Source organism: Engystomops pustulosus, chromosome 9 (genome assembly GCF_040894005.1).
Source record: "Engystomops pustulosus chromosome 9, aEngPut4.maternal, whole genome shotgun sequence".
Lineage (NCBI taxonomy): Eukaryota > Metazoa > Chordata > Amphibia > Anura > Leptodactylidae > Engystomops > Engystomops pustulosus.
Window position 1 is genome coordinate 95,314,808 of NC_092419.1, and position 72,089 is coordinate 95,386,896.

The following is a 72,089-nucleotide window of genomic DNA, read 5'->3' on the forward strand; positions in this document are numbered from 1 at the left end:
TTTTTTGGGAATGTCACATCATGGCTGGCACGAGCCTTTCACTGGTTTCCCGGGTTACGTAAGCATTACTGTATCACCATGGCGACGTAACCCTGACACACTCAGTCACCGCACACGAGTACGCAGCCCCCTCTCGCACCGCGCTCCCCCTCGTAACGTTATTATGTCATCAGCTGCCATTTGCTGTCAAGGAAACACAAAAGCTGTTGCTCACCTTGAGGGCTTCCAGAGGGAATCAGGCCGGAGGGGATAGCGGAGCATCAGGCGGGATGTGAGATCCGCACTCCCAGACATCCGGACCCCAATCACTGTGATAGACAAGACCATCACATATCACAGTCATTTACTTATGGTGGAAACCATCTTTCCATCTTCTGACCATACTTCCCAAATTCCAGAAGATGGAGAGGCAAAGTTTGTGCGATGCCGTGACCCATCCCCCCATTGCTTCTCCCCCATTGGTGTTCCAAAATGGAATAATGCCCCCTTTATTAAGGTATCATAGTGTAATGCCCTTATGTGGCTTCCTAGTCTGTATAACCCCCACACACCAACTCACACTAAATAATGTACCCCTATTGTGGTCCCACACTGTATAATGCCCCCTACTGTCACCACCATACTGTAAAGTGCCCCTTACCCCCACCTAGTGCCATCACACTATATAATGTCCGCTTTTGTGACCCCGCTAACTAATGAACCCCAATACAAGGTTGAAACAGCGCTCTCTATAGTTGGGAGTCTGTTCCTTCTGGTTTGGCTTAATCCCACATCATGTTATTAGACTTCTAGTAGGTCATACTTGGTGTTAAGGGGGCTGCTTTACAAGGTAGCAAAAGGAGGTATTGTTTTCCATTTAACACCTTGGAAAACATTTTTGCATACTTCCCAGAATTCCCTAGTGGTGCATCTATGGCTTTAAGTCTCCTCATACCTATAAGGCGGCCTTAAAGGAAACATACCACTACGGATGTACCTATTAAGGTAGATCCGGTGGTAGGTGCATCTACTGTATGTAAGGATAGCCCTTTTTAGGGCTATTCCTTTACACCACTCTATCCTTTAATCTTTAATAGGGGTAATATGCAAATTTTCTAAAGAGGCTACTGGGGCCTGGAGTGGCCAGAGCTGAGGCTACACGGTGTGGATTCCCCCATGCCCCAGTAGCCTCTTTGATACTCCTACCCAGATATCTACAAGGAGCTGTGCGCTCGTCTGCAAAGCCGGAGTAGCAAAAGCCCAGTAGCTCCGGCTGCCAAGATCGCGCAATTGCCGGCCTGCGTTCTGCGCGTGCGCATAACTCCGGCTTCTTGGACGACTGTGTGTAGCTCCTCGTAGCTGCGTGGTGAAGATATGGTAAGTTTCCTTTAATTGGCTTAATTAACTCTTACCTTCTGGCCCCAATACTGTAGAATACTCACCTTCAGTATCTACCACATTGTCTAATACCCCAATCCTGTGGCCTCCCCTACTCTATATATTTCTTCATTCCTGCTTTCCCCATTCCACTGTATAAGTAGTACCCTTTCTTTGGCCCCCACCCTGCATGAGGCTCCTCTCCTGTGGCCCCCACACTGTATAATGCCCCTCTCCTATGCCCCCACAACCATATAACCAACTCCTGTGCTCCACCCACTGTATAATCCCCCTTTTTCTGGTCCTCCCCAATAAGTAATCATTTTTTGATTCATTTTACTGGCACAAAGAAGATTTGGGGAGGGAAATGAGGAGATAATATTTTGCGGGGAACCCACAAAGAGACTTCATACCATGAGAGGGCTGTAAAGGGGCATTATTGAGTTTGGGGCCATAAGGGTGCATCATACCATGTTGTAGCCATCAAAGGGGCATTCTTAAATGTGGCAGATAAGATTACTATTATACTATGTAGAGATATGTGGGGGTGGCCTTATACTGAGTGGAGGACACCATGGAGTATAATACTATATAGGAGGCATTATATCATGTAAGGGCCACCTACGGGGATATTATACTAAGGTAGGTAGTGTATGTGTGTGTCAGGGAATGGCTTGACATATGCAAATATATAGAGGCAAGTTTGAGCCATCTTTCCATCATATGAACATTTGTGGGAGGGGAGTGGGTTATGGATAGAAGAACCTGAATGTTTTCTTAGATTTATGATTCAGTGAGCTGGCACGTGACCATAAGTGGTCCAGGAGATGATAGAGTTGTGCTGTGTAGGAGGAGGACCTGCTACCATTTCTTGGAAATGGGCCTGCTAGTAATCCGTGTAAGAGGTTGCCCTGCTCCTTGGGTTACCTCTGTGAGGTCTTGAGGCACCTGGTTATGGCGACCAATGTAATTTACAGCTGAGGGCACCTATGTGCCCACCAGAGACTAATAGACATTGGTACCATCTCTAAAATTCCCCTAAATGTTTTAGATACATTTGGAACATGTTTCTCCACTGAAAATACTTTAAATTCCTGAATAGAAATTATCATGTAATTAGCATCTTTATTCTAAAACGCTTACTACACCCCGCAGAGAAAATTGTCCATCAGTGGGAAACGAACAAGTTATACAATAAATGCCCAGACTATTGGTACAAGGTCTCATTATCAGCTATTGATGTAGTGTCTAGATATAATTGTAATACTACTGGGGTCACTCAAGTACCTTGGGCACATCAATAGTTCCTGGTAGACCACCCACGACATGCTCACCATCCCCATGCATTGAAATCCTATTGATATTTCAAAATCATCTGGTCATAGCTTGGGGTGGAACTTATAAATTTGCCCACCTAGAAGATACCTACACCATCTACCTACTGTAGATTTATTTTGATATCCATGGATGGCATGTCTGCTGCCCTATTTGAAAGCATAGGAGTCTATTTTTGTCCATCCAAAAAGTTGCCCGCTATGGCGAATGGGCTCATCTGCAGGTGGAAAGTAGTAAGGAACCTAATTAGGGTAAAGGTGTTAGGGCATTTGGCTTCGGTGCTGGGTGCCAAGGCTGAAACAACACACATCCACTGAAGGGTCTTTCCAGATATGACCACTATCTCTTTAATCAAAGACATGCATGACCCTCCATTGTCCCACTTCAATTTAGTGTAAGAGTGAGGGGTAGGACTGTGACTTACAGGTTATTTCCTTAAAGAGGCCATTTTAGGAGAGAACCCAATGGGAATGGTAATAAAGTAAAGGTGACACCAGCAGCATCATTGAGGACATGGGGGTGGAGGGTAGGTTTAATCTTCGTAGTCAATAATCACTGTGAATAGTAAAATAGAAGAGGGAAAGGGTAACATATAAAGAGGAAGAGACACAGGGGCCAACATTTTTGGCCTTTTTGCTGAAGCCCCTTATGTTAAAATGGAGCTTTACCATAAGAGTCCACTTTTGGTCAACCACTACACATATCACACCATAAATGAATCAGGATCCAATCTTAAAAGCCCATATATCATATCTCATCATGTCAAAGATGATTATTACTTACATTTTTTACATTTCTCCGCTGAAAAATGTCAGGCGATGCCGAACTTGCTGTCAGGCTGCAAACCGGTGATATCAGAGATTCATGGCAAAGTATAAGAAGATAGAAGGGAGGCCGTATGAGAAAGTCATTAATTGTAGACACCTTGACATCTGCTCTCCTAGTCAAAAGACAAGCGAAGGAACAGATGTCAAGGAGTCTAGTGGAATGTTTGGCTGCACCCACAGATTGTAATCTTCTCTGAATATAATGCTTCCTCTGAAACAACCCGGAGCACTGTAAAGTTTCCTCAGAGGAAATGCTTTACCCAGATCCAAGTGATTGAAATGTACGGGTGTGTAACGGTGCAGAAGTATGAAAGAAAAGCATCTGTTTTGATGTGTGCTGCTCCTTGGCTGCGTTCTAGATCAGTGGTTCTCAATGTTCCCCTCAGCTCAAATAAATTACATCGAGTCTACCTCCAGGACTAGGACCATACATGGTGCTGCACACTGATACTACAGTATGAAGTCAGTGAAGGTATCCTATTGAGACATGACATACATTGAGAAATATAGACAGAGATAAATATCTGGTCAAATATCAAACATGTCCTACCATATGACATTTTTTAAAAACAGAAGTGCCGATGGTTCCTTGATCCGTTCCCGTCAGTCTCTTATCTTCATTCTCAAGTGAAGATAGACCAAATATGACAATATCATGACATATTGATAACACTGAGGTCACTATTCTGACCAGTGATGGACTGAGGTCTTCAAATATGGTGGATTGAGAACAATAGAGATCAGTAGAGGACCATGGACCAACTGGTTCCTACTTCTACATTCTGGTTTCAGCAAGGACTGGAGGATAATACAATGGATGCTTAGGTTTGGTAACACCAGGCTTCTTGTTAGGAGAAGGAAAGGAGGCCTGATCAAACCTACCAAGACAAAGTAGGAAGTAGTATGGTCACCAATGAGTCCCATGATAGCTTTTTAGGCTGAACCTGACATTTGTCCATGGTTAACCCAGCTTTGAAGTTCTACATGAAGAATGCCAAAGTGTGTACCAAAGAGTACCATTTGATTGCCAGCAGGTCCCTACATGATCACCGATGACTTACATAAACAAAGCATTCCTGATATATAAGCTATCATCCTGGTTTGACATGAGAACATCACTATTTCAGGTGGTTTCTAAGGTGGCTTTCAATGTATATAAACTCTGATCTACCATTGTAAAGCACTATAAAAAGAAAAAGCCTTATCCTGTTGTGTGAACTCCAAAGACTATCTGACCTCCAACTAACCCCATAGTGGCTATAGATATAGCTTCCATGAATGTCCACCCTTAGGCCAAACTTTGATGTTGTATGAGATGAGGAATTCAATAGCCCCTTGTGTATCAATACTTGACATTTTGGCCATTAATGGGCCCTGTCGGAGCTACAGAGAGGCCACTTCTATGATATATATAACCTATAATGTATTGCTCCTACATAAACTCAAGACTATTTTCCCACAGAAGATTTATAGTGAACAGAGGGGAAATTAATCTCCTATCATCTCATCATTCAGAAGACAATTCATTCTACAAGTAATTACCAAAACCAATCTGTGATATCCCAGAACAGAGTTTTCTATTGAAATAAGTTACGACAAAAGTTGAAACTATATCCCCCTAGATGGGTCCATATGTTGTGTACTGAACCAGATACAGGCTCAATGATGATTTACATTTTTTTAATTTAGGAAGAACTAGTAAGAAACTTATAAGAAGAGGTGACCTCATAAAGATGAGACTGAAACTGAGAAGTTTTACAAAGAATGAAGTCTGTCTCTTATCTACTGGATTGGTGGGGGTCTCCAAACACTGGAAACCCTACCGGTCACCAGAATGAGGGTCACCAGATACCAGCAGAGAATGGTATAGCTGTGACGATATCATCACTGTGGAAATGCAGAAGAGAAACTGGGTACAGCGCCATCTCTGCCTGTCCTCCATTGAAGCAGTGGTAGCCAGAACCCGCACACCCTCATCATCAGTTGGACTTGGACCCCAACTAATATAAAACTATCCTCTATTGATCCTGTAAATAGAATTTAGTTTATAATACAACCCCTTCAAGTCAGCAATATGTCATCAGGACCAGCCTTTTGCTGCTGTACCGGACACAGCGTGGCTCTTCCAGGTACTGCAGTTTAAACCCATTTAAGACACATTGAGGCACATCTACTAAGGGTCCCGCGTCTGCATTTCCGTGGGGTTTTTATGTTTTGTGCTGAATTGCCCCGGGTTTCTGGCGTACACGATCGGATCGCGGCGCATCGGCGCCGGCTTGCATGCAACACAAATCCGGGGGTGTGGCGTCGGACAACCCAACTGATTCGGACAAACTGCGGAATTTAAAAAGCAAATTGTGTCGCAAGATCAGCACTTACATGCACCTGGAAGAAGAAGGTGAACTCCAGTGGACCTGAGCGGGGAAGCGACACATGCAGGAAATTGGATGCACGATCTTAGTGAATTGTGGCATCTCCGAACCGAGGTCGAACAACGCACAGCGGGGATCGTGACGGGACGGGTAATTAAATGTGCCCCATTGGGTCCAGCAGAATTAGAAACACCCTCAGGGATGAACCTAAACCCTCATCTACCTGACGCCCCCTACAGTGCCCCCTCCACCCCATCCAGAGGCAATATATTAGGTTATTTTTTTTTTTTTTGCTGCTGCAGTTGGTGCTGCTTGAGGCAAGAGACTCAACTCGCCTCATTAATGGTGCATTAACAGACACGCTTTATAATTCATCTCTATATACAACAACCCTGGTCCTTTGTTTTTTACTCATATGCAAATGAGTGTTTAAGTGCATTATGGGTTTGAGCTATAGTTCACTCGGTTTTACCACCGTCATCCCCCATTCAGTCTTTTTGGCAGTGTCCTGCTTCCCATAGAGTGCTAGATTTGGTAGCCACACCCATAGTGCACTTTAAGGCTTATTTGCATATAAATAAAATTTGAAGATTTCTCTCCATTCAGGCCACACATTATTCTTTTTTAAGAAAAACACTTCATCTACAAGGCCGTAGGTGAACCTGCCTGTGACTAGGTAGCAGGCAGGTTCCCTTTAAGTGCTCCTCTTATTAATGGAAAACAGAAACCAAAAAAATGGGAATATTTTAACATTTTATAACTTGATTGCAGAAGAAAAGTCGATTGAACGTCATTACACTGCGGAACAAACTCCTAAAAATTGTACAAATGTATCCAGCGCTGATTTTATTGCTTTTTTTTTTTTTGGAATATCTACAAAATAAAAACACATTTGTATGGAAAAGAAATACAAGATAGCTTAACATCGCTCGCACCCTGTTTGCACGTAATGCCATTTCTCCCCTCTAGATGGCAGTATAACCATGTGTAGCCGCCGATTCCTGGCGCAAGCAATTTACAAAGGCACAAAGTTACCATAACGGGCGCTACTACTGCACGCACCTTACAAAGTTTGCATGATCCTGCATGAATTCGGGATAAATAAAGTGCCACACTACCATCGCAGGCCCCGTAATCCCTCTAAGCGTGCTCCCGTGTACCATGGAGGGAGTTTTAACTCTTTCACGGCACAGGGACCCTGCAATGCCTTGCACTGCAAAGCTTGGAGACCCTACTTTACATGGGCAAGCCCTGCAATAAAAGAAGGCTGAAGCCGGGGGTTTATTTTTTTGTGGGGTGGTAAATTTTATTCTAAACCGTCAAGTAATTTACCGATGCCCACACATAAGGAAGGGTTAATGTTTGCTGGTTACATTTGCCATCCTTGGACAGGGAAGGTACATATGTAAAGGCTGCGGTGCCGCCTGACTATATAGAGGGAGATTAACTCATCGAGTGCTGCAGGCGCCTGACATCAGTCTCGTAAGATTCGCCAGGTCACTCCAGAGAGTGTGAACACTGCGTCTGCGCACATTGCCCTCATAGTGCGTTATGAGAAAGACAGGCATCCTGTGGCTCGCCCCCGGCTAGGAAGCATGTTGGGAGTTGTAGTTGGGAGCTACAGGCTGGCTACATAGCTTTCTATAATGAGGATACAGATCTGTGGCTATACAGGTTTAGTGCAGCTACTGCCTGGACGGCCATTCTGGTTAGTTATACAGCTATGCCAGAAGGCGGCCGGGCAGGATGGATACCTAAAGCGTGGGATTTAATGACTGCCTTACACACCCTCTTATTGAGTATCACTGAGTTTATTGTTACATTTTTAGTTTTGCTCTACTCGTCTGGGTTTTTTAAAATTTGTATTCGCTGTGTTTCGCTCTCTTTTGCTCTTTTTCACCGTTTCACAATCTCCCCATGGTTTTACTTTCTGTAGTTTCCAAACTGGATGGCCAGGCGGTCGGTGACACAGCGGAAAGTGGCCGGCTGCACTTCCCAATAAGGCACTGGGTTGTTGAAGAGGCTGATGCCATTGTAGTAGGCGCGTTTCACTCCGAATCCTACCGGGCAGAAGTCATTGACTCCAACTTGTGTGATGTTGTTGGAGTGTAGGTAGACAACCTGTGGTAAACAGGAGGCAAAGATGTCACAACTAACCGACTGTAGGATAGATGTATACATGGTATAACCCTACAACCCCATCCCTAGGAGCATGGAAATGGCTGTGTATCAGGATGTGATTGTATACAGAGCACAGTGTATGTGCATGCATATCTGTATGTGCCAATGTATGTTCATAGATTGTATAAGTGAATGTTTATATATGTGAAAGTGTATAGATTTTATATATGTGTATATACATATGTGTGTATTGTGTATATTTATGTGTGTGTGTATTGTGTGTATTTATGTGTGTAGATATATCTGTGTGTATTGTGTATATTTATTATGTGTTTTCATATATATATATATATATTATATATATATACATATATATATATGTGTGTGTATTGTGTATATTTATGTGTATATTTATTATGTGTGTTTGTATACGTATATATATATAGCAAACAGTCCGATTGTGGAGCAGCACAGCGAGTATAACGGATCAAGTCCAATGGTGGGTGCACGCCTCCAACAAACCTGATCCACCGGTTTGTAAGGTCGGATATCCAAAGAAATGTATATTTATGTGTATATTATATATGTGTGTTTGTATATTGACTGAATTGCATGTGCTTCCACTCATTGTACAGATTTCAGACATCATCTCAATGCTTTTCCCTCCATGGATCCTCCTGCCTCCTGTCTCTGCAGCCTCCCCTGTGGTCCGGACAGCGCTCAGCCCATATCTCTGACCTTTGGTTAATGGCACAGCCCGGTGTTAAGACTTGAGCTGGAATCAGCAGCTTAATGGGAAATCAATAAATGGCTGCTGACACACGACTTGGAGGAAAAGTTCAGCTCCGTTTGAACGTGTCAGGTTTATATTGTGCGTCCTGTTCCCTGGAATAAATGTGGCTGGCGTCTCTCTGCAGTGTCATACATCTGTTGGATTTTGGTATATGTCATATGTGGATCCAACATGTGTAACAGCTGAGAACGATTTGGGATGGGGGATAGTTATAGGGTGTGCAGGGGTAGCAGTGGCATCCAGGCCATATTGCCAGTAGGAGGACACCAGTATTATAGACACTACATGGTAAGGGACGGAAACCTGGTTAAAGATTTTGCATTTGGGGGACCAATGAAATCACATCATTAAAACCGGATCAGTCATATTGTATATCATGACTTAATCTCTACACATAAGAGTGGCCGCACTTTGATATAGACTTTCTGCAAGAACCTTCTAATAATACCGACTAAGTTACAAAACTTACTTAATCCTTTTACCGCCAAAAATCTCATTTTGGTAACTTTTAATTTATAGTCCTAAAAATTCCAAATCTTTCTTCATCCATAAAACTTTCCATGCAAACTACATTGTATAACTCAACCACCAACATGTTGTCATGCAGTCAATGTCAAAACTTGTGGAGGACTCATGATCTGCAGTGCTGAGCACATGGGCCTTGCACTTATTAGGAGGTAATAGTCATAAACTCTTAGAGGCACGGCTAATAAATGGCTCATTATCACAATGTATGGATGAGAAAAAGTCTCCCCCCAAAATAACCCTTTCAGAATACCATTAACATTTGGGGGTGTGATCCTCACCTGGAGAAATTTCATATCAGGCAGTCCTGGAGGAACCTTGGAGAGCTTGTTATTGTCCAGATGGAGTTCTCTTAGTGTGGGCAGGGAGGCCAGGCTGCCATTTTCCACCACTCTGATGTTATTGTATCCCAGTCCTAGCCTAGAACATCACATGGATAAAGACAGTTGTTAGGTTAAAAATATCTTTTATATTGTAGATATGGTGATTCTGGAAGCAGCAGTTGGAAAAGCAGGATCAGCTTTGAGGGTCTCCTCCAAGTTGGGAACTATTGGGCGGAGAGAGAAATTGTGGCGGCAGATGACTCTGGTTCATTGTCCACACCAGTCGGGAAATTTTTGGATGTAGAATATATTCTTATAGACAAGATTTAAAGAAAGAGTAGGAACTGAGGTTTCGATACTACTATCTCAGGTCTGTATTTAGCCTTAGTAAAAATGTATTTGCTCTTATAAATGTCCAGAGGATTCATTTCCTGTTAGAGTCAATCTCTCCTGAAAGATGACAGATGGGAAGGTTTCGTTCCTGCCAAAGGGATATCTAACAATAATAGTCATACTCATCATATTTATTAATGTTTGGGTAAAGTTTGCCAATATGTCCTGGGGTAAACTTGAACGAAACGTTTCCCATAACTTTTCTGGGCGGATGTTAATTAATTTCATCCATACACAAAGAAGGGGTTAAAATTTGACCTTAAACTGCCCCTTATTTGGAGAATTAAGGTTCTTTCTTAAGAAGCCCCACTAATTCCAGTATCAGAACAATGGGGCAGATTTACTTACCCGGTCCAGTCGCGATCCAGCGGCGCGTTCTGCCGGGATTCACTAAGGTCGTGGGCCCGATGTCCACTAGGTGTCGCTGCTGCGCTGAAGTCCGCCGAAGTTCACCTTCTTCGTCTTGGTGTATGTGAGTGCTAAAATCCTGGGGCAATTCGGAGCAAATCAGAAAAATTTGGGAAACCCGGCAGAAAAAACGCGATTCGGACCCTTAGTAAATGTGCCTCAATGACTGTATAGCAGAGATTGGGACATTTAATTGGGGATCTAAATGTGAACATGGATTAATGTAAGGGGGTCTGTGATCTAGACTCTTACCAATGACCGAAAGAAGGTGCAGTGTTGCTAAGTCAGAAGAATTGGCATTCTTAAATTTCCATAACTGAAAATCTCAAGCAATGATCTTGAAAGGGCAATGGTGCTAAATTTTATTGTCTAAGAGATCTCAAATGATGGGTTCTTCAACCAGACCTAAAGGGATCAGACAATTTCATGTGGAGCCTAATACTCCTTAATGGGGAATCTTTTGTAATCTAAGCTCCTGGACCTTACCCATGACATCATCTGATATCTCCTACTGACATAATATAGACCTTGAGAATTTGGATGTATTTCGGTCAGTCATTAGGGTTACAACAAGTTTACAATGTAGTGGTTCTTTGACCATAATATCTTCTCACCTGTATAAGTTGGCATACTGGCTAAAATCTCCCATCTCAATTGCCTGAATCTTGTTGTGGTCAAGGTGGAGCTCATTTAGACTGTTTGGTAGACCTAGAAAATATAGGATATTGGTATTAAAATATTCCAAAATATTCTATATTGTTAAAACAAAACAAGTCTACACCACATGATGCTGGAGTTTGAAGTAGAGAAGCATTATACCTAATCATTAGAAAGAATGTAGTTTAGAGTTGTGGTCTTCTCAAACTTCTCATGCTATATACCATACAGCTGGCCTAAAGTAGTTTGGAAACTTAATCCCAAAGATTCTATACTCAAATGTCTATGAGCTTAAGGGAATTTACTCCACCAAACCCTCAAAAACTGACCTCAGTCTAACAAAGAGGAACTTGATTCTTGTTTGCCTTCTACATCGTCTCAAGGACTGAGCTGATTCCAGGAATGATCATTGGAGACCTTACATAAGTCCCGTTATATCTATGATAATGTCATGATTAATCAGGGCCGGATCCTCTTGGAGCCACATGAGCTTCCACTATCTTGTAGGTCCTTGCTCTCCTTACCTGTTATGTCTATCAAGGGCCTTTCTTTGGTTTTTATATTTGAACCATATGTTTTTAGGTAGGTGTGTCCATATGGACAGCAAAGGTATATGGACTGTAGGGATATAACTAAATACAACTAAACACCCAACCTATTTTTGGATCTTTAGAAACAGATGGTGCACTGATGTCTGAATTTTTGCAGAGCAATAGCTACAACCCTTAGAAAATCCTCTAAACGTGCCTGTCTCCAATATGGCTGATCTATGATGACACATGAGATAAAGAGAGACTTTATTGGTACAAGATGTTCTCTCTTCTCAGTATATTTCCTTTCCTACAGATAAACCTGTAAGCATCTGAATCTTCCCTTGGAGCTCAAGGACCCAAGACAACCTCCGATTACCTTTAGGGATGCCGCTTAGTTTAGCTTCTGAGATACGAAGGTAGTTGAGTTTCAGTCCATCAAAGGCTCCAGCTTCAATACCGCCATTCTCAAGTGGGTTTCCTCCCATTTCTGGAGAAAAAAAACATTACAATTTACATGCATTATGGATGGTTAGAGAATATTTAGCAGGGGTTCTTTTTTTTGGATTGGGAATAACCATAGGGAGTGGCTAGGCCAAGGGGCCAAAGTTTAACAGTATTTATATCCACACAGATTACGCAGCGCTGCACAAAGCATGACAAATTGGTCCCTGTCCGCAATGGGACTCACAATCTAAACAACCTAAGGCCTCTTGCACACTAGCGTTGCGTTTCACGTCAGGGTGCAATGCGTGAAAAACTGACGTTTTGGCTGCGTTTTTGTTCCATTTTTCCTTGGAGTAATTTGCGTTTTTGCGTTTTTCACGCGCGTGTTGTTAGCGTTGTTTTTGCGTTTTCGGCGCATTTTTGACGCGCGTTTCAATGGGAGACTCGAGCAGTTTTCAAAGGGACCATGGTTTGGGATTAAAATGTGTTATTTAATTGAAAAATAATGTCTTCTGATAATTTGCAAACATCTGCGATCTATTCTTCACTGTTCCGCGCGTATATTATCTCCCGACAATTTAGCAGATGTGAAGAACAGTGAAGAATAGAATAAAATCATTGTACACAGTGAACACAGTGAACACAGGATCATTTAAGATAAAAACACAGTGCAGAACACAGTGCAGAATAGATTACAGATGTTCGGCACATCTGCTTACTTGTCGGGAGATACGCGCGGAACGCCGCGAACAAAATAGCATGTGAAGAACAATATATATGTGTGTGAAGAACACATTGCAGATGTTTAAATACATCTGCAATGTGTTCTTCACACATATATATTGTTCTTCACATGCTATTTTGTTCGCGCCGTTCCGCGCGTATCTCCCGACAAGTAAGCAGATGTGCCGAACATCTGTAATCTATTCTGCACTGTGTTCTGCACTGTGTTTTTATCTTAAATGATCCTGTGGTCACTGTGTTCACTGTGTACACTGTTTTTATTCTATTCTTCACTGTTCTTCACTGTGTTTTATTAATTAAATGATCGTTCGCGAGCAGGGGAAATAATGTTATTCTGGTCACCTAGCAACCCTTACGTTTAAAACGCATTGCACTCGCATTGCACTTGCAATGATTGCGAGTGCAATGCGTTCTTGATGCATCTCCATAGACTTGAATGGGGCGTGAAAAACGCGCGTGACTCGCAAAAATAGAGCATGCTGCGATTTTGACGCGCGTGCAAACGAACGCAAGCACGCGCGTTCAAAACCACGCTAATGGAGAAAGACCCATTGAATACAATGGGACAGAGTGCAATGCGAGTTCTGAGCGTCAAATGCACGCGCAGAACTCGCGCGTGAAAAACGCCAGTGGAGAAGGGGCCTAACAGTAAGTTTTGGAGTGTGGGAGGAAACCGGAGGGCCACCCACACAATTAGAACCCAGGACCCCAGCGCTGCAAGGCAGAAGTGCTACCCACTCAGCCACCGTGCCACCCTCTGTAGATAGGGAAGATGGGGGACCATACTTACCAACATGTTACAATTCATCCTCCAGTTAGACCATCCATGGACCCAATTGCTACTTTGTGGTGTGCCCTACCCTCTTATGGGACATTCCCAATTAGATACAATTTTTACTTAATACAGTACCCTAAGGAGCATGTCCTAAGGTAAATTACAAGCATAAAGAGGTATAATATTGCTTCGTACACTTATATTTTCTATTTTTCCATGGGGAAGTAGCTAATATTGCAGCCTCACTCAAGTATTATAATAGAAATTTAGAATTAATAATAGAAATTTATATTATATTCACAGGTTATGCAATATATTTCCAGGAAGTACAAGCCACACATGTGCACATAAAAGATAAACATATTTCGCTCCATCACCTTACCATTCGGGAGCGCAGTGTGGAGATCACTTTTCCTAACCTAGGTGTGGGAATCAAATCTCCAATATATATGTGGCTTGGATTTTTTTTAAAGAAGGCTCAAAGTATTTCTAAACCATCAGAAACATCACTGTGATGAATGTTATTTTACCTAGATGCCAGTGTCCCTCTGAGCCCTAGTAAACCACAGCCAGTTCTCTGTGGGATAAGTATTTGTATTCCTGAATTTGGCATATGTTCCATACATTCATATGGCACCATTCTGACTTACCAATACAGTTCATATTCTTAAGGCCATTGAACACATCCTTAGGGATCTTTTTGATCTTGTTTTCATGAATGCGCAGTTCCACCAGAGACTTGGGTAGACTCTTAGGGATCTCTTCAAGATTATTTTTCGAAATGTACAACTTCTGAAGCTTCTGCAGCGGCTCAAATGCCTTCTCATTAACTTTGGAGATTTTGTTGTTCACTAAGACCAGGGCCTACATTGAATGAGAAGAGATGATATGAAATGGATTTATCTACTCTCTGGATGATCTGATGCTAGGTTGCCACTTGACCTTCACTTTGTTACAGTATGTACCCAAGAGCTGTCATTCCTAAATTGGGGTAGACACTTCTTTGGTCACCTTTTTTGGGGGTTCATTTATATGGCATTTACCATATGAAATACTTTCAATATTAACTATTTTTGGAGAACTCAGGGACCCTCTACTTGTGGCTGCTGGGGGTCCACAAGGGATACCTATCACATATACTGTGTATAGGGAATAACTGGTGATAGAGAGAGGGGACATATTTGTTCGTACCTTTTATACCTTCTAAAGCTTAGACTATTAGTTTTATATAAAGCGAGCACTCTCTGTGTCATAGTGTAGATTACAGCGCTCTTTTGTGCTATACATGTCATTGCTCCTACTCACAGATCACATTTCCATCATGGAAAGAACAATAGGGCACATTTCTCAAAAAGAACAATTTACAAAAGCGCTAATTTGGCACAAATTGTACTGAGTTCATCAGAATGTTGTATTCCCTGGTTTATAAAGTACACAGGGCACAACTCCGCAATATACTAGATACACACTGGCAAAATTAATGAAGAATAATTGTACAAGGACAGGACTTCAAGGACGTTTACCACCAGGATGAAAGATTGTAAACCCAGCACACTTACATACTGGTGTGTGCCCCCTCTGGCAGGATCCACTCTTCTTTAAGCTTCTTATGCCTTTATTTTTAAGAATAAAAAGCTTTAAAATTATTCAAATGAGCCTAAGGGGTTCCAGGCTCCATTAAAACCTATGGAGCCCAGAGCCCCTCAGTTCACCTATCACCACCTCACACATTTGGAGATGAGCAGACTATTCTGTAGGGAATTCATGGGCACTTTGAATTTGAGTTTGCCATGTGTCCATAAAGCCTGATGACCACTGTGAGGGAATTGTCCATAATTGGTAGTGTAGCTGTAATCTGCCTGGGAAGGGAAGGTTTAATTCTTAACCAATTATAACCAATGTTTTAACTTTGTCAATCCAGTTCTGCCCTGAGGTTCCTTTTGGTGGATGCCTGGAACTCTGCCCAGAGTAGAAGTTAACTTGTACTTCATCTGGCTGGAAGTTCCAGAACAGTCTAGAAGAATCTTAGAAGTGTCTCAGACCTCCATATGAGAGGACGCAAGGTCTGCGGACGGTAGCCTGCTGCTGCTGTCTCCCCTGAGGGCAATCTCCCTCCATCAGGCCTGCAGCTCTGATTCCCTACAGAGCCAGCCTTAACCTTGCTTCTATCTTCTCCAGCCCCAAGTTCCTGAATCCGGGTTGAGTCTATTTTACCAGACTGCATCCAACCAGCTACCTGAGACCTGGCAGATAGGACCACTACATCAGCCTGTTACATTTGCTGCATTGAAGTCTTGGAATAAAGTTCTACATCTTGTCTCCACGTGTGATCCATGGATGCCACTGACATCACTGGCCTCCCCTCAACCATCTGCCCAGGGATCCCTACATCACTATTCCTTCAGCCCTTCATCATATTGCAACCTGCCCGTCATGGACAAGGCCTGTTACACCTGCTAGGCCGTTCTAAAACCAGCTACTCAGGTACCAGGGGAATCCAGCGGCCCCCACACTATTAGGTCAGGCCGGGAACACGTTGCACTGGGAGAGGGCGCGTGTTATACAGGCGGTCCCCTACTTAAGGACACCCAACTTACAGACGACCCATAGTTACAGACAGACCCCTCTGACCTCTGGTGACCTCTCTGGATGTTACTATAGTCCCAGGCTGCAGTGATCAGCTGTAAGGTCTCTGTAATGAAGCTTTATTGATAATCCTTGGTCCCATTAAAGCAAAAAATGTTTAAACTCCAATTGTCACTGGGGCCAAATTTTTTTTGGTCTGGATGTACAATTATAAAATATACAGTTTTGACTTACATACAAATTCAACTTAAGAACAAACCTCCGGACCCTATCTTGTACGTAAGCCGAGGACTGCCTGTACTAATATTCTCTGACAAGTAGAAGATTATTATAACACCCCCTACCTCTGCTCCACCTCTCTGACAGTAGAGAGGATCATAATGGTCACATATCTTTACTCCATGGGGGCTAGAAAGAAAATGTAGAGTGCTCCTGAATCTGTGCAGCAGTCCCCCCATCAAGGTTCATGTTTACACATGTGAGGTGATGAAAGGTCCTCCTTAAACTTTTGAGGGGTCTCCAGACTAGAGAAACACTGCTGTAATAAGAGAATAAAGAAGTATTGCTCACATAGAGGCTGGTGAGTCCCTTGAAATCATCTTTTTTAATTTCGGTGATTCTGTTATTCTGTAGATCCAGGAGCGTGGTGTCTTTGGGAAGATTCTTAGGTACACTGGTCAGACCTAAAACAGAGACAAACATTGTTAAAGTAACAACTATTAGATCCCTGTTTTCCATGAGTAATTTTGTAAATATATTACATTCCCCTTTTATTACTTTTTATAGCACAAACTGCATTCACCAACCTTCAGTGCCTGCTTATAGTTTACTAAGTGTATCTGTCCATAAACTACAGTGCAATAATGTGATGTAAGAAAGTGAATGGTCCCAATTAGAGATGAGCGAGCACTAAAATGCTCGGGTGCTCGTTACTCGAGCCGAACATTTCCAGATGCTCGAGTGCTCGTTTCGAGTAACGAGCCCCATTGAAGTCAATGGGAGACCCGAGCATTTTTCAAAGGGACCATGGTTCAGGAATAAAATGTGTTATTTAATTGAAAAATAATGTCTTCTGATAATTTGCAAACATCTGCGATCTATTCTTCACTGTTCCGCGCGTATATTATCTCCCGACAAGTTAGCAGATGTAAAGAACAGTGAAGAATAGAATAAAAACAGTGAACACAGTGAACACAGTGAACACAGGATCATTTAAGATAAAAACACAGTGTAGAACACAGTGCAGAATAGATTACAGATGTTCGGCACATCTGCTTACTTGTCGGGAGATACGCGCGGAACGGCGCGAACAAAATAGCATGTGAAGAACAATATATATGTGTGTGAAGAACACATTGCAGATGTTTAAATACATCTGCAATGTGTTCTTCACACATATATATTGTTCTTCACATGCTATTTTGTTCGCGCCGTTCCGCGCGTATCTCCCGACAAGTAAGCAGATGTGCCGAACATCTGTAATCTATTCTGCACTGTGTTCTGCACTGTGTTTTTATCTTAAATGATCCTGTGTTCACTGTTTTTATTCTATTCTTCATTGTTCTTCACTGTGTTTTTTTTAATTAAATGCTCGATCTCGAGCAGGGGAAATACTCGTCCGAGCAACGAGCCGTCTCGAGTACCCTAATGCTCGACCGAGCATCAAGCTCGGACGAGCATGTTCGCTCATCTCTAGTCCCAATGCATTTTGGGAATTAAAATAAACAAGTATGTTTTGAAATGAAAGGTAGCAGAATTGTGCATGCAGCTCCGGAGTGTAATACTATGGTATCTCAGGATCAGTAAAAGATATAAAATGTAATGATCCACATTTACTAAGAACAGTGCAGTGTGTACTATGTGCAGTTGCCTGTGTAATGTGCAGGGGGCGCCAGATTCAGGATTTCTGGCGCTCGTTCTTCATGAATCTGGTGCCCCCTGCATTTCTCCAAAAGAGTGGAACATCACTGAAAAACGCCCTTTTCAGTGATGAAATTTGTGTTGCGTGAAGAATAGTGCAGCCGCGACACATATATGGTGCAGGCACTTTTCCCCTGAACAAAAGTTAGGCTCTGATCAGTGGGGGTCTCAGTGCGTCGTCGCTCCGTCAGACTAATGGAGCAGGCGGCCGCACATGACCATTCTGATCCATTAATCGCTGCGCTCGGCAATTTCCATCAGCTCCGTCTGCTTCATTAGTCTGATGAAGCAACGAGGGGTCCGACTGAGGTACGTGGGATCACTATCGGACCCGTCGTTTTTGTGATCTGTGGGGGTCTCAGCGCCACGGGATAGGGCCTAACTTTTGGTCATGGGAAAACCCCTTGAAATACCTGTGCAAGCCGTGTGCACTAGAAAAAACATGCAAAATCCAAAAGAAAACTGGCCCATGTTACTGGGCCAATGTATTTACAAAGTAACTCCCTTTTATATGTAGTGTATATCTATTTAGGCAACTACTCCAGAAAAAAAAAATAAAAAAAAAATATATATATATATATTTATACACACATATAAACATCCCTGCAGCCTTTACCTAATTGCATTGGGCATAACAGACACGCAGAGTAAGAGACACCTATTTCTCTGTACAGCAGCCGACTGTTTGTTGGGATCAGACATTGTTAGCATTCCCTATCGTTGCTCCTTGCTATCAGTCTAGTGATGCCTCAGCAAAGCATCACAAAGACAGCTTTGTAATATGAGTATTATTACAACCTTGAAATCTAACCATAAGTATACAGTAGGCTGAGCGGTCATCTTGTACAGGCAACTGCCTGGTCATCAGTAGCAGCTGTGAAGATTGTGAGCCCTTTATGGAGATTATCTTTTGTATCCATTGCTTCTTATGGCCCTACAAATATATAGTACAGAACGATGGACAGTTGTTCCAACCAATAGAAAACATAAGGTGACCAATTATAATATAGAGTGCGGAGACATATACCCTATCACTGTAGGACAAGTCAGCCTTGGTATACAAAGAAATCCACGTGGATCCCAAACCCCTCTGACTACAGTCTGGACTCATTTAAAGCGGCCCATAGTCTGGATACCATTTGCAGATGGTAGATTACTACAGGGAATTCAGAGGAATTTCTCTATAATCCAAGTGTAAGGTTTTGGCTTTCCCCCAAAATTGAAGGAGAAATCATATTGTACTTTCCCACAAGGTGAAATACCTTTTAGTGATAATGGGGAATTGCTCGGCATGACATAAATATGAGAAGTGTGATGTAAAAAACTATAAGGTCAGATGTGATGTAGTTACATGACACAACACCGACTGGTGGCCCAAAAGTGATGGGATCAAATCCATCTAAATGTTGTATGTTTGCTATCATTTCCAGAGTGTAGGATCACTTTGACATTTGTAAACAGCCATGACATTACATAATGGCCACCATGGGCCCACCATGTCATGTGCAGGACCATAGAAGGCCAGGTTGAGGGTAAGGGCAGCACGGTGGCTCAGTGATTAGCATTACAGCCTTGCAGCGCTGGGGTTCTGGGTTCATGTCCCAGATCAACATCTGCAAAGAGTTTGTATGTTCTCTCCCTGTTTGTATGGGTTTCCTCCGGTTTCCTCCCACACTCCAAAAACATACTGGTAGGTTGATTAGATTGTGAGCCCCATTGGGGACATGGACTGATTTGGCAAACTTTGTGCAGCGCTGTGTTATCTGTGTGCGCAATATAAATAAAGAAATTATTATTATAAGTACATTTTAGATTTAGTTTCGGGTAATATTTCTCTACTGTCTGACTTTAAAGGTATTCCAGGTTTTACCTCAGTAAACCAGCAGCCTCCTCCGGTAGGGTATGAAATGTCCCATCTAGAAATTCCTCTAGAAAGTCTCCCTATCTTTGGTTCTATAGCACCTAGAAACATGGTGTCATATTAAAGATAAAAATCTCATCTTTCAATGCATATCAGGACCTGGATCTTTATCTGCAGGTCCAATTTCCAAATATGGCCCAGATTTATTTGTAGTTTGCCTCACGAATGTGCAGGGTGTGCCAGATTGAATCTGGCTTCAATTATCTGGTGCATCACACACTGTTTAGAAAGTGTGCACCATCTTTTTTTAGGCGCACCTTCAACATACAGGGGGTCATTTACTAAGGGCCCGATTCACGTTTTCCCGACGTGTTACCCGAATATTTCCGATTTGCGCCGATTTCCCCTGAATTACCCCGGGATTTTGGCGCACACGTTCGGATTGTGGCGCATCGGCACTGGCATGCACGCAACAGAAATCGGGGGGCGTGGCAGAACGAAAACCCGAAGGATTCAGAAAAACCGCCGCATTTAAAAAACAAAAAGTGTCGCGGAGCTTGCACTTACCTTCACCAGGAATAGGCCGGTGTACTGGAGTGCATTTCAGCGGACTTCAGCGCAGCAGCGCCACCTGGTGGACGTCGGAGGAACTGCCTTAGTGAATCCCGGCCGGACCCGAATCCACCGCAGAGAACACGCCGCTGGATCGCGAATGGACCGGGTAAGTAAATATGCCCCACAGTGTGTGACACAATTCTGTCGAGTCACTATATTAAATGTGTCACAAAATCCAACTAAACACTACTACACCCCTTTAGGTGCACTTTTTTTTGGCGCAGACACTTTGTGAATACACATGGAAGACATCCAAAGACTCTTTCTTTACAAGGACTTTCTAGCACAAATTCAGACAGAAAACTGGCACAGCCACTTTAATAGATCTGTGTCTGGGCCTGTGTCTTTGACTGCCTGTATCAAGTTCTGCAGCTCACAGAACCACATGTTCTGAAAGATGATAGCCTTATCTTTAATATGACACCAGCATGTTTTTAGATGCTACAGAACTGAAGACAGGGGCATCTGAAGTGATGCTTCCCATGCAGGCTTTAAACTTCTCAGCAGACTCGTCTCTGCTCCTTTTCAAATTACATTGGAGAGATTTCACATAAAAGAGGGAATTCTAGAAAGGATATTTCATTGCCTACCTGAGGGGGCTACCAGTGGCGTAACTAGAAGCTGATGGGCCCCAGTGCAAAGTCTGTGCCAGGCCCTGACTATAATGTATGGTTTATAGTAATTGTCTTCTCATATGGGAAAGTGACACCATAAGGGCCCCCTAAACCTCTTGGGCCCGGGTGCGACCGCAACCTCTGCAACCCCTCAAGTTAGACCCCTAGGGCTACCTTTTACACTTTTATAGTGTTATTTTTTTTTTACAAGTTGGATATGAACAAATAACTTATACCCAGCAACCGGGAGGATTAGTACATCATCCACAATCCTATAAGTCCAGCATGGCCTTTCCTATACGCAGTACATACTTGCACTGTTATGTAATGAATATCTTACAGTACTCAGCCATAAATTCCCAGGACTCTGATCTGATAGGGAAAGTCTGGGAAATGTCTTATTTATGAGTGCGCACCTCTGATGTAAGCCTCCTGCTCTCCATCACTCACCACCCCCACCACATGGTGGTTGCCCTTGTGGGCTCTGTAACATAAGTGGGGGGTCTCTCTACCCCCAGCGGTGGGCATGCAGTACATAACCACTAGTGATGGCTACATTTGGAAGAGGTTATGTAGAGCACTGGGAATTGAGGTAATGGCCAACATGAAGAAACGCTAGACGTTGGCTGAATGTCCGGCATGGAGTCCATCTGCTGGTTGTATCGGACAACCTCGCACCTCACTAAGAGGCACCGCAATCTCACAGAGCTTTTTATAAAAGTTAGATTGTGAAAGGAGTAAAAACATGCACGGTACACAGGAACGGCGAGATCCAGATCTGTGGAATATTTTTGTTGAAAAATGTGGAGTAGACATTTCCGTCTTTTCCTGAGGGGAACGGTTCACGTCTGTAAAGCAGTTGCAGATCTTCACATTTATTAATGTCTGTCTCACTGCTCGGAAAAATCTGTCTGTCTGCTCCATGTAAGTGACTGTATAAAAACAGTTTAACCTTTTACATGTTTACTCTCCTGACACTAAAATCTGCTTCTTTGGCCTTCAGATTTATTTCTGGAAGCTTCTTTGATGGACTCTTCAACATTGATCTTCATCTTCAAGTCTTGAAGCTTTTCGAACTATGACTACATTCCTATGTAGACAATCTTCCTCATTAAGGCACACTGCTCAGTCCTGTTGTATAGTGTTCCCCATGCTGCTGTGTGCAGCATAGGAGACATAATATAGCAGCTGGTCTCAGCTGTGAAATTGCCCTGAGAGGAACAGTCCAGTGAGTAAAAATTGCAATAAACTACCAGGAATTAGCTAGGGTGTGTCTATGGAGGCGGACTACATGCTTAGATCTAATCTCCCTGTGTTTGTTTCTACAGCTCTGAGCAGTGAAGATGAACCCTTTCTGCTCTCCACTTGACTGTAGAATTCTGTGATCACTAATTTCTAACAGAATATCAATCCCTGCTCAGTCTGTCTTTCTTTATATAGCTAAAGGTGAAAGTAAGAGACAATTCTATAAAATATACTGCTTATAGCATACTACAGCCAGGGAGGGAGAAATATGGGGTAAAACTAACTGCTCAGAGCTGTTAAAACAAATACAAGGAAGGCAGAAATAAAATAGCTCTTCATTATCAACAGAGAGATAAAAGCCGTTACAAGGAGAAACTTTGCAGCCTGTTTCTTTAACAGAATTTCCTGAAGTATATTAAAAAAATATTGACAGCACTTCCCCCTGACAGAATATTAAAAATATTATCAAAACACAGTTTAATGTGGTAATCTGCTTATATTTGTTATCCATGGCCTCCTTCCTTCTAAATTCAACTTTTAAAATCATGCTACTCAGCCAGAACTGCTATGGGTGGTGATACCAATGCCACTCCCAATTGTATCTTCACAGGCTGTTACACTGTTACAGGAGCTTGCCTTCCTCTACCGTCTGCTCTCTCAACACTCCCCCCCCCCCTCCGCTCCCTGCAGTAATCTCACACAATGAGAGGGGGAATTGCTCCTGCACAGTGTTACAGCCTATGAATCTGCTGCATGGAGGGGCACTGGTAACCCCTTCCCACACAACTATTCTAGATCATTAGCATAATTTTTAAAAGTTGATTTTAGAAGGAAGGAGGCAGTGGATAACATATATAACTATAAGAAGATTACCGAGCTCATAGAGCCTTGATCTATGAGTAAGTGGATTTAGATTTTCTTTAATGGTAAAGATCAGAAGAGTCAAATTAGAGGTGTCATTAGTCCATCACATAGAAAGTTCCTCCCCTGGTCACGCCGCCTCTCATTGGAGGACAGAGATTCTGGTAACTTTTACTATATACAGAAGATACAGAGATGGACTTTGTCCCATTTTCCTTGGTCTGTTTTATAATAAAAGATAAATTCCCTCCATCCGCTGCTTATCTTCTCTTTCGGACAGGATGAACATTCCACGACCAACACATTTTTCTTTTATCTAACGCACATTATTTCCACTCTCTGCTTTCGCTTATTTCCGTGTGGGAGAAACGTCCGATAAATCAGATGTGTTTGCTGTATTAATAAAGATTCATTTTCAATCACTGTCATCTTTTCAGGTTACCTGGCAACATCCATGGAGCCGGCATAGGTTATGGAAAATGACTATGGAGTAGTAGGGGCAGCTTTTACACGGTTCATAAAGTCATTTCCAAAGTCAAAAGGGGCGTGTGCTTGACAACAAGCTATTACCTTGGTTAAAGGGGTTGTCCACTTTACCTCATGTTTTTGTAATGTGTGTGTGTGGGGTGGGGGTGGGGTAGGATATAAGTTATTTAACCAATATATACATCTATTAATAGTTCTGCTCCGCTTTCTTGATATGTGAAGCGAGGCCTCCTGTATTTTACCTCATCAGCCAGACATTCCTCCATGAACACTCACCGTGCCAGGACCTTGATAGTTTATTCATGAATACTATCATAAGGTCCAATTGCTTATGGACAGATAGACATCCGATGGCCCTACATCTGCGTCCATTTTATGGTCAGGAATGTCTGGTGGATGAGGTAAAAGACAGGAGGCTTCACTTTACAGAATTTTTAATAAATGTATATTTGTGAATGTACTAATATCCTGCTTACAAACATTACAAAAAAACATGAGGTAAAATGGCTAACCGCTTCAGGTTATGTAGAGGCCAAACATCGAGGCAAATCCTATAGGTCCTAATGGGCCCATATAGAGGCGCCATCTCTAGTACAGTTGACCCTATTACCTTCCCAATGGGCACTGTAAACCTTAGAAGGGTTTTATCACATAAGCAAAAAGTTATAAACCTACCCATGTTGATAGGAATCTAGTAAGGGGGGAAGGGGGGGGGGCTCCTATATGTTTGCCTTTTATCTTCTTCAAATTGTAACTCATGGCGCCCCTGTGATACATCATGTCATGAGGAAGCCCCCTGAAAGATTTTACACACATGCCAGGGTGAGTGCCAGCATGGCATTCCCAGGGGATCCCTCCATTTCCGAAGACTTTCTTGTATCAATGTAATGAAATAAACATTGGCTCTCCCCTTCATCATCAGGTTTTGGAAAGACACTGTCCACCTTCAAGTATTTTTGTCAGCACTTTTTATAGGATATGTTGACAAATGCATCTCAATACAATGGGGCTCATTTACTAAGGGTCCACGGAGTGCATTTTTGTCTGGTCTCCCGACGATTTCCAATTAGCGCCGCATTTAACAGGGGTTTTTGTCGCACACGATCGGATTATGGCGCATTGTTGGCGGCTTTCACGGGACACAAATCGGGGGGCGGGCCGACGGATACGACAACATGGAGGCTTTAACATCTTAAATTGTGTCGCATGATCACACACTTACAAGCACCGGGAAGAAGAAGGTGAACTCCGGTGGACCTCAGCAGGGAAGCAACACATGCAGGATCTCGGGCGGACGATGTTGGTGAATCGCGCCGGACTTCATCTTCGTCAGACCGTCCGGGTCGGGGATCGTTACAGGACCGGGTAAGTAAATGTGCCCCATAGAGTATGACAAAGTCTAATCCTGTACTCATGCTTTACTTTATCTGTCCTCTATTTCTTGATCATATACTTACAGTTTGTTACAGGAAGTATTGTTACAGGAAGTAAGGAGCAAGTAGAAGGAAATACGTCTGTGGGATCAGACTACACAGGGTTTGTTTGTAGTCTGTTACCATAGTTACACAGATACTTGTGGCCCAGGAAGAAGGGGGAAATAATCCATATAAGCTCACAGGTTACATATTTTTATGAGAACAGCTTTGAAACATCTGCTCCAAAATGCAGAGCCATGTTCTATACAATGACGCTCCCAAACAGCTGATCAAGACCAGGTACCATCCCCCCACTGCGACTAATCACAGATCTCAAGAGACACCATTGAAAAATAGCACATAAAACATTTTTAATATGTGCTTTAGAAATTGATCAATAACTTTCTGATCCAATGTTAACATAATAATTCTGGTTTTAAAGAGCTCTACAACAGTCTTGGCCTTAGTATAGGTGGTTTGGGTGGTAGCCCGGGCCCAAGCCTTCTCCCATAGCTAGCCAAACCACCCACCAAATTTTATACTGAGAAGGACCTTCACCCATGAAATCCACGGACATATGTTCCTACTTACAATACACATGTATACAAGAGCATTTCAGGACCTTTGAAGGTCCTTCAAAGATCCTGAAACCACAGATTGATAGTTGACAGAAGAGAGCATCCTACATTCTCAAAAGAAGCTGATGATAGTACCATATGTAAGATGTGATTCCAGACTTCTAGGGGCCATAATATTCATACAGCACAGGGCACCTGGCAGTCTTAATACGCCCCTGGTTTTAGTGATTCCTTAATAATCCTGAGCTGCAGCCTGCTCCAGCCAATGATTGACAGCTTTCTCCCTGTGCACAGTAGTAGGGAGAAAGCTGTCAATTAGGGTCTGAAAGTCCACAACTCCTGGATATTCTCATCTGAGAGAATTCACTTATACCTAAACAGGTATATACGTATATCCTGAGAAATGCAGGATTCAGCACATCAGTCACTACCTTCTGCTTCCCTGAAAGAGTGCAATGTTACAGTGGTGACAGATTGCTTTCTAGTCCTAATACCGCACTAGGGGGCATTGCCGTAGGGGGAGATACAATAGGAAATGCAGATTTTTTTTCCTTGCAGAGCATTTTAAAATTCCAGTCGCTCACCGGACACTTGTACTGTAAATCACTGACTACTTCTTCCGGACCCCCAGCACTTATAAGTGATCCCAGGAATCTGCATAGAGATTTTTTATCAGTCCCTTAAGGCTTCATAGGAATGTTTAGAATAGCCGTGAAATATAAGGGAAATGTTATCTGTAAAAGAGCGACTTCTCCATTTTTTGGGTTTGTGCTTATCCATTTGCTTAGATTTTGTGGCCAAAATTCTCCTGCAAGCAAGGCTTCCAGAGCAAGGGGTAGACCTTCAAGGGGAAGACCAATTCTTAACCTTTAGTATCTTCACATTTATCAAAAGCAGTGCAAACTTGCAAAAATGTGTAGGGTGCAGGGGGCGCTTCCTGCGCTGCTCCGACAGAGTGCACCAACTTTTTTTGGTGCACCTAGGGGGCCTGCAACACAATTATGGCATGATAAATGTGGCGCACGGTCCGACTGAGCACAGGAACGCCCCTTTTAGTGCAGAATTTTGTGTCACGCTGCGTATATTGCAGCAGCAACACAAATGAGTCATGGACACTTTATAAATACATGTAAAAGCAGAAACATCTTGGCCAATATGTGTAAAATATTCCTTTGAATATAATATTTAGCTTTTTTTCATGTTGTTATTTTCTCTATTTACAGAGATTGAGGCTATAAAAAGTTTCCTGGTTGCCCTTGGAAACAGACTACAGTGAAACTCAATCTCGCAGTCAGACATATGAGCGGAAAAGTCGGTTCTAATTCACAAAGTATATTTTGGCATAATTTCACAATGTACGTTTTGAGGATTTGTCATCTAGACTCACCAAGGTCGGAGCACTGTACCACACGCAGGTGGCATTGGCATCCAAACGGACATAGGTCAAAGGTAGGCAATATGGTAGGACCTTCAACTGGAGGAGATACGGTAAAAGTTCCTGACCCATCTTCATTTGCCTCGTCTCTCATCATTGTCAGTCCATCGTCCATTGAAAAGTCCCAGAATCCTCTTTGTTCAAATGGCAGTGCATTGCAGAGGATCATCCAGGAGCACAACAGAAGTATGGTCTTCATTATTCCAGTGATAACTTTAAAGACAAAAGACAATTGTCAGTTTATAAATTATGTTAATGTCTGTGGCTGTTTTTAGATTTCCATATCTCTGCTCATTTACATATAATAAAGTATGATTAAAAATGTAGTAGGTCAGACCCAGCCCTGGTTGGCCCCATCCATTTGCTATTGTACAGGACTCTTCTCTATAGAAATTAAGCAAAGCATGGGAGGGGCCACTGAAATGTCAGATTTTGGGGCCCATTAATGATGAACCCTAAATGTGTCCCCTTTAGAAGCACAGCCCTTATTCTCATCCAAAAAGATTTTCAATTACATAACTTTCAGTGAACATTTAGTTTTCCAATAACTAGACATCAACTTTACTATTATGACCAGAGCATTGAGTGCAAGACAAAAGCAAAGGGGATTGGATTCACCAAAGGCCTTATGGCAGAGTGCCCACCATGGTATGTATCCCCTTGTGGTAACCAGAGACCTCAATGATGACTACAGTATATCTTATTCTAGTAAGGGAATAGCATGTCTATAGTCTGTGGTGTGACCCTTGCTTTAAATGACCATTCTGCAATGGAGTGCCCAGCAAAAATAGCTGCAAAATTACAGCTTCAGACCATTCTCTGAATTACAGACACGAAATATCCAGGGAATGGCATCAAATTGAGCATGTTCTACCCTGTTCGAAAGCTGTAATTTAGGAACATTTGTGCAGTTTCAGAATAATTAGTCACAAGTGACCATAGACACACAGGTAAACACAGTAATCCGAGTTTTGCCGAATTCTAAAATTGGGTCCACACTGATACTCTAGAGACTTAACTACTAGAGTAATCACAGTTGGTAGAAATTTTGATATAATATATTTTTTTTGGAATATAATGTTCTTTTCCTGGTTCTTGAGTCTGTAAATCCCTGGGCATGGTCCCATCAGTATAGAAAATACAGGAATAAAAAGTTTCTGCCAAAAGCTGAATGTAGCAAAGGCCACCACCTTCAGCAGGACCTTGGGGTTATTGAATACAATATGACCCTTTATAAGGCTACATTCACAGGAACGTATGGGGGATGGATATACGGCTGACGTATATACCGTGTATATACGTCCCCAAAACACTTCAGTTGCCTCGCGGTGCCGTACCGTTCCGTAGCCCGTAGAAAAATAGTACATGCCCTATCTTTCTACGGAATATGGCGTTGTGTATTCCTATAGTGAGGGGCTGGGGTGAGCAGAGCTCTCACCCTCCTCCTCTCCCCGGCACCGATGTATGCCCGCCATACATGTGAATGTAGCCTAAGTGTAATACAAGTTGCCTACTCCTTGCTTTTTTACCTTCCCCTCATCACATCCATGAGAGTATGTAATATGGCAGAACCCAGCTGGCCATTGCCGGTTCCCAGATTAAATTATGGTTGGCTAAAATATACAAATGTGGTCATCTCTGCTGACTATTATCTTTTCTGTAGGCGAAGCTTAGGAGTATTATGTGGGTCTGTTTATTTTCAATTTTGTTCTTTCCATTGAAAGTTTTAGAGGGACTGAATTCAAACCTTACAAGATATATCTGTAGACCCGAGGAAGACTAGTCCAATGGTACCCAACGCCAACATGCAGCAACTAAATAACTCAATGGTGCAGTGTAAATCTTATAAAGCAGTAGACAACAGACCAAAGCAATCCATGTGTGAAACTGCAAGACTATTAGAGATATTCATACTGAAGAGCTTAACCGAGAGTTGGCCACTGATGAATGGTCAATCTAAATGTAGGTATGTAAGAGATATAAAAAGCAGCTACACACAGTAATTTTTATATCCCACATAGACTTTAATGAAATTAACTGCAGATGTGTGGCCAACCCTCCTCCGGGCTAACCCCACTGTCAGACCATACATCATAATGATAGGAGCACACCTTGGATGTACAATGCTAATATAGTCATCATCATCATCATGTTTGTCTGGATCCAGATCTACTGGATGGTTATGGTTCTTGATTTTGTTGATTGGATCCACTTTGGGCTATTCAGGAAAATTATCCATAAGACCCCTAGCAAATAAGTTTCAGTTTTATCTCTGTATTCTTATTACAAACTTCCCACAACATGTTTTTTTCGCAATTGACGAGCCAAACCCCCAAAATACAGAAGACTGACTTTATTTAATCTATTACATTCTTGGCTTTGTGCAGAACATCAACTCTTTCCAATTAAGGAGGTCTTAATCTATGTAGACTCATAACAACTAATCCTGATTTCATGTTCCTCTACCTCGTTGTTTACATAGGGACAGCTCATACCGGCCCTAATGTACTGGTATTTGTGTGACTGTGCAGCTGCTGTTGTTTAATGGCTGGAAATTGCTGCCACCATGATGGGCGGCCTAAGGCCTTCTCCAGGGCAGATGCAACAGCTGAGCTTGGAGCCATCTAAAACTCCAGTACAAAATATTTAACAAAGCCACCCACCCACCTACCATATATCATTCATGATATCTTATCATCTTATGTTGTTGAAAGGTCTTTGGACACCTCTGCAGTCATGCCCAGATGAAGCTAGTACCTCCACACCTACATGTCAGTGAATTGAGTGTATTCAGTTGTTATATCAGTCCATCTCATTATGAGATGAGATACCTTTTCGCTAAGAACTGATATATTCCTTCAATCATGAAACTAATGACCCTCGACTGTCAGCCATGGTGACTCATCTTCCTTGGGGAGGACCCAGACAACTGAGTTTTAAAGAGTTCTATGTAATACTTCACTTCACCTCTGGTGGAGCTGTAGGGAAATAACATACCTCCTGCCAGATCTATGCTTCCAAAGTTTGTTCTACATTGATGAATTTGTTCTACATTCTACTTATATTTAGTAGCTACTGATAGATTTTGCAGCCATGTTGGTATATGAAGCTACATGAAGGCGGAACAAGAGCACAGTCCAATAGATATAACTGTGAGACACCATATTAGAACTCATATGAGAACAAAACAGACCAAAATAAAAATGTCACATCCAAGATGGATTCTTAAAAGTCAGAAGCCATGATGTTCCTTATTAAGGAGCTAGAGGGTCCCATTCTTCATACTAAACCTTTTAGAAACCATATTTGGGCACATTTATTAACCCCTTATCACCGACACTAGTTTTCAGCTCAATGACCAGACTCGATTTTTCAAATCTGACATGTCTCACGATAATTGGTTATAACTTCGGAACGCTTTAACATATCCTGGTGATTTTGAGAATGTTTTCTCGTGACACATTGTACTTCATGTTAGTTATAAAATTTAAGTGCTAAGTTTTGCGTTTCGTTCTGAAAAAAAGTGAAAATTTGGCAAAAGTTTGTAAAAATTCTTCATTTTCCAAGTTCTGGTTTCCAGACAAGATGTAAAACTACCCAAAAAGTTTGATAATTAACATTTACAGAATATCTGCTTTATGTTGGGATGATATTTTATGCTTCCGGTCATTTTTCTAGGATGTTATGAGGTGCAGAACTTTAGGTGCCATTTTTCTTATTTTCATGAAAATTGCCATAACTCACATTTTGAGGGACAACTCGGCTTCCAAGTGACTTTGAGAGGCCTAAATAATAGTAAAACCTCATAAATTACCCCACTATAGAAACTTCACCCCTCAACGTATGTAAAACAACTTCTATTAAGTCCATTAACCCTTTAAGTGTTTCACATGGGTTAAAAAATATGGACCTGCGATTTAGAAACTATGGAATTTTTTTGGAAATACATTCATTTAGGCCAAAACTGACATTTTCAGAATAAATTAAATGATGAAACGCACTGCAACGCTTGATGCCCAATTCCTCCCGGGTGTACTGATACCACATATGTGGTGGTAAACTGCTGTACGGGCGCACGGCCAGGGATAGAATGAATGGAGGCGCCATGTACAGCAGATTTGTATTGTCACATTGTACGACCTATAAATTTTTATTTTTTTTGGTAATGCGATCATATGAGGGCTTATTTTTTATGGGATGAGATACAATGTATAAATAATTTATTTTGGGAGTCTAAAGCTTATTCATGAGATTTTATTAACTATTTCAAGGGGGACACAAACAAAATCATCAATTTTTATTTTGGATTGTGAGCATTTCCCCCCCCCCCCGCGCTCACCGTAACGTAAAAATAATATTTTATCTTTGTTCACTACGATTGCGGTGATACCTCATTTATATAGTTTTTCTTATTTTGCTCAATTTTCCTGAGCAAAACCAATATTGGAGAAAATCGCATTGTTTTTACTATTGACAACTTTTCAGGGCCATAACTTCTGTATTTTTCTGTTGTCAGATCTGGTTGAGGGCTTATTTTTTGCGAAAACAGTTGTTCTTTTCAGTCGTATCATATTAGGTACCGTAACTTTTTTTGATCACTTTTTAGAACATTTTTTGTGATGGTGTTTGATGAAAAATTGTATATTATGGGAAGTTTTTCGAGTTTTTTTTTACCTAGTTCACCGAGCGGGTTCAATATTGATTTAGATTTATTGTACAGATTAATACGGACGCGGTGATACCAAATATGTACGTGTTTTGTGTTTTATATACTTTATTTGCATTTTATGTGTTACTGGGGAGATTATGGGACTTTTATTTTATTTATTTATTTAATTATATTATAAAAAGATTTAATTTTTTTTTTTCTACTTTTTTACATTTTCTACTTCTTGGCTTGAATAAGCGATCATCCAATCGCTTATTCAAGCCTTTACACTGCAATACACTTGTATTGCAGTGTATAGTGAAAGTAACTGAGCATGCTGCGCATGCTCAGTTACTTACAGCCGGGTCCTGCCAGGAAGGCAGGACCCGGTGAGAAGAGGAGCCGACAGCCCCGGGTCACTCGTCGGAACCCGGGGCAGCGGCAGGAGGGATCGGATCCCCCGGTAAGCACACCGGGGGGGTCCGATCCACGGGGGACACACTTGCACGCCGCGGTCATGCTTGACCGCGGCGTGCAAGGGGTTAAACACCCGGGATCGGAGTTTTTCCGATCCCGGGTGTTAGTGCCGGGTCTGGGCTGTGATATCACAGCCCGACACCGGCACGATAATAACCCGGTGTCCCGAAAACTTCTTCTGATGCGCCGCCGTAGAAAGGCGTCGCATCAGAAGAAGTACCCTTAATGACCGCCGTAAAAACCCGATAGGGCGGTCATTAAGGGGTTAAGGGTCCATCGGACACATTTCCGTCGGGTTTCCCGAATATTGACGATTTGCCCTGAATTGCAGGGGTTTTTGGCACACGTGATCAGATTTTGGCACATCGGCGCCGGCTTTCATGCGACATAAATCGGGGGGCGTGGCCGTCGGACAACCCGACTGATTCGGAAAAAACACGGAATTTACATTTCAAATTGTGTCACAAGATCAGTACTTATATACACCGGGAAGAAGAAGGTGAACTCCGGCGGACCTGAGCGGGGAAGCGACACATTTAAGAAATTGGGGGCACAATGTAAGTGAATCGCAGCAGCTCCGAATCCTTGTCGGACATACCGGAACAGCAGACGCAACGGGACGGGTAAGTAAATGTGCCCCATTGTCTTCTATTGGTGCCCATATATTTGGTCAACCAAAATTACTCTAAATGAGGTGTTCTAAAAAAAAATTTACTTTAAAGATGCCTCACTACATTCTAATGCCACTTTGTATTGTCACCATTTAAGATGATGACTGTGTTTCCAAAACATTAACAGCACCCAATCACCTACACGCAACCATATTGTTAGGGCACATTCACTAAGTGCAGCAGTGCCCCCTACATGAAGATTTTAATGAAAATTTAGTGGTTGGCACCCTTTTGGAAAACAAGGATTTGTGTGCTATATAGAAGGATGTTTTTCTCAATTCTGAGCCCAATTTTTTACGTTCCGTGCCCCTGTTAGTTATCACTTTGTAATGTCACGGCTCACAGTGTGGCAGGGTTAGGCCTAGTTGACATTTCTCAGCATTTCTCTGAGGCCTTGGAGGAGCGTTCTTTCATTCAGTCACAATTATGGTTCCTGGCTCTCCAGCTGTGAGCTTGATTCCTCTTTACAGCTCCGTTTTTTTTGGTTCCTTTTAGCATACTTTTACTTACAATCCAGCCGATGCCAAAGATAATAAATCTTGTTCATTGGATTTTATGCGTAATGTATGCAGGATGTTTGCCGGAAGAACATGAATGTTAGAATGTTAACCCCCTATCTGCTTTGTTGGACAACACAACAGACAGCCATGAATGGATTACAGAGAGAGCGCAAAGGGCAATTGCCCAAGGGTCTCCACCATGTATGGACTTCTACCTTCTGGATCCAACAAGTACTTTCCAGGTACTGCCAGCAGCAAGACAAGAGAGTCATCACATCCTTCCTTTGTGTTTGGAGCTCTGATGCCCTACACTTCTAATGAGAAGACATCTAGTAACAAACTTTGAAACGTGGCAAGAAATATCGAGGCTACAGGACACAGCGCATCAATCAAGTCATGACAGCTAAATTTTCAACAATTATCTTAAGTCAAATTCACTGTTATAAGCCATGCATCTTATAACACTGTTCATTTGAAGCAACCATATTTGGATATTTGATGGATCTAGATCCATCAAATACCCTGTTCTAGTTCCTTCATGGGTTAGAACGTTTAGACATTTATGTAGATGGTGATTTGATATAAAGAATCAACACTTATGCCCCAATATCAAGATGGACTCCTCTGGAGACCACTTAGTTGTGCAGATTTCAAGGCTTCATTAATTCACTGTTCAGATGTGAAAGAAGAAGTCTATCTAGGTTCTAACCTACATTTTCCATTCCAGGAGCTTCTGTTTCTCATAATAATGACACAGTGAATTATTTTCAGACAATTCTCCATGGGAAAATAATGTAAATCAGCTCATACCAGCCATTCCATTATATCAAATAATGTACTCTAAATTATGAAGATATCAAGATATGTTACAAATAGCTGATACTTGCCCATCACGCATACCTGTATTGAGAATGGAGGTCTCATTGGGCCCATCTCACTGCCATTGAGAATGAAGAGGTAGTCAGAACAGACGGTACCATCTACATTTAAGCCTATAATATAAATTGCTGGCCAAGCCAATAATGCTCTGGGGGTATGACATACATACTAAAATCTCCCTTGATATCTTTGATATCTCTCAGTCTGGGGTCTTGAGCTTTTCCATGAAATATCCCAGGGATCTACTACCTTATGTCACTCTTGGACTGATTCACAATTACAACCTGTATTATGGTCCTCATCTACCTTCAAAGTTCTCCTGGTCAAGGTCCACTTAAGCTGAATATACGTTTATGCTTCTTCACCGTTGGACAGCTTTTCTATTGTACCCCCAACAAACATGTTTTTCTCAATGGGGATTTATGGTTTGGCCAATGTAAAAAAGCCATCTTTCCCTGGATACAAATAAGAGTCTTATCCCACCAAAATTGTCAGGTTAAGTCAACACTTCTACAGGCATTATCACTGATAGAAACGACCAGTAAGCTTGTAATTACTTTCCCTTCACATAACCAGATGAAATATGAAAATATGAAGAGGAATTCATGTGAACTCTAAAATTGTGTTCATCACAAGATGCTACAAAGTTACATAACATACAGCCTGTTCCGGCAAGAGGTCGGAAGTCCTGCTAGTGTTAGGTTACAGGGACCGTGGAGCTAGACGGATTAGATTCATGTTATAATAAAGGTATTTGCAATTTGACACATCCGAACGTGTTGTAGGCACATTCTGCGGATTCACAAAGCACAAATATTTCACAGTTATTATTTCCTAAGGAGGTTCCCCCAGGTCCCTGGCTCCAGGTAACACTATTGTAGAACTGAGAAGAAATAATGACTAGAATAGCATTCAATGCAATGGGCAGTAAAGGGGTCCATGTCCCCCACCACTCCATATCACCTTATTATGTTAGTATTAGCCACTACTTTGCAACTTCTCAAACTCCTATGAACTTTCGAGGGGTCATATGATACTTATACTTGGTGCACTCAGGTATCTGCTGAGCTATGTACTACAAAAAGATTATCATCAGCGTATGGAAAAATATGTCTCCATCCAAATCAAACAAGTAGAAAAGATAGTTCTTCTACCCGTACTACCCTCATAGTGCCGGTGACCCATGAAGGGCTGAAAATATGACTGAGAGAGCTTCCATGGGCATGGCGTGAAAGTTGCAGAGAAGGTTAGCTGTAGTTTTTAGTTAATCCAATACTTAGAGTAGATTTTCTACATTCAGTTTAGTATCAATTTGATAAACCATCGCAACCCCCATCTACTGTACTATGTGTCCTTTATAGTAATAACAGGCAGTGGATTTCTGACCTAATGGGGCTCGTTTACTAAGGGTCCCGAAACCGATGTGCACCGCGATTAGAAGGGCTTTTTGTCGTACGCGATCGGATTTTGGGGCATCAGCGCCGGCTTTCACGCAACACAAATCGGGGCGCGGGCCATCGGACGATCCGACGGATTCGGACAACGCGTGGGATTTAACATTCAAAATTGTGTCGCAAGCCCTGCACTTACATGCACCGGGAAGAAGATGGTGAACTCCGGCGGATCTCAGCAGGGAAGCGACACATGCAGGAAATTGAACGCACGATCTTAGTAAATTGCGGCAGCTCCGAATCCTCTTTGGACAACGCACCTCGAGGATTGCGATGGGACAGGTAAGTAAATGTGCCCCGTTGTGTCAAATCGTTCAAACCAGATCGGTTTGGTTTCTGGCAAAGGTGACAACCACCTGATGTCAGCTGATGGCCAAAAGAGGAGATTTGACTGCCTTGGGTTGTTCACCATGAAATCTACTTAGAATATTATTTCATGCCAGGGTCATAAGTAACTAGGGGAACAGGTCATCATAGCAAATCTACCCTTAAAAAATATACACATAATGGTACAAACAAGTTTACGCATGTATTTATACACTCATATAAACACACACACTTATACACTCATATATACACACATCAAAATTCTTATATCCACACAAATAAAGTTCTACACTCTTACACTCACTTTTATATACTTGTACACACGCATACATGCATACAATTATATGCACACATTTATGTACTCATATATATATATATATTTATACACTAATACATATAGTATATAGTATATACAAACTCATAAAGTATTTACCCACATATAGTACATACAAACTAATACAGTATATACACAGATACAGCATGTACACTACTGTAGATTTATACACACATACATTATATACACATCTGTATGTTTATACACACATACATTATATATACATCTGTACGTTTATACACACATACAGTACATATACATCCATACATTTATACACATACATAGAGTATGTGCAGCATATACACACACAAACATCAAATATACACACATATACATACAGTATATACAACATATACATACACACCATATACACTCATATAGCATATACAAAAGCACACATACAGCAGATACACACATACAGCATATATATCCATCCATTCATCATGGGCCCCTGTGCAACGCAGGCCCCATAGCAGCCACTATGGCTGTTACGGCTGTTGTTGCGCCCCTGTTTCATGCATTGTGCATTATCACAAATGTCATCTTCCTGATGTAACAAGCTATAATCTCATCTAAGATGGAAACATAGAAAACTTTTAACTTTCCAAGTATAACCCTTTGATCGTGCTTCAGCATGTTCCGTAAAGTGTAGATTTACATCATGGTTAGATGACTATTATGGAAGAGATTCCAAACATATGAATAACATTACAGAGGGTTTCTCATGGCAGTGATAGTTCATACTGGTTAATAGTAATGTATAGTCTTCATGTATGGGGGACATAGAGTAATTGTGCCAGGGCATGGATGTATAAGTAGCAGGGATAGTCAAATGCTGATAAATGGAGCCGCTCTCATTGGTCCTTATCTGTGCCAATCAGCCCTTGTTCTGTCAGGTAGACAGTTACGACATCACAAAAATCCTTCTGTGAGCTCATAAGAAAGCACATACGAAGTGGCTTTCAATGAGGTATGCTGCTATGACATCACAACTATGTGCCCACTTCTAGTAATCATGGGTCATATTCGCAGTGTGACATCACAACAGCACAACAATTTTTTACCTCAGCAAATCCACTGTGACATCATAAACAACAGTTTCGTCAAAGAAGCAGCTGTGACATCACAAGTAGGCCTCACCCACTCTTTCTGTGAGGTAATAAGTTGCTATACAATCACAACTGGTGCTTGTGCCCTACATCCAGCACATGCACAATGCTAAGATATATAGGTTCAAGAACTTAAGCCCCAATAAAAGTTGTTATGCTATAAAAACTTGCAAGAGTTTACACCCCATGCCTCACAACCCTTGTGTGTCCTCCAATGATGGATTTTATCATGACTGAGGCGGTCTGTGGCCCTTTGTTGTCATTGTACAGGGCCCCCCTGTCATCGATATCTGCCCCTGCCAAAAGCTTCATATCAACCCTCGAAAGACATTATTGGTTGAAAATTTTTAGTCCAGACAGTCATGCTGAACCAATCACAGTCTCATAGATGAGAAACGAAATTCCACATGATTCTTTGTTTAGTCTGGAATGTTCCTCCACGTTTCACATATCTGCCAGGTTAATGTAGATATAAAACATTCTAGAAAGTTAATGGACCCACAACAAGAGTTGCTTCACACGCATTGCTCAGAAAAGCCATACATTTCATGTTAGACTAGGGTTCCTTGGACTCGTCAGCTAAAATTATTCAAAGGGCCCAACCTTAGTCATCACCTACTAGCCTGCAAAATTTGGATGTCTTCAATTGGGACACTGGAATTCAGTATTGGGTGGGAGTCTCGGCCTGCCCGAGGATCCTCAGGTTCTCTGGTGGGCCAGTCCAACACTACATAGAAGTGTCTATTTCATGTAGCTATAGTAGCAGTCTTCAACAATACCATGGCTGGCTCTAGGGGCAACCTGCACTGGAAGGTGGTCTCCAGCATTCTTCATGCAGTAGTTATTGGGAACTGTATATTTATTGAGACTTGTGTGCATAGTAAATAGGGGCCCTAGTACAGATTTTACCTAAATTACATGTACAGGTCCTGAAGCAACTGGTGTAAAATAAGCTGAACAGGTCCCTTTCCCATATAGGGAGATCAGTAGAAGAAAGATTAGTTCAAAGCTCTATTGCAATGATGGCGAACCTTTTAGTGGCCGAGTGCCCAAAAACAACCCAAAACTCCCCTTATTTATCGCAAGGTGCCAACCAAAAATTAAAGCAGTAACTTATTGCTCCCTGTTCTTCAACAACTTTCAATCATACTGGCCTCATGAGGACAGCAACACAGTAGAAAGATGGAAAATTTACATCATTTTAGCTTCTTTCCAGTGTCCCTCTGTACACAGAAACGTGGGGCCAGCAGGAGGTCCTCCAAAGGTAATTCGGCCCTGTCTACACATTCTCCCTCTTCCTACAGTCCCAAATAATGAAGTCAGTATCAAAATATGACGGAAAGCAGCATCTTTTAAGTTGTTTGGAACAGCAGGAAAATTCTTTGAGTCCTGTCTGGTGTGCTGGGGGATGGCCCAGAGCCCACAGAAAGGGCTCTGAGTGCCGCCTCTGGCACCCGTGCCATAGGTTTGCCACCACTGCTCAATTGCATATTTTTGGATTGGAGCTCATGTTCTTCACATCTTCTGCACCAAACTCAGATCCATGAAGAGGCATGGAGAACCAGCATTGTCACTAGTTACTGCAGAGGCTCGCGCTTTACAATATTCCACAACACCCAATACCACTGTGACTTCAGCTATGCAATGGTTCTTTATGAATAGATTGACCTATAGGTGATCATAGTCTACAGCATTTCTAGTGCAGGTCCCTTTGAGTAACCATGAACATCTGGTTGAGTTGGCAATCTAAGTGCTTATTTTAGTAGGTAAGGCGCCATATGTTTAGGCGTGTCCCTATAACATTTAAGACTTCTATGATATAATGCTATTGCTGGGAATTCCAGACCCTCCAGGGTGCATGACATTGGGCAAGTCACTCATATTTTGCTCTCTCCTAAGCCTAAGCCTGAGACAGCAGCTTTTGCCTCTCCTACACTGAGCATTTTCCATTCCTCACAGCCAAAAGAACCTTTCTTTCTGGAAGCACATTAGGGGTAGAAACTATGTATACCTTATTCCTATGACTTTAGAGAAGTTTCCATACCACTGTGAGTTCAACCATGATATCTCTTCTTATCAGTTATACTTGCCTGTCGTCAATCTCATCTTCCCAAGGAACTGGTGGAATGTTCCATCCATCATTCATTGTAGAATTTCTAAAAGGTTAGGATCATACTGCTATGAATAAACACGGTTGGTCTACCACACATGGAAAAACTCTTGTTATCACTGGTAGGGTTGACCCTCCCACCAGAGTACCAGAGGATCCTCCAGTGGGCATTTGGCTCAGACACAATGATGGATCTGAAAGGTCCAGCAGAAGAAGATCCTATTATCCTATATTTCTTATGGTTAGAATCAGAAATAATGTATTGCACCTTTAAAAATTGGATGTTTTGAAGAGATGGAGGGCAGACACTTAAATTTATATATATATAGTAGGCCTCAATTAGACACTAGGATGGCGAAGTCTAGAGATCAATGGTCATCCTGGCCTGTTTTATTCATATCATGGTCACTTCCACTATCAGGATCTACTTGGTCACTGAATCATTTGATATACACAAAAATAATGACCTGGAGGCAATCAGTTCAAGGCATCCATAAAGATCTTGACATTACTAGTCTTGAGGTCACAAAGATTTAAGACATTGAGAAGTCACACCTTGGTGAGGTCCTTCTAGCTTTTTGTTAGCTATATCATAAACAGATTTCATGATCTACTCAGTCATCTAGTCCTTTGATAAAAAGGAGAAATAATATTGTCCAGAAGATCACGCCCTGGACAGTTTGCTAGTCATGATGTGGAGGCATCAGAACAAGACAAACTTTAAGATCCTGATATTCCTAGACTTAATATTTCAGACGATTGGAGACTGTCCCTTACTTAGAAGAAATTGGCTTCCCGTTTTCTGTTGAGTCACCTTCTCTGTTTGATCATTCCCCAAAAACACATGACCCTACAAGCTGGCTGTGTCCATTATCCAAGCCTATATGATCCTTATTGGCTGGACTATGCGGTTCCTCTCGATAAATAATCTGATTTGCGCCTCCTTACCCAAATAGAAGATTGTATTGGCTGTCAAGTGAAGTCTCTCTTATGCTACTTATAGTCTCCATCAATATTTACAATGGCATGGAACTCCTTTAAACAGGAAATAGCTCTTAGACAGTGGTTTATGGGCTGTGGTTGTAGCATTGAGATGAACAATATGGCGCTTACTCACAAGGGGTGGAGATTCTAAACATTGGGACCTCCAAGATGCAAGCTCGATGACATAACATGTTCCTAAAACTTAAGTGGTGTTAATTTTGTTCCATAATCCTAGTATGAGAACCATAATATATGTCAAGAAGATGGATTTGTGAAGTCACTTATGGATAAGGATGTCATGGTTAAATTAAATACAACTTGTTTAGGTGATAGTTTTGGCTATCCACAGACCTGGTGGTCTACCAGCTCAGTCTAGTACAATAGTGGTGGGGGTGCTAGTATAAACTTACAGATCAGCTACATTGTCGTCAGACCAATTTTTAGATCTCCAGTTTCATCCACAATGGAAATAAGACCCTCCCCCCCCAACATGTCTCCATAGTCTACTACACATCAAGTACTGAAACAATAGGGCGACCCATAAACTTACTGTAGGGCATGATCGCAAGGGAGAGCTTAGAGGACCCTGGTTGTCAGACTTGTCAGATTTACAAAGACTTTTGAATCACATAAGAAAGATGAGGTCTACATTGTAAATGTGGACTCAATGTAATAGCAGAACCCCTACTACGGATTGGATAACATATATACAGGTTATATTAAATGTGTAGTTTAGTCATAATGGACTCATAAGTAACAACAGAGTGAACTATACATAGAGTTAATGAAAAAAACACACTCATATTTTGTCACTTCATCCCTCTTAGCATCTAATCTCCATGAGGACACATTTTCACGGAGCAGTTGTCCAAGATATCTATTCTCCGAGTCCAAATAAATGCAGAATCCTTATTACAAAACTTGAGAAGTTGTTTTTAGTATAAAAAAAAAGTGAATTGTAAAATTATGGAGAATTCCTTTAAATTAGATTAATTGCTTAGAGTATGAACCTAACACTAAGCATCTGGCTCGGCGTCCTGTGGGTATCTCTACATCATCTACGCTTCTAAGAAAAAGTTCTATACACATGAAATCTAAGCGAGATCCTGTGGTTTCTCTGCTGGTGGTTACTGGAAGCTCAATACTTGTCAGTCCTTCCTGTGCATTTCCACTGTCTCATTCATTGACTTCAGAACTTCCTCAAGAATCTCTGCAGCCCTTTCACCAAAAACTGCCAATTATACCCTCGCAACAATGTACCACATCAAACCCTGCGCATACCAATGAAGAAACCTCTATTGACTACGGTGATGACTCTCCTCCACCATGTCCCCAATTATTATTCACGTGGGAATTCGTTCCGATCAAATATCTGATGCTAACATTATAAGAATACGAAAAAAAGAGCCAAACATTTTTTTTTTTAAAATATCCAAAAAGTAGCAATATTTCTAAATACAATCTACGATGAGAATATAATAACTGATTCTAAATTGTATATTGTGGTTCCACAATCTGTTGACCTTCTGGATGAAGCTCCAGCTCTATGACTTCCATCACTATGGTAGAAAGTTTTACTGTACCTTGTCCTCTTTCTTCTGACTCCAGATAAAGTTTTCCTCCCAGTTGTAGAATTTTGAAGACAGTATAAAGTTTCCAAAAAGACTGTCCCTGTCCCCAGAGGAGTTTATTGTTCCTCAAGCGGTTTCTTCTTGACTCCCAATTCTTGTGTTTGGGAAGGAGGCTCCCACCCTGCTGCCCCCCTTAGTCTGACTGACTGGACTGGTGCTGTTAGCTGCAGGGTTTTGTGTGTGAGGTTTAAAGATGTAATTTCCTTGCAGACGGCACAGCGCTCTATGCTCGGGTTGCATTTACCTCCTCCTCCCTTCTCCAGATAGAAGACATGTAAACGACTTGAGGTTTTCAATGACATGTGGCTTTTATCATCACACCTGCCAAAAAAATAACAAAAAAATCCCTCATCTGCCGCACGATCTTCCTCCAAATGTTTTTCCGCAATGAAAAATATCCTCAGGAAAAGTAAAAAAAAAAATAAGAGCCATTCCCGTGTTTGTTTTGCTTTGATTAGAGTGAGTGGCGGGTTGTGTACATAGTCTACTCCGAGGCTACGTAATGGGGTTGTGGATGGCGCCAAGACTTTAAACACACATGGACCAATCTGGGCCCGATACCATGGCCTAATCTGGGACCAATACCATGGCTCCATAGTCCATACATTGGCCCAACTTATGGCCTTATCGGGTTCCCTTTAAATAAGTGAGGCTCAGCTGCAATGCCACATCTATACATAAGTCATTTCATTCTATCTTCGACTAATTTGATAATTTTCTAAGTAGGACAGTTCCCTCGGAGGTTATTCTAGCCGCCTTTTCGGACCTACTGATGAATTTAGGACAGATAAACAGTAAACACACATTCCCTCGTAACAATCGTGATGATGTTCAGTAAAACAGTCACTGATATGACTCTCCTGTCGCCCTCTAATTACAACGTATTGTCACTTTATAGGTCACTTCCTAAAGGAGTCCCTGTCTGCACTGTCCTATATGCTTTGTTATATAATAAAGTACTAAATGTTCTCACACAAGTAGCGTCCATTACTTGGCCATGATTCTTATGCCTCATTACAAGGAGTATGTAAAAGTACTATAAACCACAAGAAACAGGGGCGTAACTACAGCGGTAGCAGCCATAGCGGCTGCCATGGGGCCCACAGTGTCAGGGGGCCCTGTCATCCGGCCTGACACATTAAAGAATGGAGGATGTGCACCTTTGTGCACATTGTTTATCATAATGGGGGTCATTTACTAAGGGCCCGAATTGCATTTTTCTGGGGGCTGCACGAATTTTTCCGTTTTGCACCGATTTTCCGTTACTCACCAGCTGGGGTTAACCTGCAACATCAGACATGACCTACGGAGAAAAGTGGTGCTGTTACTATAATGATAAGGCATGGGACTCTCTAGAGTTTCTTCTAGACTGTAGGGCACTTTAAATACACATACATCTGTGAGCCCCATGAAAAATTTGTAGCGGGTCCTACAACTATCATGCATTATATATAGTGTTCCACATAGGTGGGGGGCTCTTTATGGGGCCCCTAGGTCTCCTGGGCCTGGGTGCCTTGTTAGAACCAATGTTGGTTGAGAGTACAGCTAAAAAGAACATCAATGGATCCATGTTTCTTTCTTGAGAAGTTCTTGATTCCCCTAAATCTCCTAAGCTTAGGTGCCTTCTCACACCAATATTAGGTAAGGTAAGGGTTCAGCTAAAGGGAAAATAAATGGACCTCCTTCCCGTGACTGTGATTACCCTCCAGTCTCCAGGGCCGAGTTGCCTTGTTAGAACCCATATAAGATCAATTTAGAGCTAAATAAAACATATATGATCTCATTTCAATGACTGGGATATTGGGGTTATTTATCATTTGTTCTCCTGGGCTTTTTTGGAGTAGAGTCCCAGAAAAGTCACATTGGGGCAGATTTACTTACCCGGTCCATTCGCGATCCAGCGGCGTGTTCTCTACGGTGGATTTGGGTCTTCCGGCGATTCACTAAGGCAGTTCCTCCGACGTCCACCAGGTGTCGCTGCTGCGCTGAAGCCCGCCGAGGTCCGCCGGAGTTCACGATCCATTGCTGGGTGCAGGTAAGCGCGTGTCCAGCGACACTTTTTTTTTAAATGCGGTGGTTTTTCCGAATCCGTTGGGGTTTCGTTCGGCCACGCTCCCCGATTTCCAATCCGTTCGCGTGCGCCAAAAAAACAGGGCAATTCAGGGAAAATCGGGGCAAAACGGAAAAATTCAGGTAACCCGACAAAAAAACGCGTTTGGGCCCTTAGTAAATAACCCCCATTGAGGTTTTTTTGACTTTTCACTGCTAAAACGTCTCACACGGCTATTTCCACCACTTCATTAATCTGAGCAGTTTGGGCCTTCAAGAGGGCCCATGACCACGTACCAAATTTTGTACTGAGAAGGACCTTCACCCATGAAATCCTCATACATCTCTTTATGCTCTCAATCCACATGTACACAAGAGATATTTCAGGACCTTTGAAGATCCTCCAAAGGTCCCAAAACCGCAGATTGAAAGCAGACAGAAAGGATCCATCCTCCATTCTGGTGCTAAAGAATCCAGTAGGCTAGTAGGGGCTATAATATTCAAACAGCCCCGGGCCCATGGCAGTCTTACTCCGCCTCTGGACATAAATATAGAACTACTGCTAGTCCAACACCATTACAAAGACTTTTTTGCAAAAAGTCCCATAAAAAGTCTCATAGTTACTCCAGTCCTCTGCTGGAGTATGTGCTGTGACTTTTTATACATTTTAAGACTTTTTTGGGACTTTTTGAAAAAAAAAGACAGAAAGTAGAAGTAAGAACATTAATTAAAGGGCCAAAGACAATTTAATGAACCTGATGGACAGCCGAGCTCCAAAAATGGCCATAGAACTGTCCCAAGGAGCCACCTAATGATACATAACCTCCAATGTTCGGCATCCATGTTCTGGTTCTAGGGTAGCTGTTCATAACTGACTTGTCTTCTTTGACTAGATGGACTTTTTGATGACATGAAGGAATCTGGACATTGTAATGCCTAGACGTCACAAGACTTGGACAATACTGTATGCACTCACCTCCACAGAGAGTTGCCTCCTGTTAGTGAAGTATGAGGCATACCTCACATTCCATAACTTCCCCATCCCAAAACATTTTCCCTGGAGCCAGTGATTTGCTATCAGCGTTGTATCTCAGAAACCTCTAAATCAGACACGTCTTCTGGCAAGTGCATGGCAGGTGACGTGCCAATATACAAGTGACTGGCCAAATATTTCACTGTTAGTCATGCCAAATGTTAGCCTTGACCGGTCAAAGGTCGTCCTTTCATCACAATACAAGAGCCCGAGGGTCTTTTTTTTTCCCTCTGACTTTCTCTCTGGAAATTATAGTCTGAACTAAAAAAAAATCAGAAATCATTTATAGATTAAGAAATATCGTATATACTGAAGTATAAGCCGACCCAAGTATAAACAGAGGCCCCCAATTTTACCACAAAAATCTGGAAAAAACTATTGACTCGACTATAAGCCGAGGGTGGGAAATGCATTGGTCACAGCCTCCCCAGTATATAGCCTGCCGGACCCTGCCCCATAGTATATAGCCAGCACGTGCCCCCCAGTATATAGCCTGCCAGCCCATATCCCCCAGTATATAGCCAGCCCCCTGCCCCAGTATATAGCCAGCCCCCTCCCCCAGTATATAGCCAATCCCTTGCCCCAGTATATAGCCTGCAGCGGGGGAAGCGAGAAAGGGGAGTTTTGATTTTTTTTTACTCGAGTATAAGCCGAGTTTGGGGTTTCAGCACATTTTTTGGTGCTGAAAAACTAGGCTTATACTCGAGAATATATGGTATGTCAATATTTGAATGCACACTATGGTGTATAATGTTGAAATATCCAGTACCAGTCAGAGTGGAGTCTTAATGTAATGAGATGATGAGTGATGAGGATTTAGGCTTCATACATGAAATGCGTTGGTAACAGAAATGTATATATGCTTCCTTAAAGAACTCTCGGAAAAGCTGTACAAACTACTCCGGAGACGTGTAATCCATAAGCATCTGGAATGAACGCTGAGGTCATGGCAAGAGTGAGGCTCGCCAGGGTCCGCAGTATGTAAACTGCACCATGGTGATGGAGTGCGACCTTCCTAGATAAAACAAAAAACATGCAGGCTGCAGTAGTGTGGAAGGAGAAAATTGTACATGTCTTAAAGGAAATCTTACACCAGGATCAATGACTGTAAACCCAGCACACTTACATGCTGGTGTGTGCCCCCTCTGGTAAGATCCTCTCTTCATTTAGTTTCTTCTGGCTTTAAAAATCAGAAAATGAGCCTCAGAGGCTCTGGGCTTCATAGCTGAGTCAGAGCCTCTGATTTTTAAGCCTTTTTTTGGTAAAAACAAGGGCAAAAGAAGCTAAAAAAAAGGCGGATCTGCCAGAGCTGACACACACACAGACAGTATGAGTGTGCTAGTTTTATAAACCTTGATCCTGATGATAGATTTTAAGTATGTGTCATTAACCCCTTCCTGATGCGCGTTGTATTATTATGGGAGCGGGAGGACAGAGAGGGTTCACAGACTAAGCCCTCTCTGTACCATGTGGGTGTTTGCTGCATATTGCAACAAACACCCACTGGTAACACCATGTAAATGCCTCCGGCAAAGCTGCAGAAGGCATTAAAATCCTGGTGGCGCGTGGGCGCCACCATTTTGGATTCGATTGCTGCCCCTGTGAGCTCATTGGGGGGCGATGAGCTCACAGATTGGTGGTTATGATAGCCTCGGGTCATACGAAGACCTGTGACTGTCTAGTTTTAACCCATTCATTACAATGTGCTATCTGATCAGTCTCTACTATGGCAGTATATGGTAGAATCAATCAGACAACCTAGGGTTAAAGTGCCCTAGGGGGTTTGAAAAACAGTGAAAAAAAAAATCAAAAATTTTAATTAAAAAACATAAAAATTCTAATCATTCCCCTTTCCCTAAAACGGATTAAAAATATAAACAAACAGTAAAAACCATAAACATGTTAGGTGTCACTAGAGATGAGCGAGCACTAAAATGCTCGGGTACTCGTTATTCGAGACGAACTTTTCCCGATGCTCGAGTGCTCGTCTCGAATAACGAACCCCATTGAAGTCAATGGGAGACTCGAGCATTTTTCAAGGGGACCAAGGCTCTGCACAGGGAAGCTTGGCCAAACACCTGGGAACCTCAGAAAAGGATGGAAACACCACGGAAATGGACAGGAAACAGCAGGGGCAGCATGCATGGATGCCTCTGAGGCTGCTTAAACGCACCATTATGTCAAAATTATGGGCAACAGCATGGCCATGAAAGAGTGACAGAATGAAGCTAGATAGCATCTAAAACATCCAATAATTGACCCTGACACTATAGGGGACGGCATGCAGAGGCAGCGGCAGCAGGCTAGAGAGTGTCATGGCGACATACCCTAAATGGACTCAGGCTTCAAACCAATGGGTGGCAGAGAGGAACCAAAGGAGGTGAGCAAGAAGCGCTCAAATAATATCGGTACATGATAAAAGTTTGCCAGTATATTTTGTGGATTACACAGCAGGGTGGCGACAAAGTTAACATGGAAGCCATGAAAACAACCCAAAATTCTGCCTGACACAGCTCGTTTGATAAGGGGACCATGTATGGAGGCAGTGAACTAGTAGTAGATTAAAGGTGCTGCAGTTAAAACTATGTTAGTTGGATCTTGGCATGGAGCTGGCGCTCCGCTGCCAGGCGAGCTTTCGCCAATCCAAGCCCCTGTCTCTAGGCTACTCCCCAAACAGCACTTCTAAGAACCTTTTGTATAAGATCAAGTGTAGTAGCGTTCTTATAAGTTTAGGATATGCCGGGTGAGGGGAATGTAAACAGATGCGCAAGAAGCGCTGAAATAATATCGGTAAATGATAAAAGTTTGCAAGTATATTTTGTGGATTACACAGCAGGGTGGCGACAAAGTTAACAAGTTTGATGTGGAATGCCCTGTAATAGCTCTTGGGCGGTGTGCCTTTTATCGCCTAGGCTCAGCAGTTTGAGCACCGCCTGCTGTCGCTTAGCGACGGCACTGCTGCTGTGCCTAGAGCTACCGACTGATGGCGCCATGCCCACGGATGGTAATTCGGAGGAGGAGGAGGTGGAAGAGGGTTGGGAGGAGGTATAGTAGGCCTTTGAGACCTGGACCGAGGTAGGCCCCGCAATTCTCTGCGTCGGCAGTATATGACCAGCCCCAGGGTCAGACTCGGTCCCAGCCTGCACCAAGTTAAGTGTAGTAGCGTTCTTATAAGTTTGGGATATGGCGGGTGTGGGGAATGTAAACAGATGCGCAAGAAGCGCATGATGCGCATGGAGCTGGCGCTCCGCTGCCAGGCGAGCTTTCGCCAATCCAAGCCCCTGTCTCTAGGCTACTCCCCAAACAGCACTTTTGTATAAGATCAAGTGTAGTAGCGTTCTTATAAGTTTAGGATATGCCGGGTGAGGGGAATGTAAACAGATGCGCAAGAAGCGCTGAAATAATATTGGTAAATGATAAAAGTTTGCCAGTATATTTTGTGGATAACACAGCAGGGTGGCGACAAAGTTAACAAGTTTGATGTGGAATCCATGAAAACAACCCAAATTTCTGCCTGACACACCTCGTTTGATAAAGGGACGATGTATGGAGGCAGCTATATGGACGACTTTTGGAGGTAGCAATGGAGACAACGTGTGGAGGCTGCTATGGAGACAATTTAATTTGGACAGTGCCTGTATGTGGCAGTCCCAAAAATTTTTCAAACCAGAGGAGCAGGTAGGTGGCCCTCCAGTAAAATGGAATAGATTGAGTGCCTGTATGTGGCAGTCCAAAAAAATTTTCAAACCAGAGGAGCAGGTAGGTGGCCCTCCAGAAAAATTGAATAGATTGAGTGCCTGTATGTGGCACTCCCAAAAATTGTTTAAAACAGAGGACCGGGTAGGTGGCCCTCCAGAAAAATTAAATGCATAAAGTACTATAGCTAGAGCCAGTGGGCCCTGTCAAAAAATAGCCAGTTTCCTCTGCTTTACTGTACAAAGAGGAGGAGAAGGAGGAAAATGAGGAGGAGGAGGAGTGGATCAATTATTCAGGTTGAGCTTCCTTCACCTGGTGGAGATTGGAAATTATGAGAAATCCAGGCTTTATTCATCTTAATAAGCGTCAGCCTGTCAGCGCTGTCAGTCGACAGGCGTGTACGCTTATCGGTGATGATGCCACCAGCTGCACTGAAAACCCGCTCGGACAAGACGCTAGCGGCAGGGCAGGCAAGAACCTCCAAGGCGTACAGCGCCAGTTCGTGCCACATGTCCAGCTTTGAAACCCAGTAGTTGTAGGGAGCTGTGTGATCATTTAGGACGATGGTATGGTCAGCTACGTACTCCCTCACCATCTTTCTGTAAAGATCAGCCCTACTCTGCCGAGACTGGGGACAGGTGACAGTGTCTTGCTGGGGTGACATAAAGCTGGCAAAAGCCTTGTAAAGCGTACCCTTGCCAGTGCTGGACAAGCTGCCTGCTCGCCTACTCTCCCTCGCTACTTGTCCCGCAGACCTACGCACTCTGCCGCTAGCGCTGTCAGAAGGGAAATACTGTTTCAGCTTGTGCACCAGGGCCTGCTGGTATTCATGCATTCTCACACTCCTTTCCTCTGCAGGGATGAGAGTGGAAAGATTTTGCTTGTACCGTGGGTCCAGGAGAGTGAACACCCAGTAATCGGTGCTGGAATAAATTCTTTGAACGCGAGGGTCACGGGATAGGCAGCCTAGCATGAAATCTGCCATATGCGCCAGAGTCCCAACGCGTAAGAATTCACTCCCCTCACTGGCCTGACTGTCCATTTCCTCCTCCTCCAACTCCTCCAACTCCTCTTCTTCTGCCCATACACGCTGAACAGTGAAGGACTCAACAATGGTCCCCTCTTGTGTCTCGCCAACATTCTCCTCCTCTTCCTCCTCATCCTCCTCCACCTCCACCTCCTCCGATATGCGCTGAGAAACAGACCTGAGGGTGCTTTGGCTATCAACAAGGGAATCTTCTTCCCCCGTCTCTTGTGACGAGCGCAAAGCTTCCGACTTCATGCTGATCAGAGAGTTTTTCAACAGGCCAAGCAGCGGGATGGTGAGGCTGATGATGGCGGCATCGCCACTGACCATCTGTGTTGACTCCTCAAAGTTACTCAGCACCTGACAGATATCAGACATCCACGTCCACTCCTCATTGTAGACTTGAGGAAGCTGACTGACCTGACTACCAGTTCTGGTGGAAGTTGACATCTGGCAGTCTACAATCGCTCGGCGCTGCTGGTAAACTCTGGATAACATGGTCAGTGTTGAATTCCACCTCGTGGGCACGTCGCACAACAGTCGGTGAGCGGGCAGTTGGAGGCGGCGCTGCGCTGCCCTGAGAGTGGCAGCATCTGTGCTGGACTTCCTGAAATGCGCACAGATGCGGCGCACCTTCGTGAGCAAATCAGACAGATTGGGGTATGTCTTGAGGAAACGCTGAACTATCAGATTTAACACATGGGCCAGGCATGGCACATGTGTCAGTCTGCCGAGTTGCAGAGCCGCCACCAGGTTACGGCCGTTGTCACACACAACCATGCCTGGCTTCAGGTTCAGCGGTGCCAGCCACAGATCAGTCTGCGCCGTGATGCCCTGTAATAGCTCTTGGGCGGTGTGCCTTTTATCGCCTAGGCTCAGCAGTTTGAGCACCGCCTGCTGTCGCTTAGCGACGGCACTGCTGCTGTGCCTAGAGCTACCGACTGATGGCGCCGTGCCCACGGATGGTAGTTCGGAGGAGGAGGTGGAGGAGGGGTGGGAGGAGGAGGAGGCATAGTAGGCCTGAAACACCTGGACCGAGGTCGGCCCCGCAATCCTCGGCGTCGGCAGTATATGACCAGCCGCAGGGTCAGACTCGCTCCCAGCCTCCACCAAGTTAACCCAATGTGCCGTCAGCGATATATAGTGGCCCTGCCCGGCAGCACTCGTCCACGTGTCCGTGGTCAGGTGGACCTTGTCAGAAACGGCGTTGGTCAGGGCACGGATGATGTTGTCTGACACGTGCTGGTGCAGGGCTGGGACGGCACATCGGGAAAAGTAGTGGCGGCTGGGGACCGAATACCGAGGGGCGGCCGCCGCCATGAGGTTGCGAAAGGCCTCGGTCTCTACTAGCCTATAGGGCAGCATCTCCAGGCTAAGCAATCTGGAGATGTGCACATTAAGGGCTTGGGCGTGCGGGTGGGTTGCACTATATTTGCGTTTCCGCTCCAGCGTCTGGGGTATGGAGAGCTGAACGCTGGTGGATGCTGTGGAGGATCGTGGAGGCGACGATGGGGTTTTTGTGGCAGGGTCCTGGGCAGGGGGCTGACTATCAGCTGACACAGGGGAAGGAGCAGTGGTGTGCACGGCCGGAGGTGAACGGGCTTGTTGCCACTGAGTGGGGTGTTTAGCATTCATATGCCTGCGCATACTGGTGGTAGTTAAGCTAGTAGTGGTGGAACCCCTGCTGAGCCTGGTTTGGCAAATGTTGCACACCACAGTCCGTCGGTCATCCGGTGTTTCCTTAAAGAACCTCCAGACTTCTGAAGATCTAGCCCTCGCCGCAAGAGCCCTCGCCACAGGAGCTTCACTAGTTGACACATTTGGCGCTGATGCACCAGCTCTGGCCCTGCCTCTCCGTCTGGCCCCACCACTGCCTCTTCCAACCTGTTCTGGTCGAGGACTCTCCTCCGTCTCAGAAGCACTGTGTTCACCCGGCCTCTCAACCCAGCTTGGGTCTGTCACCTCATCATCCTCCGATCCCTCAGTCTGCTCCCCCCTCGGACTTCCTGCCCTGACAACAACTTCCCCACTGTCTGACAACCGTGTCTCCTCATCGTCGGACACCTCTTTACACACTTCCACTACGTCAAGAAGGTCATCATCACCCACAGACTGTGACTGGTGGAAAACCTGGGCATCGGAAAATTGCTCAGCAGCAACCGGACAAGTGGTTTGTGACTGTGGGAAGGGTCCAGAAAACAGTTCCTCAGAGTATGCCGGTTCAAATGCCAAATTTTCCTGGGAGGGGGCAGACTGGGGGGGAGGAGGCTGAGGTGCAGGAGCTGGAGGAGTGGCGATTTCGGTGACATGGGTGGACTGCGTGGAAGACTGACTGGTGGACAAATTGCTCGAAGCATTGTCAGCAATCCACGACATCACCTGTTCGCACTGTTCTGGCCTCAACAGTGCTCTACCACGAGTTCCAGTAACTTCAGACATGAACCTAGGGAGTGTAGCTCTGCGGCGTTCCCCTGCTCCCTCATCAGCAGGTGGTGTCTCACCCCGCCCAGGACCACGGCCTCTGACCCCTGCAGTAGTTGGACGCCCACGTCCCCGCCCTCGTCCTCTACCCCTAGCCCTCGGGTTAAACATTTTTAAAATGAGAGTTATAACTTTAATTTTTTTTTAACTTTTTTTTGTGTTTTTTGTTTTTTTTTGTGTTTTTGAGTTTTTAAAAACAAACAATGCTATCCTATAGCTATGGCTATTTTCTAGCCAAGTATGAAAGCACACTACTATGCCAGATGAGATGACACTGAGTTATTAAACAAAATAAACGTAAAATAAAAAAGGAAAAATGGCAGACTGTGCCGAATTGAAATCCAACCCCTACAAAATTTTCCCACTTCGGTCTTTGCAATGGATATGTGCGTCACTAAGCGCAAAACACAGCGGTCGCAAGTCTCACTACAAATTGCTCACAATTGGCTAGTAGATGCACTGCAGCAAGTACAGCCACCAGCAGATCAACCAGAAATCAAATATATAACGCTACTGTAGGCGCAAGTAAGCCGTTTGGATTCTCCTATGGCTATTTTCTAGCCAAGTATGAAAGCACACTAATATGCCAGATGAGATGACACTGAGTTATTAAACAAAATAAACGTAAAATAAAAAAGGACAAATGGCAGACTGTGCCTAATTGAAATCCAACCCCTACTAAATTTTCCCACTTTGGTGTTTGAGGTGGATATGTGTGCCACTAAGAGCTAAACACAACGGTAGCAAGTCCCCCTGCTAATTCCTCACAAAATGGTACTAGATGCAAATAAAAAAAAGTAGAACGTTATTGTAGAAGGGCTGTTGGGTTCTTGGAGAATCACTCCTGCCTAACAGTAAGCTAATAGAACACCCTAACGCTTTCCCTGACCAGCAGCAGCTCTCTCCCTAGCGGCATCCAGACACAGAATGATCCGAGCAGCGCGGGCAGCGGCTAGTCTATCCCAGGGTCACCTGATCTGGCCAGCCAACCACTGCTATCGACGTGTAAGGGTACCACGTCATGCTGGGTGGAGTGCAGAGTCTCCTGGCTTGTGATTGGCTCTGTTTCTGGCCGCCAAAAAGCAAAACGGCGGGAGCTGCCATTTTCTCGAGCGGGCGAAGTATTCGTCCGAGCAACGAGCAGTTTCGAGTACGCTAATGCTCGACCGAGCATCAAGCTCGGACGAGCATGTTCGCTCATCTCTAGGTGTCACCATAACCCAAAATTGCCACTTTTTTGCAAAATATTTAAAAATTCTGTAAAAAGTGATCAATAGGACATACAGTCGTCAAAATGGTAGCAATGAGGTTTTGATTTAACTAAATGTATGAAAACATCATAAAACCTGTACAAATTCGCTATCTCAGTGATTGCACTGACCCACAGAATAAAGTAGACATGTCATTTGGGGCGCACAATGAAAGCCATAACGTCCAAGCCCACAAGGCACAAGGCACAAATTTCACCAATTTCACTGCATTTGGAATTTCTTTCCTGCTTCCCAGTACACGGCCTGTATCAAATGATGACATGTGGTAGATGTAACCTGGGATCGCAGATTTTTCTGACTTCAAGTGACACCAGCTTGGACATGTATGGAGACTTTATTGAGATATGTGTTCCCAGCCGCCATCATGGACTCCAAAACTTTCAAGAAAGGTGAAGCCACCAACACTAGTGATCGCTGGGTCAACGTTGTCCATTGGTTACTAGTTGGAATTGAGATATGATGTTTAGTGTTTACCTACAGAAGCCGTGAGACTAGTGTGAACATATCCTTCACGAGTATACATATAGAATATTCCCGCAAGTCCCTCTCCTCCATGTAGACAGAATACAGAAGTCTGCCGATGGTCCCTACTGTAATATTTTCACAGCTGAAAAAGCTGCTCTCCCCCCCTTGTCCTCTGCTGGGTCCTATGTTTAATTTGGACAATAAGACACATTCTTCCACAAAACTAACCAAGTCGCTGATAGGGCATTTCCTGTGCTCTGGGTCAAAGGCCATACAGCCCAGTTACTCTGGATTTTGGGAAGAACCCTCCTCTTGTATTACTATAGATGTTTTGTTTGTCCAATCTGTTTACTTCTGAAGCTTCTTAGCACAGCTGCTTCATAGGATGTTCCTAGTATGACAAAGGCCATGGAGTAGGCTATAGCCACACATTTAACCCCAACTGGTGAAGGATGGGAATTTCAATTGTATAAAAGGACAACTCTGTGAAGAAGTCCCAAACCAGTTCTATGTCACCTCAGATATATTCTACATATTGAGTGTGGAGGAATGTTTACCTGGTATCAGTATGTGTTACATTTTTGGGCCTCTGTATTGGGTAATATAGGTCCTATAGCTTTGAGAGACTCCAAACGGTCCCTCAGACCCATTAAGTAGACCAATACTACACATAACCCTACTTCTTCAGGTCTTCTTACCTTCTGAGACTACCTTTCAGACTGAGACTACCAGTCCACCAAATGGTCAAAACTGATGGTCAAAAACAGTGAAAGGAGTTTTCCAGGACTAGAAGGAACCTATAAGTCAATTTTGATGCCAAGAAACCAACCCTTAGCTTCTTGAAGGCACTACAGTCTCTATACTTCTGAAAAAGCACAGTGCTGTCCATTGTATGGTGGTGGTGCTTAGTTTTGCAGGTCAACGTTACCGTGCCGGGAAGCCAAAGAGTACCGAGTGTCAGACTCCCATCAATCTATTATCGGTCACCCATCCTCAGCATGGTCCATCGATATAAATCCCTTCTATGTCAAATGGGGACAATAAATTGAGGTAGTTCTTGTCCCCAGTAGACTTCTAGAAGATATAGTCAATTTGCAACGCCTTAAAAATAACCTCTGGAAGAGGATGAGCAAATTATTTACCATGGTGCCAAGTTACTTATATAGGGTACAAGTAAAGATTCATTTGCTTCTGCCTAACCCCCCCCCCCCTTCTAAAAATCTGCCCTCTTAATTTGGTACTAATATTGTCACTTGGTGACCCAGCAACACAAACCATCTCAGCATGGATTTTGAATGCTTAAGCAAAGATTGACATCATCAGAGGAAGTGTAGGAGTCTGGGTTGACAGAGAACTGGTGCCTGCCAAAACTTCTAATGTTTGACTTGCACTTGACAGTGGACAGGGTGTAGGACTCTGAGTTGATTTTTAGACCTGAGGCACCATCAAGGAGAACTGGGAAGTATAGAGGTGATGGAATTGCTTAAAAACTCCAAATTAGTTGTTTCTACTCCATTAAGGAGGGAAGGGAACTATCACAGGTAAGTAAATAAGCATTCTGGTGACCAGAAGTTATTCTGTCAAATAATTCCTCATATCTACTATGCCACCTAAGTTCTACATTCAAGAAGGAGATCCTTTAGAATAATGGGGCACATTTACTTCTCGGGTCTGCTGAGATTCACTAAGGTCGTGCGCCCGATTTCAAGCAGGTGTCGCTGAGGTCCGCCGGAGTTCACCTTCTTCTTCCCGGTGCATGTCAGTGCTTGATCTTGCGACACAAATCGTTTTTTAAATTTCACGTTTTTTCCAAATCAGGTGGGTTGTCCGAAGGCCACGCCCCCGTTTTCTGTCGAGTGAAAGCCAGCGCCGATGCACCATAATCCGATCGCGTGCGCCAAAACACTGGGGCAATTCGGGGCAAATCGGAAATGTTCCGGAAACCCGACAAAAGTGCGGCGTTCGGACCCTTAGTAAATGAGCCCCAATGTCTTCTGGCATGACCCATATTCTTGTCCAAGCAGTGTATAGAAATGAAGGATCCCCAGTGAACCTAGAATGAATCCTTCTATGGCCCAAGACTACAAGAAATACTGGAATTGACCCTCATCTCCACCTAGGTCATCAGGGACACCTCTTCACTTCTCGGGTTCACCAAAAAAACTTACAGTAACTTTTCCACGGCCCATCAGGGATGCTGCTACTACAAACACTTTTTGAGCTTTAAGGCATATGGACCTTAACCCCTGCGTTTCCTTAGACCACCAGGGCTTCAGAGCACCAGAGTTGATCCTGTTTTTGTGGCTGCTTTATTTTATAATCTGGTTGTTATAGGTGTACAAAGTCCTATTTTGTCTAGTTAAGGGGAGTATCGGCAAGTAATCTTAATAATATTTTTTCATGCATATTCTCCTTTAAAACGCTGGTTATAGGTGATGGGGAGGTCCTCCCTGGCCAAACACATGGGACAGCAGTTTGTTTCCAGCTCACATATGAGTGATTTAACTACCCCGACTTACAAAGTCTCCATTCACTGGACTTACTGAGCAGCTTTAGGAGCCTGTGGGGTTTTCTGCAAATCTTTCCAAGATCCCGTGTTATGATGAGATGACCAGTGTGAAGTCAGAGCGAACATCTGGGCAACATTGACTAATTACCGGCGCTCTGGTGTGGAGACCTTGATAATTAGCCAAATCTGCAAAACTGCTTTTCCACCACATTTCACATCTGCCGTTGATTCTCCAGAAACTTTGCACGTAGGAGAGAAAGTTTTGTGATGTAACAATGACTACAACGTCCTCCTTGGTCATAGGACCCATGATGAAAGATAGCTGCCAACGTTAATGTATCTGTGACTCACTGTCATTTCTGCAATTATTTGTGGTCTGTGAAGGGAAATGATGAAAACAATGTATTCTGATCTTTTATTAAGTAACGCAGAGTGGAGAACGTTGCAGGAAGATGTCATCCATGTAATTCTAGGGTGGCCTGGCCTGGTTCCCACACTGTCTCTTGGGACTTCATAATAACATAAGAACTTCCTGTTTTGTAAAGTCAGAGGTCATCGTCATGTGTTAAGCTTGGCAGACGCCATCTGGAACACTTCAGCTGAAACCGGTTGTGCATTTAACCCTTTATTTATTCCCTAAAGTATCACTTACATCCAAATGAAAACCATCTTGGGCCTAGGGGGTGTTTGTCTTCCATCAAGCCCATAGGTTAAAGGTTTAGGTAAAAATAACCTGTAATAGGTGACCTGGTGATGTTTAATGACCCCTTCAGTGTAAATGTGACAGCAATTTTGTAGGTAATGTTGCCTACAAATTGAATTATTGTAAATTAGCGCAATTATGGTTTTGGACACTAGAATAAATTATGGGAACTATCATATGATGAAATATTTTTTTAAAGGTCCTTGGTGCCGGGGCATTAAACCGAAGGTAAATGTAGTCAGTGTGCATTAGTTTTGATAAATGTGGGCCACTGGCTCTCAGAAATACCAACAAATGGTCCACAGAAGCTACAGCTAGCCACCCACTATAGGGGATATGTAGTATTACTTGATGGCCATTGAGATGAACGGATGTCCATGTAATACGTACACAACTCAAGTCCAACAAAATGTCATTGTCTTGTTGCTTAATCCAAGGTGTCCTGACTATTGGAGATCCAGTGGGATCATACACACTTCTGTTCTGAAAAGGATTCCCCTGTACTTGTAAAACTCTGGTCACATCATCCCTAAATGTCTATAGATGAACCCAACTTAAATGGATCTCATAACTTAAGATGGGCTCTTTTAATAATAAGTTAAGTTGTGTATGTATTGTCTTATACCCTACACCTGATCAATGTTTGTTGGGTTGGACCAGTCTAATCCTGTTCCCTACTCATATTGAGCAGTTGAACTGTTCTGTATATTGACTCTTCCCACGGCCATGACTAGAGTTTGACCTAGTCATGGCTTAATATGGGTAAACCTGTATTCAGGGATAGATTGGACAACCAGTGAGCCCACCAGACCAGATGAGAGACAATCGTCCTGTGAAACAGAACAACCAGATCCAACCCTAATTGCATTATAAATTATTTTGGATCCCATATGCCTATTTTTGGCATGATCCCATTATGAGACCCTTGACTCTTTGGAGAAGCTTTTGTGGGCACTTCATCTTATTATGAAAGACAATGCTGAGGGACACTGTAGTCCTCTGAAAATCCCTCATATAGACTGAACAGATTCCTCTCTCTTGGACCTTGTAGGACCATCTGCGCTTTTTGCCATTCTCATGACTAAGCTTAATACCCCTGAGTAAATCGGCTGCTACCTTTATACGAAGCAGTAAATGTAATAAAACGCCAGAGCCAACATATATATTTGGGAGGAATGTAACTGACAGAATAGGTTAGACGCACTCGGGCTGAAATACAGCGAGTCGTTCCTTTGTGCGCCTTCCAGTTTTGGCCTGGGAATAATAGGGGAATGGTAACAGATGTAGTAAATGTAGAAAATACTTGTGTGTGTAATCATGCTTTGTGCATGAAGAGCTGGACAATGTGTCTCTCTGTAAAACAAACACACACAAAGAAAGTGTCCTTTGGGGGTGGGGATGAGGAGGTTGAAATAAAGTCCATATGCTCTTTTACTGTGCAATTTGTCTAATGAGACCAGTTCTGGGGCCAAGAAAGGTTCACTCTTCCATCCACCAATTACCTCCCGTTATCTTAAAGCTGGTTGAGGGGGGTGGGGGGAGTGAACCTAACGAAGACAAGTTATGCTGAGTTAACCATTTTCCATCCCGGAGAACTGGCCTGAAGCCAAGAACATCTGCAGTCAGAGAGCAGTGACAGGAAAGTCAAAAAATATGGGCAGCTGGAAAAATTGTGGAGCAAATCCGTGGAGCTTTAGCTGTCAAATTGTCATAAAATAGAGGTAGAGAAGTTGTACCAATTCTAGTTTATCTTTATATCAACAGATTTCAGAGCATGTTATGAGAAGTCTACATTGGTCTAAGCCCCCTGCAGCTCAGAATATTTTGAGAAAACCATTTAAGGTTTTGTCAAGTCAATAAAAGATCCTGGTTATCTTTGTGTCAGTATGTCTGCATTTCACAAATTATACATTGTCTATCAAACATGGATGACTTAGGCGAAAGTCTAGATTATGAGCAACTGGTCACCTTGAAGGGCTTGGCCAATCTTTTACTGCATTTACTGCCTTAATAATAATCACTAAATGTTTATCAAGTGATTCAGCATTCCTGATATTTACTTTAGTGGCGTTTTTCAAAATCTCTGTGTATCTTTGTTCACATGTCTAAGCACTGATCAATAGGAGGAGCTGTAAGAGGAGAGTATTGACTCATCCTGCTCCCCCCTCCACTTACGCAGTCTCTGTCAGTGAGACAGTCTGTAATAGACAGAGGCACAGTGAGTGACGCCATTAGGACAGACTGAAAGTGTCAGAAACAGGAAGTTGTGTAAACATGGTAAAAACAGGGAGAGGTTGAAGCTCTGAAAGGAGGCAAAAATTCTGGTACAAATACATGGAAGAGATTTATTGAAGTGCTCAACCCCTTCAAGATGTGTCGTCTACATTGGACAGTCGTAGGGACCTCGAAAAAAGATGTCCTGGCACTGATCACCCCAATCATTAGATGCATCAAAGGAATCCCCCGTTTCATGTCTACCTCAGCTCTGATGTATTGGCTTGAGTGACAACTCTAGGTGTATATCTAATAGGTCTAATAACAGCTACCTATAGACCATGGAAAGTACTAGTCTCTTAACTACCAGAATATAAATCCTGCCTTCTCCATTTGTGAGTCTCAGCCAGAATCTAATTATTCACATGTGTTTTGTATTTGAACTCCTAAGAACACAGTGCCCTAGATTCGTCAAAGGGAAAACAAATGGGGGATTTTGGATGTGGACCTCCACATCTGACAGTGCGTCCTTTAGCTAATATCTTGCATGACTTGAGCACACGTTTTTCAGTCATTCATTATTTGTGTGAATGGAGTCAGAATTTCCATTTTGCTTCAGGATGTAAAAGATTTTTATTATATAATGTTTGGATTCGGAGATCTCAGAGGGTAGAGAATTTTTCACTTCCTTATTACTCATCATCAGTACAGGTGACTCTATGGTCAAATCTCAAGATGCCTCGTGTGGAGGACCTGTTTCTCCTTACTAACAAGCAATGATCTCTGGGAAAAAGTAGGCAAATTTGTTTTAGAAGATCAACAGAGCACTAGCAAGCAGGGACATTGATAGGATATTTAAAAATTAGGGTCACAGCTCCAAAGAGGTTTTTCCTCCCTACACCTCAAATGTCTTTATGTATTTTGGAAGCACATCAACAGTATTGTTTTTTCTAACAAGATGTATGTGCATCATAAATCTCAGTGCACAGAGTAATGTTGAAGGATTTACAATGCTTAAATTTCAATAAGCCAAAGGGATGTTTTGCTTTGTTGTGGCCGACCTTTGTACCATATAAGAGAATGTGGCCTTTTTGAGGTTTCATGGGCACTTTGGACCCTAATAGTCAATTATATCAAACTCAAAAAGGACTGAATTTGTATGAGGGTAAGAGCCAGTGATTGAGGAGACTTTGATGCATCTTTTGAGCCAACGGTATGAGGAAAACCTCATTATTCATCACTTTGTTCCTCCTGGTTGCGAGATTTGTCATTAAAGCTGAAGTCATGGAAAGAAGCAGTAGTATACTAGTAGAGCAAGAGGATGAGAGACGTCTTCTTGGTAGTTCGACACTCTGCTCCTCCTGGGAATATATCTCAGGGCTTCCTGCCACAGGTCCTGTCTCGTTTGGACATAGACCTAATTGGCTGCGGTTTTAGAAAGTTTTGATGATTTCCTGCTGGGTGGATTCACCTGCTGAAAATAAGAGCATGATATTCCATAAACACACCACATGGTATTGTAACTTCTTCCAAATTCATCCCAGGTGTTGGCACGGAGTCGTAATAGTATCTTTGACGCCTATTGGATTCCCAGAGAATGCTACATATGTTCTTCTGATATTCTATTTTTATCTATAGTTCTGCTCTTCAATTGGATGCTGCCATTGCGTTATCCTTAATAAATTGGGTACATAGTAAGATAAGATCAGTGAAAGATATTGAGTCTCTTGGAGTCTCAATATTAACTTCTCACATCTCCACCAATCCCAGAACAGACCCATAAACTAAAATCTACATCTATATAGAACCCACACTAATTCACTACCAGATATACAGGCACCAGATCTCCCCTCTATGCATAACACAGAATATACCTTCAGATACCAGGCCAATATCTTCCACCTTCATTTATACAAATCTTGGCCCTTTATCTATACAGAACTCTGACAAGTCCATCCCTATATACATAGACCACAGATTAGAATCTCCAGCCATATAGAACCCAGTCAGACCCCCATTCTATGCAGACCCCTGACCAGCACTGCCAAGCTATATAGACCCTAGACCATGGTGGCGAACCTATGGCACGGGTGCCAGAGGCGGCACTCCAAGCTCTTTCTGTAGGCACCCGGGCCATTGCCCAAGGAATGTGTAGGCAGGGCCTAATTATCTTTGGAGGACCTCCTGCTGGCCCCACGATTCTCTGTGTACAGAGGGACACTGGAAAGAAGCTACAATTATGCAAATTTTCCCTCCTTTCTACTGTGTTGCTGTCCTCATGAGGCCAGTATGATTGAACGTTGTTGAAGAACAGGGAGCAATAAGTTACTGCTTTAATTTTTGGTTGGCACCTCGCGATAAATGAAGGGGATTTGGGTTTTCAGTTTCGGCACTCGGTCGCTAAAAGGTTCGCCATCACTGCCCTAGACTAAACACTTTATTTCCAGACTAAAACTCCATATATACATAAGATATATACAGAACCCCCACTCAATGTACACCTCAGACCAAACTTCCCCCATTACAAGTATGCCATCACATGCATCACATGTAGTATCATGCTATCACTTCTACTACTATGAATTATCAATATAGACATGGCTTGGACAATATTGACTGCAAACGTCTACAAAGAGGACATTGGGAAATATTGAAATTTTGGACAAATGACAGATGCATAATTGCTCAATAAAAAGAAAACATGAGAAACCTTTACAGCTCCCCAGAGTTTGCGGTGCATGAGAAACACTTAGCAGGCGAGGGGATGGTCCAAACATTGGGTTAGACGGGAAATCTGGGAGGTTTTTGGATGAATCTGTCATTGATTCTTTTTACTGTCAAGATTAATGAGGGGCCTGGTCATCCTCAGACGTCTATGTATTTTGGAGAATGGAATCCTATAAACTCTCTTATGTTAGTGAGCCTCAAATATGTTGGATGTAGAAAAGAACATTGATTGGCAGGGAAGGCGATTCTCTGTGAGATGGCTGACCTCTACAGAGAATGACACCTCCGGAGCCATTGGTGAAGGGGGAACATGACGGTGGTAAAGGGGAACTATAACGCCTGAATTTTATGTACTAGTATTGATGTAAGATGGAGGTCCACTTTAAAAGAACAGGGTATGTGGTGTGTCATGTACTACTGTGAGAAGACAGAGTAGGTGGTGTGTAGTGTAGTAATGTGAGGGGATAAAGTATATGGTGTGTAGTGTAGTAATGTAAGAGGACAGAGTATGTGATGTGTAGTGTAGTAATGTGAGAGGATAGAGTATGTGGTGTATAGTGTAGTAATGTGAGAGGACATAGTATGTGGTGTGTAGTACTGTGAGAAGACAGAGTAGGTGGTGTGTAGTGTAGTATAGTGAGGGGATAAAGTATATGGCGTATAGTGTAGTAATGTGAGAGGACATAGTATGTGGTGTGTAGTGTAGTAATGTAAGAGGACAGAGTAGGTGGTGTGTAGTGTAGTAATGTGAGAGGACATAGTATGTGGTGTATAGTGTAGTAATGTGAGAGGACAGAGTAGGTGGCGTGTAGTGTAGTAATGTGAGAGGACAGAGTATGTGGTGTATAGTGTAGTAATGTGAGAGGACATAGTATGTGGTGTATAGTGTAGCAATGTGAGAGGACAGAGTAGGTGGTGTGTAGTGTAGTATTGTGAGGGGATAAAGTATATGGTGTGTAGTGTAGTACTGTGAGAGGACAGGGTATGTGATGTGTAGTGTAGTAATGTGAGAGGACACAGTATGTGGTGTATAGTGTAGTAATGTGAGAGGACAGATAAGGTGATGTATAGTGTAGTAATGTGAGAGGGCAGAGTAGGTGTTGTGTAGTGTAGTAATGTGAAAGGACAAAGTATGTGGTGTATAGTGTAGTAATGTGAGGGGACAGAGTAGGTGGTGTATAGTGTAGTAATGTGAGAGGACAGAGTATGTGGTGTATAGTGTAGTAATGTGAGAGGACATAGTATGTGGTGTATAGTGTAGTAATGTGAAAGGACAAAGTATGTGGTGTATAGTGTAGTAATGTGAGGGGACAGAGTAGGTGGTGTATAGTGTAGTAATGTGAGAGGACAGAGTATGTGGTGTATAGTGTAGTAATGTGAGAGGACAGAGTAGGTGGCGTGTAGTGTAGTGATGTGATAGGACAGAGTATGTGGTGTGTAGTGTAGTAATGTGAGAGGACAGAGTATGTGGTGTGTAGTGTAGTAATGTGAGAGGACAGAGTAGGTGGTGTGTAGTGTAGTAATGTGAGGGGACAGAATATGTGGTGTGTAGTGTAGTAATATGAGAGGACAGAGTATGTGGTGTGTAGTGTAGTAATGTGAGAGGACAGAGTATGTGGTGTATAGTGTAGTAATGTGAGAGGACAGAGTATGTGGTGTGTAGTGATGTGAGAGGACAGAGTAGGTGGTGTGTAGTGTAGTAATGTGAGAGGACAGAGTAGGTGGTGTGTAGTACAGTACTGTGAGAAGACAAAGTATGTGGTGTGTAGTGTAGTAATTTGAGAGGACAGAGTATGTGATGTGTAGTGTACTACTGTGAGAAGACATAGTATGCGGTGTGTAGTAATGTGAGAGGACAGAGTATGTGGTTTGTAGTGTAGTAATGTGAGGGGACATAGTATATGGTGTGTAGTGTAGTAATGTGAGAAGACATAATATGTGGTGTGTAGTGTAGTAATGTGAGAGGACAGGGTATGTGGTGTATAGTGTAGTGATGTGAGAGGACAGAGTAGGTGGTGTGTAGTGTAGTAATGTGAGAGGACAGAGTAGGTGGTGTGTAGTACAGTACTGTGAGAAGACAGAGTATGTGGTGTGTAGTGTAGTAATTTGAGAGGACACAGTATGTGATGTGTAGTGTACTACTGTGAGAAGACATAGTATGCGGTGTTTAGTAATGTGAGAGGACAGAGTATGTGGTTTGTAGTGTAGTAATGTGAGGGGACATAGTATATGGTGTGTAGAGTAGTAATGTGAGAAGATATAATATGTGGTGTGTAGTGTAGTAATGTGAGAGGACAGGGTATGTGGTGTGTAGTGTAGTAATGTGAGAAGACATAGTATGTGGTGTGTAGTGTAGTAATGTGAGAGGACAGGGTATGTGGTGTGTAGTGTAGTAATGTGAGAGGACACAGTAGGTGGTGTGTAGTGTAGTAATGTGAGAGGCAGGGGGCAGAGTAGGTGATGTGTAGTTTAGTAATGTGAGGGGATAAAGTATATGGTGGGTAGTGTAGTACTGTGAGAGGACAGGGTATATGGTGTGTAGTGTAGTAATGTGAGAGGACACAGTATGTGGTGTATAGTGTAGCAATGTGAGAGGACAGAGTATGTGGTGTATAGTGTAGTAATGTGAGAGGACAGAGTAGGTGGTGTGTAGTGTAGTAATGTGAGAAGACATAGTATGTGGTGTGTAGTGTAGTAATGTGAGAGGACAGGGTATGTGGTGTATAGTGTAGCAATGTGAGAGGACAGAGTATGTGGTGTATAGTGTAGTAATGTGAGAGGACAGAGTAGGTGGTGTGTAGTGTAGTAATGTGAGAAGACATAGTATGTGGTGTGTAGTGTAGTAATGTGAGAGGACAGGGTATGTGGTGTGTAGTGTAGTAATGTGAGAGGACAGAGTAGGTGGTGTGTAGTGTAGTAATGTGAGAGGACAGGGGACAGAGTAGGTGGTGTGTAGTTTAGTAATGTGAGGGGATAAAGTATATGGTGTGCAGTGTAGTACTGTGAGAGGACAGGGTATGTGGTGTGTAGTGTAGTGATGTGATAGGACAGAGTATGTGGTGTGTAGTGTAGTAATGTGAGAGGACAGAGTATGTGGTGTATAGTGTAGTAATGTGAGAGGACAGAGTATGTGGTGTGTAGTGTAGTGATGTGAGAGGACAGAGTAGGTGGTGTGTAGTGTAGTGATGTGAGAGGACAGAGTAGGTGGTGTGTAGTACAGTACTGTGAGAAGACAGAGTATGTGGTGTGTAGTGTAGTAATTTGAGAGGACACAGTATGTGATGTGTAGTGTACTACTGTGAGAAGACATAGTATGCGGTGTGTAGTAATGTGAGAGGACAGAGTATGTGGTTTGTAGTGTAGTAATGTGAGGGGACATAGTATATGGTGTGTAGAGTAGTAATGTGAGAAGATATAATATGTGGTGTGTAGTGTAGTAATGTGAGAGGACAGGGTATGTGGTGTGTAGTGTAGTAATGTGAGAAGACATAGTATGTGGTGTGTAGTGTAGTAATGTGAGAGGACAGGGTATGTGGTGTGTAGTGTAGTAATGTGAGAGGACAGAGTAGGTGGTGTGTAGTGTAGTAATGTGAGAGGACAGGGGACAGAGTAGGTGGTGTGTAGTTTAGTAATGTGAGGGGATAAAGTATATGGTGTGCAGTGTAGTACTGTGAGAGGACAGAGTATGTGGTGTGTAGTGTAGTAATGTGAGAGGACAGAGTATGTGGTGTATAGTGTAGTAATGTGAGAGGACAGAGTATGTGGTGTGTAGTGTAGTGATGTGAGAGGACAGAGTAGGTGGTGTGTAGTGTAGTAATGTGAGAGGACAGAGTAGGTGGTGTGTAGTACAGTACTGTGAGAAGACAGAGTATGTGGTGTGTAGTGTAGTAATTTGAGAGGACACAGTATGTGATGTGTAGTGTACTACTGTGAGAAGACATAGTATGCGGTGTGTAGTAATGTGAGAGGACAGAGTATGTGGTTTGTAGTGTAGTAATGTGAGGGGACATAGTATATGGTGTGTAGAGTAGTAATGTGAGAAGACATAATATGTGGTGTGTAGTGTAGTAATGTGAGAGGACAGGGTATGTGGTGTGTAGTGTAGTAATGTGAGAAGACATAGTATGTGGTGTGTAGTGTAGTAATTAGAGATGACGAGCACTAAAATGCTCGGGTGCTCGTTATTCGAGACGAACTTTTCCAGATGCTCGAGTGCTCGTCTCGAATAACGAGCCCCATTGAAGTCAATGGGAGACCCGAGCATTTTTTTAATAAAACTGAACAGTAAAAGAACAGTGCAAAAAAAAAAATTCCAGATGTTTGCAGATGTTTTACTTGTAAGAACACATTGAAATAACACTATTCTTCACTTTGCAGGTGTTCGCGCGTGTCTCCCGCTAAGTTAGGAGATGTGCACGAACATCTGGAATGTGAAGAATAGTGTTCTTTCAATGTGTTCTGCACTTAAATGCTCCTGTGTTCACTGTTTTTAATGTTTTAATTCTATTCTTCACATTGCAGGTGTGCGCGCGTGTCTCCCGATAGGTTCGGAGATACGCGCGCACAGCTGCAAAGTGAAGAATAGTGTTATTTAAATGTGTTCTGCCCTTAAATGTTCGTGTTTTCACTGTTTTTAATGTTTTAATTCTATTCTTCACATTGCAGGTGTGCGCGCGTGTCTCCCGATAGGTTCGGAGATACGCGCGCACAGCTGCAAAGTGAAGAATAGAATTTAAACATTAAAAACAGTGAATACAGGACCATTTAAGTGCAGAACACATTGAAAGAACACTATTCTTCACATTCCAGATGTTCGTGCACATCTCCTAACTTAGCGGGAGACATGGCCGAACACCTGGAAAGTGAAGAATAGTGTTATTTCAATGTGTTCTTACAAGTAAAACATCTGCAAACATGTGTAATATTTTTTTTTTTACAATAAAAATACTTTTATTCAATTTATTTTATTAATTTACTGCTCGATCTCGAGCCGGCGAGATACTCGTCCGAGTAACGAGCCGGTCCGAGTATGCTAATACTCGACCGAGCAGTATACTCGGACGAGTATACTCGCTCATCTCTAGTAGTAATGTGAGAGGACAGGGTATGTGGTGTGTAGTGTAGTAATGTGAGAGGACAGAGTAGGTGGTGTGTAGTGTAGTAATGTGAGAGGCAGGGGGCAGAGTAGGTGATGTGTAGTTTAGTAATGTGAGGGGATAAAGTATATGGTGGGTAGTGTAGTACTGTGAGAGGACAGGGTATGTGGTGTGTAGTGTAGTAATGTGAGAGGACACAGTATGTGGTGTATAGTGTAGCAATGTGAGAGGACAGAGTATGTGGTGTATAGTGTAGTAATGTGAGAGGACAGAGTAGGTGGTGTGTAGTGTAGTAATGTGAGAAGACATAGTATGTGGTGTGTAGTGTAGTAATGTGAGAGGACAGGGTATGTGGTGTGTAGTGTAGTAATGTGAGAGGACAGAGTAGGTGGTGTGTAGTGTAGTAATGTGAGAGGACAGGGGACAGAGTAGGTGGTGTGTAGTTTAGTAATGTGAGGGGATAAAGTATATGGTGTGCAGTGTAGTACTGTGAGAGGACAGGGTATGTGGTGTGTAGTGTAGTGATGTGATAGGACAGAGTATGTGGTGTGTAGTGTAGTAATGTGAGAGGACAGAGTAGGTGGTGTATAGTGTAGTAATGTGAGGGGACAGAATATGTGGTGTGTAGTGTAGTAATATGAGAGGACAGAGTATGTGGTGTGTAGTGTAGTAATGTGAGAGGACAGAGTATGTGGTGTATAGTGTAGTAATGTGAGAGGACAGAGTATGTGGTGTGTAGTGTAGTGATGTGAGAGGACAGAGTAGGTGGTGTGTAGTGTAGTAATGTGAGAGGACAGAGTAGGTGGTGTGTAGTACAGTACTGTGAGAAGACAGAGTATGTGGTGTGTAGTGTAGTAATTTGAGAGGACAGAGTATGTGATGTGTAGTGTACTACTGTGAGAAGACATAGTATGCGGTGTGTAGTAATGTGAGAGGACAGAGTATGTGGTGTATAGTCTAGTAATGTGAGAGGACAGAGTATGTGGTGTGTAGTGTAGTAATGTGAGAGGACAGAGTATGTGGTGTGTAGTGTAGTAATGTGAGAGGACAGAGTATGTGGTGTGTAGTGTAGTAATGTGAGAGGACAGAGTATGTGGTGTGTAGTGTAGTAATGTGAGAGGACAGAGTATGTGGTGTGTAGTGTAGTAATGTGAGAGGACAGAGTATGTGGTGTGTAGTGTAGTAATGTGGGAGGACAGGGTATGTGGTGTGTAGTGTAGTAATGTGAGAAGACATAGTATGTGGTGTGTAGTGTAGTAATGTGAGAGGACAGGGTATGTGGTGTGTAGTGTAGTAATGTGAGAGGACAGAGTAGGTGGTGTGTAGTGTAGTAATGTGAGAGGACAGGGGGCAGAGTAGGTGATGTGTAGTTTAGTAATGTGAGGGGATAAAGTATATGGTGGGTAGTGTAGTACTGTGAGAGGACAGGGTATGTGGTGTGTAGTGTAGTAATGTGAGAGGACACAGTATGTGGTGTATAGTGTAGCAATGAGAGAGGACAGAGTATGTGGTGTATAGTGTAGTAATGTGAGAGGACAGAGTAGGTGGTGTGTAGTGTAGTAATGTGAGAAGACATAGTATGTGGTGTGTAGTGTAGTAATGTGAGAGGACAGGGTATGTGGTGTGTAGTGTAGTAATGTGAGAGGACAGAGTAGGTGGTGTGTAGTGTAGTAATGTGAGAGGACAGGGGACACAGTAGGTGGTGTGTAGTTTAGTAATGTGAGGGGATAAAGTATATGGTGTGCAGTGTAGTACTGTGAGAGGACAGGGTATGTGGTGTGTAGTGTAGTGATGTGATAGGACAGAGTATGTGGTGTGTAGTGTAGTAATGTGAGAGGACAGAGTAGGTGGTGTGTAGTGTAGTAATGTGAGAGGACAGGGGACAGAGTAGGTGGTATGTAGTTTAGTAATGTGAGGGGATAAAGTATATGGTGTGCAGTGTAGTACTGTGAGAGGACAGGGTATGTGGTGTGTAGTGTAGTGATGTGATAGGACAGAGTATGTGGTGTGTAGTGTAGTAATGTGAGAGGACAGAGTAGGTGGTGTATAGTGTAGTAATGTGAGGGGACGGAATATGTGGTGTGTAGTGTAGTAATATGAGAGGACAGAGTATGTGGTGTGTAGTGTAGTAATGTGAGAGGACAGAGTATGTGGTGTATAGTGTAGTAATGTGAGAGGACAGAGTATGTGGTGTGTAGTGTAGTGATGTGAGAGGACAGAGTAGGTGGTGTGTAGTGTAGTAATGTGAGAGGACAGAGTAGGTGGTGTGTAGTACAGTACTGTGAGAAGACAGAGTATGTGGTGTGTAGTGTAGTAATTTGAGAGGACAGAGTATGTGATGTGTAGTGTACTACTGTGAGAAGACATAGTATGCGGTGTGTAGTAATGTGAGAGGACAGAGTATGTGGTGTATAGTGTAGTAATGTGAGAGGACAGAGTATGTGGTGTGTAGTGTAGTAATGTGAGAGGACAGAGTATGTGGTGTGTAGTGTAGTAATGTGAGAGGACAGAGTATGTGGTGTGTAGTGTAGTAATGTGAGAGGACAGAGTATGTGGTGTGTAGTGTAGTAATGTGAGAGGACAGAGTATGTGGTGTGTAGTGTAGTAATGTGAGAGGACAGAGTAGGTGTTGTATAGTGTAGTAATGTGAGAGGACAGAGTATGTGGTGTGTAGTGTAGGAATGTGAGAGGACAGAGTATGTGGTGTGTAGTGTAGTAATGTGAGAGGACAGAGTAGGTGGTGTATAGTGTAGTAATGTGAGAGGACAGTGTATGTGGTGTGTAGTGTAGTAATGTGAGAGGATAGGGTATGTGGTGTGTAGTGTAGGAATGTGAGAGGACAGAGTAGGTGGTGTGTAGTGTAGTAATGTGAGAGGACAGTGTATGTGGTGTATAGTGTAGTAATGTGAGAGGCAGAGTATGTGGTGTGTAGTGTAGTCATGTGAGAGGACATAGTATGTGGTGTATAATGTGTAATCCTCCTAAGCCCAAGGGAAGGACAATCCTTCAGCCATGGTTCCCTAGAGGTTTCCTCCACTTGGGGGTTTTCCTCTCCTGTGGGCTGTGGGATGACTCTTTGTGAGTCGGAGGTTCCCCATATTTAAAGTTTTTGCCTGGACATTAAAATTTCTCAATGATAACGTTCTTGGCTTTGGTTAAACAAGGAAAATATATAATTAAAACAGAAATATGGATATAGAAAAATATAGATAAAACAAAAGGAAATAAAAATATGAAGGAAATAGAATGGGAGTCAATTTTAGGCCATAAAGTTTGGCATTTTGTCACAGCTTTTATTTTGCGGTGGAGGAGTCAGGTGGAAGGTGCAGGAAAGTTATTGGTGGACTAATTTAGCTTATAGAGGATGTAAAACCTTCTGATGGTGAACAGGCTGAGCTTTGGATGTGGCCAGCCTTAGAGTGTAGGGAGCGAGGAGAAAGAGAAACTCGGCTGAACAGTCGTCACACAGAAATCCAAGATGGCTTCCCCGGTCCTAAAGTCAAAAGTTTTAGGGTCGTGTCTAGGGGCAACTAAAATTGTATACAGCAGGACTGATAGAGACAAGTTGGACTTATAGCTGTATTTTTTGTTAATAACGGTGAATTAGAGAATGTGTTATTTTGTTATCCTGAGTACAGTTAACTTGTCTTCGCGGTAATACCCCATTTAAAGTGTCCTGCCTCTGCAAGAACGGCAGCCAGAGCGTGCCGTCCCCTTTCTTGCTGTCTGGCCGGGTGCTGTATGTCAGGCAGCTGTGGATTGGGGTACTGGTCAATCCCACCCCTAGCATGTCACCTGACTCCTCCTCTTATTGTTTTATTCCAGTGATTTAAATAAAGCTGTGGCCATTTTGACCCATTAAGTTATGTGGTTGTGTATTTTTTTCCAGACACCATGTTTTTTCTCATCTAAGTTGTTTTAAAATACACCAAGGGTCCATCCCATATCCACACATCGTGGATGTCAAGTAAATGTATACCCTGCCCAGGACTAGTACCCACTACTTCGGTGGAGAAATAGAGCGGTAGACTTTTCGGATGCAGGTATATGTTCAATGGTTTGGTGATCACTTTGTTGTCCATATGGGTCTATCTTTTTCTTTAAATTAACATAGACAAAAGTGATCACTATTTGACTAGTCTACTGGCAGAGCTAGGACAAATGGGTGGTAGGGTAGAAGATGAAGACTTCAAGGGGATAATAAGTATCTACAGTTGTAGCCATAAAATTATGAAGGATTAGGGCACATTCCACCTTAAGCACCCGTAGAGTAAGCCCCGCCCCCGCTTAAGAAAACAGTTTTTTTTTTCTACAGTCATGCATACAATACATACTTACATTCCATGTTTGCCTTGGCATAGATATGATTATTGTATTATAATCCCCGGGGCATATTATGTTGTAGGATCTACTGTATATGGATTATTGCACAGTACAGCAGTTTATATGTACATGACATCTTCCAGCTATGAATC

At 42.9% G+C, this 72,089-nt stretch overlaps 1 protein-coding gene across 1 annotated transcript; it reads right to left on the minus strand.

Moving 5' to 3' along the window:
* Positions 1-6,704: 6,704 nt before the first annotated feature.
* On the minus strand, positions 6,705-42,603 carry BGN (biglycan). The gene is made up of 8 exons (XM_072124034.1): positions 42,296-42,603; positions 27,175-27,435; positions 16,763-16,875; positions 14,257-14,470; positions 12,020-12,130; positions 11,068-11,161; positions 9,611-9,749; positions 6,705-8,011 (listed from the first exon to the last, which is right to left on the minus strand). The coding sequence occupies exons 2-8, from the start codon at positions 27,419-27,421 to the stop codon at positions 7,814-7,816; spliced, it is 1,116 nt and encodes a 371-aa protein (XP_071980135.1). The 5' UTR covers positions 27,422-27,435; positions 42,296-42,603; the 3' UTR covers positions 6,705-7,813.
* Positions 42,604-72,089: the final 29,486 nt, after the last annotated feature.

Coding starts and splice junctions, on each gene's coding strand:
- BGN (XM_072124034.1), bottom strand. CDS start 27,421: ATGAAGACCATACTTCTGTTGTGCTCCTGGATGATCCTCTGCAATGCA. Junction 14,471..16,762: donor AGGGACTCACCAGCCTCTAT/GTGAGCAATACT, acceptor CATTCAATGTAG/GCCCTGGTCTTAGTGAACAA. Junction 9,750..11,067: donor CAGTATGCCAACTTATACAG/GTGAGAAGATAT, acceptor GTGATGTTCTAG/GCTAGGACTGGGATACAATA.